At 45.1% G+C, this 72,089-nt stretch overlaps 1 protein-coding gene across 2 annotated transcripts; it reads right to left on the bottom strand.

Annotated features, from left to right (window-relative positions):
* Positions 1 to 4,239: 4,239 nt before the first annotated feature.
* LOC147725943 (vomeronasal type-2 receptor 26-like) lies at positions 4,240 to 42,749 on the bottom strand. 2 transcript variants are annotated; one of them, XM_086960068.1, is made up of 3 exons: positions 42,536 to 42,749; positions 33,697 to 33,790; positions 4,240 to 6,420 (listed from the first exon to the last, which is right to left on the bottom strand). In XM_086960068.1, the coding sequence occupies exon 3, from the start codon at positions 6,416 to 6,418 to the stop codon at positions 5,531 to 5,533; it is 888 nt and encodes a 295-aa protein (XP_086816194.1). In that variant the 5' UTR covers positions 6,419 to 6,420; positions 33,697 to 33,790; positions 42,536 to 42,749; the 3' UTR covers positions 4,240 to 5,530. The 2 variants fall into 2 exon arrangements, with proteins under 2 accessions (XP_086816194.1, XP_086816195.1); XM_086960069.1 differs by lacking the exon at positions 33,697 to 33,790.
* Between the last annotated feature and the right edge of the window lie 29,340 nt (positions 42,750 to 72,089).

Raw genomic sequence — 72,089 nt, forward strand, 5'->3', positions numbered from 1 at the left:
ACATGTTGGCAGAGGAATTAATGGTTAAGCTACTTTGTATGAGTCTTTAGAAGGGTACACTTGAACTAGGCCATATAAATGTAGTTGTCTGCTTGAAATGTGAAGTGCACTATGTCAAGTTTAAATGTCTGTGTGCTCTCGTGAATCAGGTATGTATGTACGTTTTCATGTATTCTTACAAGTGCTGTGCATCTAAAGATGCTAGCTTAAAAGCCTGATAACTTTTCATACAGGTGCACACATTTTCTCAGTTCTGTTCTATCATTCGGTCACAGAGGGAGACATGTTTACCTGTGTAGGTGTCACAGAACCCCTCAAACAGACTGTTTAATACCGACATGCTCTGTATTATTAGCAGAAATGAATACATACACCTTCTTTCACAGAATCTTAGAGAGCATACAGACTGAAACACAGGTATTCTACTATTTATAGGTTTCTTTTTATATATCATGTCACTAGGAAAGGGCACAGACACACACATTGAAGCCTTCATAAACATGGTGAGACTTAAAACAATGACATGGGAAGGGTTGCTGTTTTATATTTGACTAGGCTCAACATTCTGAGAAGTCAGTATATAGTGAATCTGTAAGAGAAAAGTGAGCTTTAACACATGTTGACAGAGGGATTAGAGATTAGGCTACTTTGTATAAGTCTTTGTAAATGTGCTGACGAAGTAGGCTGTATGGGAAGGGCCGTCTATCAAGTTTAAAGGTGTGTGTGCTCTTCTGAGTGATGTTTATCTACTTGTACTTGCATTGTAAAATGTTTGTGCAGCTAATAACCCTATGTAGCCTATTATACAGGTGTGCAAATCAGTCAGACTACACCATCCAGACTAGAAGCAGAGATCTATTACCTCTGTAGGTGTCACAGAAGTCCTACTATAGCATTAAGTAGCTAAAGTCTGACTGCCCTATATAATGAGAAAAAAGTAATGCATACTTGTTCTTGTATGCAAATTTAGAAAATGAAAGTGTACAATATTTATAAATGTTTTCCCCAGACTTTCAACCATTTGGAGCTTTGCTAATGTGCCTACTTAGGTATCATGCAGTTGTATTTGTAATGAAGAGAATTGCAGTATAATTGTAAGGAATTCCTTATTGATTATTATGAATATTAATATATTATTAATTTACAATTATTAATTGATGTAAGAAAATGTGAAACTATTCTTTGTTTTTTTAATATGTATTTCCTTTGGAACTGGAAAGAAAACATGAAAAAAGAAGAGAACACAAAACTGTGCTCCTTAAAGAAAAGAGAAATGAGCAAATTAGAAAAAGGTATTGGGTGTTAAATATGCCCGATGGGATACAGAGGGAGAATGTCTTAGTGCGGAGTCAGGTAGGGAGTCGGGCAGAGAACTGGAAGAGTGGTATGCTCGGGAGGTGGGATAGGATATTAGCACTTTCTTTTTGATGAGAGGAAAGATATCCAGTAGATTTAGGTTACGTTCTTATACTTGCATGAGGATGATCTCATTATGATAGATGGTAATTGTAGCTGCTGTTTTGTAGAACGGGGAGGGAATGATGGATAATGTAAGACCTTGTGCTGTTTTCCTAGTGGAGGCAATGAAGAATAGGGAGAGAAAGGTTTTCCGCCATTGAGCTCTTCTTTTGGTACAGAAGATGATTTCATTAGTTATATGACCCTTGTTGTTTGAGAACTATGGGTCAGAGATTGGAATTTCTGGGTGAGATTTTACTAGATTTTGTTTGAAGCCTTTGGCTTCTTTTTTGTAAGGTTAGAGGGTATTTAATGGAATAGGTGTTCACACCTCTAAGCTCCATGGTGGAGGTGTAGCTTTTTAAGAGAGCGTAAGAAGGTCAGCGAGTTTGCACTGTAGTATGCCTTGTTAAGTTGAAGAAGGGATAGAAGGGAATGGCTCTCACTTGTGAGTTTGTAGAATATGGAATCACGGATGCTTTCAGTGTAGAATGGACAGTAGTTCATATTGAGTGAGTCAGTCCAAGATGGCCGCCTCGTTTACTACACATGACTGACTAATCCTTGTAGTGAGTCCCTTCACTATTTCCATTAGTGGGTACTCTAGTGGTGTAGTCCTGTTTCTATTTCCCATGTGGTGGGTGGCCCTTTCTTTATCAATTGGGGTGATTTTAAGCTGGAGTCGTATATCTCATTCTAGCTAGAGTTCTGGTTAATCCATTAGTCTTAGTTAATTATAGCTGCCATTTTGTGTACATTGTATGGGTATCTAATTGTGGGAGAAAACAAAATGGGCTCCATAATGTGTGCAGCCGAGTTGAGGCAAACAAAACGAAGTACCAAGGACATAAAAGCTGAAGAATGAATGTGCTTAGCATGAGAGCAGCCCAAACAAAAGGCTATACTGACAATTAGCCACTATTTGATTGGGAGCCAGGTAGTGCAGATCAATGCTCGCTCTGTTTTACTCACTTTCCTTGATGAAAGCGCTGAATCTTCGCGTTGCCTCTATAACAAGTGTGCCTGACCATGTTCAAGATCATCAATTGCTCGTGGTTAACTCATATGTTCACAACTGAAATGCCCATGTAGAAGTATGATCCAGTCCCTGCACCCGCTCACCTGCTCACCAAACAGGGGGATATCAGCGGGAAGACAACGGCGGGACGGGAAGAATGGCAACATCCAATTGCAGCAGTTAGACCATGTAAAAGCATGTTCCATTCCCTGCACACGCTCAACAAACAAGCGGGAGGACAACGGCAGGACAAGAAGAATGCATGCATCTTATCGCAGCATTCAGACCGGTTCCAGTAGTTAGCGCTTCATGTAGGGTCAAGAGTTCCTGGTCCCATACGTCTCCTGGTAGATGGTGCAGCATATGGAGCAACAGTAGATCGTGTTGAGACCATATGCTGCAGACCGAGCACCCCTTGTAGGAGCACTGAACCATAGGTGACTAAGGTGTTTGCCATTTTGGAATACATTGTTGACCCCATCCACATTGTAGAAAGCCACAACATATTGGTCCGGATATTAAAAATACTGCTCAACTCATATTATCCACATGCACATTTTTGAAATCCATAATTAACTGCATTCATATTCATATTCACAGGCAGTTATTACTTACGGAGATTGAATCTTCTGCATTCAAAATTGCACCCTGAATGGGCCTACCAAATCTCACCTGCGTAAGACATACCTTCATGATGACATGCACATTAGAAAAAATTGATCGAACACAAAATACGAATTGCTAAATCACATGGCTTGCCAAGTAATGACACTCCATGAACCTCATCCACTAGCTGTTGTTGATGGATTGATCTGCTTAAAATCAAAATCTACATTTTTCTTTGTAGGAAAATGCATCGACAATTGCCATATATTATGGGGTTCATGTCCAAAATTTGCCTTCCGCTTTGCACATGTAGTGAAAATATATATACACTATATTTTTATTATAATGGTCTCTTTATTACCAATCAGGCACAGCAGTCTATTTTGTTTCACACCCATCTTAAGATTATACGTGTCTAAGTGCTCGTCTATAAATATAAATATATATTGGTGTGTCTAAGTGCCCTGTACACATTGTGGAATGGAAAAGGCACTTTTATCTTAGAGCGACCAAACAACCTGCTATGATTCTGTAACATAGTTTCCCCTATGCCTAAAACTTGACTTGCCTACAGCACTGTATCTAAAATTGCCCATTGTGCACAGGAATAGTGGGACCCACGTCTGTTCTTCCTTCCTCTTGTGAGTCCTCAGCTCTTCTTTACTGTTCATTCCCCATAGTATACGGATTCTCACGCAACTCTCATTTCTCCTCATTATGTCCGCTTTCTAAGAGGAATTAGCCTCTCTGGATTGTTGTTAGTGCTCCTTCCCACAAAAAAAACAATCATGTATGCAACACAGGCACCCTTGCACCATTGTGTCAAAATGGTGCGAGCTGGGGGGGAAAGAGGTGACTGCACTGTATTGTCTTAAATAATTGACTTGCTGAACAGCAATGCCTGACAAACTACCAAATCTGTGATACTCAAACATCCAGTTATTAAAAATGAAATGAAAACATTGTGAGTCTTTTTATACTGGGTTCACTTTAAAGGTCATTGCTACAACAACCTTTCTTTGAGGAATATACATAGAGATCTCAGAATCATTCTGCCCTGATGACACCTCAGACAATGTTTCTCAGAGCTATTTGCATCAGTGAATATATACTAAAAATCAAGCTTCTTGTTCTGTTTAATTATTTTTATTGGTTTTTCAGAAGTAAAAAAGAAAAGGTTTAAATAGGACAATCATGAGTGTGATCAGGGTGTTTTTACATGAGTTCCTTCGACATAGGGTAGATACACAGCATGCTAGGAGACCATTTGTGAGTTGTCGTCTTGGTGTGACGAGGTTTAAAGCTTTGCATTGGTTTTACAGAAGCAAAAAGGGTCATAGTGTGAATATAAATGTCTGGTTCCAGTCTGTTGTCTAGAAATAATGTTCTCAAGGATGAAATCAGCCAGAAGTGAGGAGTACCTTGTTATTTTTTTTACCATTGTTTTTTTATTAGACCCCAAAATAACTTTGAGCTAGACTCCTGCAAGTCACAACTGTGTCACTCTGCATTTGGACAATCTACTGGATGTACAACTATTCAGATTATGAGCCCTAAAAGCAGTTGTCCTCTCATAGTCTCATACTACCACTAACACCCCCGTAGGGCTTATCAGTTCAAATTGGAAGCAACATTAAAGAAAACAGAGACTAGCAGTCTTGAAATAGAAATACAGTTACGGAAAATTAAGAAAGTCAATGAAGAGAACCAGCAAAAAAAATAATATTGGAATACACAATCTAAAAAGCTGAAATATCTAATTAAACTCACAATATCACAGAAGCATCTTCTCATTGCTTAGCGTTTCCTTGGGATTTCCTCCTGGCATGCCAGACATGCATAGTAAGTGGAGTAATGTTAGGAACACCCTAATGTTCAGGCACAGATAAACAGGAATACTCCCAGAATTGACTGGAGGGTCTCCAAACCACCCCACATTCTCACCAAATGGTCATTCCATGATCAGACAGCAAGTTTCCTAGTTCATTCTTTTGTGATCAGTATTTGACATGCTGATAGTGGTGGAGGAGTCACCATATCACAACATCCACTGTAAATGCCAGACTACAAGCAATGTACACTGCAGGATAATAATATTGAATGTGTAGAGAAAGCAAAAGACTTAAAAGATATCGACAGTGGGAAGCACAAACATTCTGACAGTGAACTAAGAGAAAACTGAAGAAAGCACATTGAAGAATTTGAAATGTATTTTAGTACTGTCGGATTCTTGCAGCAATATATTTTTTTTAACTTATGGGAATTGCAATATTCATTCTACATATACATGTATACATTGTTGTACATAGTATTTTAAAGAGCTGGAAACTTGTATTTGCAAATATGAGATGTGCCTGATAAAAATTAAATATGCTGTTTTCTAAAATCAAAAATAAAGATCAGTTTTAAAAAGAAGATTCAAACAATGTTTCTGGCTATAAATTGCTCCTATGCAGTAGATGTTCTTGTGTTTAAATTGGGTCTGAGCAGAATGATGTAACACTTGGGAAAGAATATACAGCCAAGCAGTCCAGCACTGGAAGCCAAGATAGCAAAGATCTCCACAGCCACCATGTACCTGCCCTTAGAACTGAGGTAGGCTGGGAGGAAGGACACCCACACACTGCAGAACACCAGCATGCTGAATGTGATGAGCTTGGCTTCATTGAATCTATCAGGCAGGTCCCGGGATAGGAAGGCCAGGATAAAGCTCATAAAGGCCAACAGGCCCATGTAACCAATCAGACAGTAGAAGGCAGTGGTAGAGCCCGGGGCACACAACAGGATCATCTTACCAGTTTCGGAATGTGTGTCAGAGTCTGGATGAGGTGGTGAGGTGAGAAGCCATATGGCACAAATTACTACTTCACCCATTGTGCACAAGAGGACCATAGCTGCAGACACCCGGGGTCCTCCCCATCTGCTTAAGCTGCTTCCTGGCTTTGTGGCATTAAAGGCAATGACAACAATGATTGTTTTTGCTAATACACAAGATACAGCAATAGTAAATATAATCCCAAATGCGCCTTGTTGGATCAGACAGGTAGATGAGGTAGGACGTCCAATGAATAGGAGGGAGCAGAGAAAGGCCAACATTAGAGAGACAAGAAGGGTGTAGCTGAGATCTCGGTTATTAGCTTTGACTATTGGTGTGTCCTGGTATCTGAGAAAGATCCCCAACACTCCTGCTGTGACTATGGAGCAACAAATAGAAATGGAGACTAAACTCACACCAAGGCTATCTGTGAATGAAAGGTGGACCACATCCTTCTGCAAGCAGCTCTCCTTCCTCTTATTGGGCCACTGGTCCTCAGAGCATTTCAGGCAGTTTTCCATGTCTAAAAGCAAAAAAGTATGTCTCATTTGTAATAGAAATGGTATCATAACAGTGGTTTGTTATTGATGGGCAAAGTAATGTATAAAGGTAAAGAATTGCAATATCTACAGGGGCTCTTACAGAAAAATCTCTAAGCGACCGTATGATATTCAGTCATAATAGCTTTATTCAACAAATAGTCAAAAAAGCAAGAATACAATACAAAATGTATGACCAAGATGTTAAAACTTTAAAAACTTCCCATTAAGATAAAGGTCCACAAAATATTATACAAGCAACAATGGAACTTTTAAACTCCTCTCGATGTTATGTACATAAATACAAAGGAGACTTTTTACAATAAGATGCAAAATTCCGTGCACAACTCAACTCTTGCCTTACATTTACTACCTTTAGTATTAAAAATAAAAATAAAAGAGGAAACAAAGCTAATTTCATTTAAGCTACCAAAAGATAAAAATTTAGCATATATTCCACATTTATTACAATGCAGCAATCGCTTTTGATCTAATGATCCATGTCCATCCTAAACAGTTAGCTAAAGACATAGCAAGGTGTAACCATGTTTCAGTACGAATTCATCTAAGAGGTAGCTCATGTTTTCGGGTACCCAGAGTTCTACAAATTGGGGCCAACAATATCCGCCGCGGTACTTTATAAGCGGGACACACAAATAACAAGTGGTCCAAAGACTCAAAATTTAGATGGCAAATAGGGCCGGAAGTGGCATCCACTAAATCCAATCTCACAGTAAATGACTTTACAGGTAATGAACTCACTCTAAGTTGGAAATAAGGCTTTCTGTCGTGAGGCTTCATTATGGTGTCCCAATAAGGTTCCAGCTTTTGTACTGGTTTTACATCTAGGAATTGGCCTGTTAGTGTTGAAGGATCACTATTCCTAAAGATGCTATCAGCCACCCATCCCCAGTATCTTTGCTTCAGCTGTGCTTTAGAGGGAAGCAAAGTGTTTTCAGGATTCTCCTATAAGGCAGCCATGCCTATACTTACTAAGATAGATCTGACTTCCTGTAGCCATTTAATTTTCTTATAACATTAGATCTTTTAGGCCCTCAGAAAAAATTGTCTGTTCAAATGTTGACCAAATTCTCCTCCAAAACAACAAAGAGTGTAGTCTGGCACTATCAGCCAAAGTCTTCCTACCTAAATTATAGTAATGACCGTACTGGTGTGCTTTGTGGAAGGTTAGTGATTTTAAATAAAAAACAGTTTTCAACTATTGTTAGTTTTGAAATATTTTTAAATCCCCAGAGCTCTGCCCCATATAATACTGCACTAACCACTTTCACATTATAGATGTTCAAGACTGGGCACCAAAAAAACAGTTTGGTATTTTAACGATTAACAGCGTATCATCTGTGAACACGAGGATGGGGATTTTCACACCTACCAATATAGGAGCATCAGTTGGGGTTGCTTCCAAGAATTTTACAATACCATTGATGAATATAGAAAACAGCGTCGGTGCCATCACACAACCTTGTCTTACCCAGTTTTCCACTCAGAAGGGGGAGATAATCTGCCCCTGGGGGGTGCCCCACCTGATTTTGTGTGGTTTCCCTCATGGAGGCTACTATAAGAGTTAGCAGTACTTGGGGAATCTCCAGATCTTGCATTACTCTCCACAATCTGCTACGGGAGATGAGGTCAAAGGCTGATTTTTTTTTTTTTTTGGAAGACCTTCATTGCGAAGAATACAAGTACACGGCAACATGCCTACAACCCGTTGATAGGGCCGGCCTCAATCAATTTGGCAGCGACAAAGAGAAGCACATAGTCATACATCTATAACAGTACGTAATGGTATTATAAAGGCAGTCTCTCTCCGCTTCCCAGGTGTCACTTGTATTTTACAATAGCATTATACACAGGAATTATGGTCTCATTTTGTGCTTTATACAGTTAACAAGTCAATACCCCAACTTCCCACCACCCCACACCCCATGAGTCAGGTTCCGATAGCTGTACACAGTGCCTTGGGTGTTAGATCTAGCTTCAAACAACAGTCAGCCGTTTAGGACAACAGGGAAACCCATCTCAAATGCTCTTGATTATTGACAACTGCGCACTGAGCATGGCAGCATCACACATCCAACTTGCCCACACGGCCCTACATGTAAGCAGCCAACGATAGTCTGTGAACTGGAGAAATCACAACACGCATCCAGCACTTCTCTGTAGTGGACCATCCCTGCATCGAATTAACCCGAGCCTCCCACCCCCACCTGGGAGCCATCATGCACACTGCTAGTGCTTCCATCTGCATCCAAAGAGAGCATGTACGCCGTATACGAGCCCCAGATATCCCGTGGGCGCGAGCTTGCAGGGAGTCCCTTGTGGTAGCAAACCAGTTGATCCCTGCAGTACGCCATGTCCTGCAGCCACAATCGTACCTCCGGTGCTCGCCTCCCTCCCCAGGCCATAGCCACTCTATGTTTAGCAATCTGTAACGCCAATAGTATCAGTCGTCTCACACTTGCAGGCACTCCAGATGCCATGCCCAACAGGCATAAGCGGATATCCAGCGCAACCTCAACCGACGTCATTGTAGAGAGTGCATCAGTCACAGCGACCCAAAAAGCATACACACGCGCACAGCCCAAGGCCAAATGCACAAAGTACGCCCCATCCGCCTCACACCGAACACACTGAGATGTCTCTCGAAGACCATACCTCATCAGCTGTACTGGGGTGTAGTACCATTGATGCACAAATTTATAGTGTATAAGGTGAAAGTTGCCGTTGGCAACAAAACACCCAGTCATGGAACAACACTCAGCCCATTCATCATCTGTTAGCGGGTCAGGCAAGCACGCATCCCACCTAGCATTTGCCGTCATTGCACCCCCCCCCCCATCCTCCTGCGAGGCTTTATAGAGTCTGGAGAGCAGTTTAACTTTATCCGGCACGGTGTACAGCAACTGCAGTGGACCTAGCGATAATGGTTCCTTCGGATATGTAGGATATAAGGTGTGTATGGCAGCTCGGAGTCGGGCATATATAAATGTGGACATAACCACGTTCGGGGATCGATCCGTCATATCCCGCAGTGAGAGAAAAGAGGCACCTGGATAGAGGTCCCCTACTGTGTTGAGGCCTACCCCCTGAAGGAGCTGTAAAGCCTCAATCTCACTGGAGACCGAGATGTTCGTGTGATACAGCAGTGGCATATCTGGGGCATATAGCGGCAGCCGGTCTGCCCGCCTACCCAGTTCTTGCCAGGCGTTAGCGGTGGAGCGCACTGTGTCTACTTCCCCCTTCTCAAACACAGAGTGTGAATAAACGATCATTGCTTTCAGGGGAATAGGCAGAACCGCAGAGGCTTCAAGCGCCACATGTGGCGTGTACGGCGGGGCTGACAACCAATAAGCAGCAAACTGCGCCTGAGCGCATAGGTAGTATAGCTTCATATCCGGGATGGTGAAGCCCCCCAATGCATATGGTTTAGTCAGCATGTCCCATTTCACTCTTGGTTTCTTACCGGCCCACACTAGCGTTATCAGTAAAGACTGTAATCTAGCAAAAAAATGCGACTTAAGCGGGATAGGAATATTAACAAAAAAATATAAAAACTTCGGCAGTATTACCATTTTAATGAGAGATACTCGGTCAGCAAACGTGAGTGGGAGGCGAATCCAGCGCGCCACCTGATCCTCAAGCTTAGCAATAGCTACACCATAATTAGCACTAATGACTTCCAGACTGTCCCTGTGGATCAAGATTCCAAGGTAGCGTACCGGTTCCTCGGCCCATTCCAAGGAGAATTCCAGTGGGAAGGGAACCGCAGCGTCTGTGAGTGGTAATATAACAGACTTCTCCCAATTGATGGAGAGCCCTGAGTGATGGCCAAACCGAATAAACTTGCGCAGTACGGACTCAAGATACTTCACTGGCTCCCGCACATATAGGACCATATCATCAGCGTACATGGACACCGCCAGAGACCGAAGAGGAAACTTCAGAGCAGCGTCCGCATATCGCTGCCGCAGGACACATGCTAGGGGTTCCATCACAAGAGCGAATAGTAAAGGCGAGAAGGGACAGCCTTGCCTAGTCCCTCGATGCACAGGAAATGGAGCCGAGACATGGCCATTCACCCGAACCCGCGCCTCGGGATTCGTGTATAGTAAAGTCACCAGTGACGTAAAAAAAATGGCACTCCCATACGATGAAGTATCGCTATCATGTAGCGCCATGCGACCGAGTCGAAGGCCTTTGCAGCATCTAGCATGACAGCCACTGCAGCTAGGTCCGGTTTGAGAAGATGTAGCACCGCAAAGAGAGCTCTCAGATTGTGGGTGGTGGATCGGAGGGGAATAAAGCCAGACTGGTCCGGCAAAACCATGTCCGGGAGGAGCAGACGTAATCTGGTTGCCAACACTTTCGCTATAATTTTAACATCAGTGTTCATAAGGGATAATGGCTGATACGATTCGCATTTGTTTGGCGGCTTACCTGGCTTCGGAAGAGCAACTAACAGTGCCTCTCTCATTGTGGCCCGAAATTGTCCCTGTTCCACCGCCTCCTCCAGAACCATCGCCTGATGCGGGAGCAAGAGATCCACATATTCCTTATAAAATTCGGACGGCAACCCATCGGTGCCTGCTGCCTTGCCATTTGGTAAGGAGGCAATTGCATCCCTAAACTCCCCCTCCGTTATATGATGCATGAGGAACTCCTCCTGACCCCTTGAGATCCAGACCAGCGCGATATCTTCGAGATATCGTGCGATCTCATCCTCTCCCGCCGTCTCCCTATACTCATACATGCATTCATAGTATTTGGTAAAACATTTCAGAATGTCAGTTGCATTAGTGACAGTGGAGTGAAGTAGTGTGGCTCACTGGTTAGAGGCGGCAGACCCGAGAGCAGAGGACGGCCCGGGACCAGGGTTCGATTCCCGGCGTGGCAGGTTTCTGGACCAGGGTCGGCGGACTCGATAATTCTCTCGCCTCGGTGCCCACTCTGATCAGCATTCACACTCGGCAACTCTGGGCATTAGCTTGCCTCATCTTCACTAACGGCCCCACCAGACCGCCGGGGATGCCTGGTCTCACCCTGGAGATACCCATTAAGGGACCATCTCTCAGGGAAGCCAGGAAGGGTTTCGCAGCGGTCAAAGCGCCTTGGGACCCTCCGGGTAAGTAGTGCGCTATATAAATGCCTATACATTTACATTTACAGTGGCATCCCTGTCCTCTATCTCCTGCACCGCACAATGCCTAGCCCAAGGTTCCTTAATACGAGCCGCAAAACCCCGCCCTCGCCGTCCCCCCTCACCATAATAGCGTGCTCTTGTTTGTATGGACAGAAATTTTACCTCCTGGTCCGCCAGATCGTTGTACTCAGTTACTTTCACACGAATATCAGCCAGTGAATTCTCCTCCGGGTGTTCTTCTAGCTGCCTTTCCAACATCATCAATTCGCCCTCCAACCTGGTCATCGTGTCTCTCAACGACTTAAGCACACTCGATTGCAAGCCAATACATGCTCCCCTCACCGTCACCTTGAAGGCTTCCCACACCGTGCACATACTGTCCACAGACCCAACATTCTTGTCAAAAAACTCCTCAATAATCATCCTCAGCCGCTCACGCAACACCAAGTCAGTCAGAGAGCCCAGCGGTAGTCTCCAGGTAAAAGGGGCTGGCACATGTGACGGTATTCCTACCTCCATACACACTGGCCCATGATCAGAAAGTGTACGGGGAAGATGCCCAACATCCATTACCCATCCGCTGACATCTCGGGTCACCAACCAATAATCCAGCCTGGACCACGTGTCATGAGCTGATGTGTAACACGTGCCCTCCTTTCGCCCAGGATGTTTCAACTGCCATGCATCCACCATTCCAAGCCCTCCCATGCCATCCAACACCGCGTCAGCTGCTCTCTTTCACACAGAGGGCCTATCCTGTTTCCTGTCCAATACTCCATCCAGAGTGACATTCAAATCTCCCCCACAGATTATAGCCGATGGGGGCAATAGGTAGACCTTGTTCCATAGATTGACATAGAAATCGGGGTCGTCAGCATTGGGGCCATAGACATTTATGAGCGTTACCAGTGTCGTATTTTGACGATGGCTGGGTTAGCGCTTAGCTTTGCTACACGTTTCTTGCTTAAATTGGCTATACATAGAAACGCCATTTTATATGTAGTGGCGGCCATTTTAGATCATGAGCGACCTCGTGGCCAGCGTGCCCTTTAGTCCTTTGTCCGTTCCATTGACCACTCGAGTCTGCCCAGTAACAGGCTATTTTTAGTATTGGTCAGTTTCACACATGCGCAGTTCACACTAACCAGTCACTCCTTAGGAATGTGCCGCAAACTGACCAGTGGGTTTGAAACCCTCCAATGAGCTGGCAGTGTTCCAAAACATGCCCTTATATGTACATAATGTTCTGTAACTTTGTGCCGCTTGTCCGTTTTATTACCTGTAGAATTGTATAAAAGAGGGGGTCACACCGATGTTCGGGGTGATACCTCTTGCATTACCGAAGGGTGCTGTATGAGTGTACCACCACCCCATGGGGTCTTAATAAACTTGTTCTTTGACTTTTACAGTTTCCGTGCCAACAGTTCTTCTAATGTATGTGGGTTATCTTCGGAACATGTAGGCCTTGGGAACCCGATACTACAAATTGGCGACCACGAAGGGACTCATCGGTGACTCGGATGCCCGAAGGAGAGGTCGTGACGAAGGTTTGGACACTCGCCATGGACGCGCGCTGCCACTAAGTGACCCGAGTCTTGGCACCCACAGTGTTTTTTCCTTTCCTTCCGATCTGACCTTCCAGGTGGCGCCGGTCTCCGACTGAGTTTCGATCGTCTGTGTTGCTGGATAAAGTGCTGTTTGGCTGATTCGATTAAAAGACCTTGGCAGTTGGAATCTGGACTTTTGAGACTTTGGGTAAGATTTGTGATCGGTGAGGTAGTCTGCGGACGCTTACTGAAGTTCTATGATTTATGATCGGTAAGGTAGTCCTCGGACACTTGCCGAAATTCTGTGACCTATGACTTTGATTTGAGTTAGCTAACATTTGTGAACTTGTGAATTTGTGAATTTGTGAACTTTGAATCTATATGTGTAGTGCACTTCACATAGGCAGGCATGTAGAGATGTTTCTCTAACGTTGTTTTTTTCCTCTGAGCGGCACATTTGTGTGAAGTACTGTAAGTGACATTTTATACGGTGTCACGCTTTCGTGATACTTTTTGAACATGCCTGTTTTCAGCACGCTTTGAGGGATGTGCTGTCTTGGAAATGGTACCACAATTAGGTTAGCGGAATCACAGCCGGCTCCCCCAGAGGGAACACCAAATCGCGAAATGTACATTAAACATGGCCTTCCCCCTATAATGTACAGTAAACTTTGGCATAAGTATACAAAGTCGGATCCTGAATTGCAATGGCCACTACATGGGTCGTTCTATTTGCAAAAAGTACAGTTTGTGGAGCAATGTCTGTTTCAATGCAGGTCTAGACAAAACATGTTTGATTGTGTGCGAATGTGGGAGAAAGCGGTGCGTGAGCGAATGAAACGTGAAGTTGCCTTGGCGGACAAAGAGCAGCGCAAGGCTGCTCGGGATAAGGCTTTACAGCTTGAGGAAAAAGAGGCTCAGGAGAAAAGAGAGAGGGAGGAACGGGAACGTAAATTACAAACGACGGGTCAATTCCCTATTCGTCGACTGCTTTATCCTGTCCTTAATAATGAAATTGATGATTTTTCATTGCTAGATCGGTCACCGCCTCCGTATGTTTCGCCAACGGCTCCAGCTGAAGATTCGGGTGATGATGGGCAGGATAAGTCGGAAAAGAAGGGCATATCTGCTCTCAGGTTTACCACGGAGAGGTCCGCACATTTACGTAGTTGGGCTCGTAAAGTGAATAAGAATTGTGTTTCTCAGGCTGAGGTGGTTGCGGAGAGGAGTAGGTGGACGGATCATGAATTACTGTATTTTCTGTCTAATTTGGCGGATGAAGTTGTTGCCGCGTATCGTCAACTTTCAGACACGTTTGAACCTAAAGCTGTGTCAGTATGTCGTGAGAATTTGGATAAAGGTTTATTTGATCTTGCAGATGTTGATGGCCTTTTCAAGCAACTGATCCAGCTGCGAGATGAAACAACCGGATTGCGGGAGGAGCGGAAAAGGAAGCAAAAGGAGTCCGAGTCGGAGAATAGCGAGCAGATTAAGGAGTGTTCTCTCCGGGGTTCAGATAAGAATTCTGCATTGCATGTTATGCCTATGCGTGAAGCCGCACCCTTGTATGTTCCACCGAAAGGGGAGGGTACAGATGATGATAGAAGGTCAAAAGATGCGAAGGGGTATTTTGTATATAATTGGGTGTATACGCCTTGGAATAGAGCGGATGTTATGGCACTGAAAAATTCTTTACCTGATCTTCGTACGAATCCGGCAGCATTCTACGAGGGGGTGGAAGGGGCTATTTCATCTTGTGTGATGACTCTGGTTGATATAGATTTGTTCTTTGGGTTAATACTTCCGCCTGATATGTGGAGACAAATTCGTAAGAATAATGATGAAACAGTGCTAGGGGGTACATGGAAAGAGATTAATGAAGCTGACTTAGAAAGGAAACCAGCATGCAAGCCTTGTCAGTTGATTTTAGACCTTCCAGCGGCTATTTTGATTAAATTAAAAACGCTCGTTCCTTCTAAAAAGATTGATTGGACTATGTTAGCTTTGTGCAAACAAAAGCCTGATGAAACGGTTTCAGATTTCTTTACTCGCTTCGAGGAGGCATTCCATGATTATAGTGGTCAATCGTTAACAGACGATACAGGTCTAGAGTGGTCCAGAATTTTCTCTAACCCTTCTGCGTCTTCAGCGGAGACCCTCTCGACTGGGATATTCTGAAGGTATTCGCTTACCTCTTCAGCACTACTGGGGTGTTGGGCGTCATATAGTGTCTGATAAAATTTCCTAAACACTTTCCTAATTTCCTCAGAGTCTGAGTGTAGCCTTCCATTTTCATCCCTGATCTCCCTGACAGTCCCGTCTGCCGCTATCTGTCTAGTGCGCATGGCGAGGACATGTCCGACTTTTTCACTAAACTCGTAGCACCTCTCCCTTCTAATAGTGTAGTATTGGGCTGCCTTATTTGCCAGGTCATCCTCAGCTTCACTATTTGCTTTCATTAGATCTATAATTGATTGTTCAATTGGTTCACCCATTATGACACACTTATTAAGCTGTTCCTCTGCCTCTGAGACGGCCCTCTCTATATCACTATACCTGAGTCGTTCTACTTCCGTTTATAAGAGCTATAGCTGCATGTCTCTCCACGAGCACCCACCTTAAAGGCATCCCATATAACTCCCACCGGGGCGCTCCCTCTATTATTCTTAAAAAACTCACTGATCCATTTAGACATGTGTGATATATAGTCATTGTCCAAAAGGAGCCCTCTTTCAAATGTCCAAACCCTTCTTAATCTTATTCTCCCTTCTGACTTCATCGTTAATATTAGGGGGTTGTGATCGCAAAAAATTTGTGGGAGCCTATCGATTTCTACTCTAGTCATAAGATCGTTAGATATCAAGAAATAATCTAATCGGACACATATACGGTGTGGTGCAGAGTAATATGTAAAGCCTGTTTGATCCGATCTGATTGTCCCCCAGACATCTTGCAGAGTATTATTCTCTAAAAGATCAACCAGAGCTTTATGTACTCTTTTCTTCCTACCTTTATAACTTCTAGTCGAGCCTACCCCCAGCCCCTCTGCCCCATTAATGTTCAAGTCACCACCTATAATAACCTGAGGGGGCCAGGCTGCTAACTAAGAGTCTAAGAACTGTAAGAATTCCTGGGTTGAACCATACACCGCCACCAATGTTGTCCATACTCCCTCTATCAGAACCTCAACCATAGCCCACCTACCCCATTGATCTTCTAATTTTTTCCCGATTACCACGTTTTTACTCCTTGAAAGATTAGCTACCCCTCTGATTTTCATCCCCTGCTTAGACCTTGCTATTAAGTGAAACCCCAACTGATTGAGACAAAACTCTTGGGTACTCATTATATGTGTCTCTTGCAGAAATACGAAATCTACATTCATTTGCCGCAGTCGAGTTCCTATCTTTTGTCTCTTATGGACGTCATTTAAGCTACATACGTTCCACGTTACAAATCTAAGAGACATATCTAGTTTTTAAGGGACTACCGGCTAACTGCTCGCTTTTATTTACCAAACTTCCAGACTCGTTCTTCGCTACATCTATTACACAGATTCCCGTTCTTATATTCACAATCCCTTCAGTTGGGAGCCCATACTCATAATTCCATTTCAAATCGTGTTCTTCATAATCCCAACAGATTCCAATGCCCATGTGCCCTGCCCTTGTTCCCTCCCTCCCCCACCCCAGACAACCCTCCCACAGAAACCCACCCCCCCTACAGGCAAATAGGTCCGAAGGACCTATGTCTGGCCGACGATGCCTACAGGATGCCACGCCCTCCCTCCCCTGATTCTCTTAATCCATAAATGCCACTCATGGTGCTCCCCCCAAGATAATGTTAAACCCCAACCACCAATCTAGAGCTAATGATACCCGTCAAAACGCCAATACATGCCTACCCCTCTCCCTGACCCAGAGAGAGGAATATACAGTCTTAACTCAGGAGCCAAATATTTAAACATACAATAGAGTTCTACTGTTGCATGATATTATTAGTCTCTCTCTTTTTTTTTTTACTGGATCGGGGACCCAGGGGGCAAGATGGCCGCCGAGACGCTGTAGGGGAAAGTCACGCCTGGCTCTCCTCCTGATGGTGGTGTAATCAGTCTATACGGTGAATTTGAATTTAAAACATTTATAGAGCGCAACGTTCACCGTACGGTTTCTTGGCGCTAGTGGAGGGTCCAGCAACTGAGGGCGAAGTGAACCTGTCGTAGGGCAAGGAGGAGCCAGTTTACACGGAGAAGGCCTGTTTGAACAGGAACGTTTTTAGGTCTTTGCGGAAAGAGACATATTGAGTGGCAGAACGAAGGTGATCGGGGAGAGAGTTCCAGAATGTGGGAGCCAAGGTAGAGAAATTGGCTCCATCCCACTTTTTACGTTTGAAACGTGGGATTTGCAGGAGAGACTTGGAAGAGGAACGAAGCTCTCTGATCGGGTCGTATTCATTTATCAGCGAGGAAATGAAGGCGGGGCAGTGCCCTGGCAGGCCTGAAAAACCATACAGCCGGTTTTAAAGAGGGAGCGTTCCTTGACAGGAAGCCAGTGGAGCTCCTTGAGGAGGGGTGTGGAGTGGTGGAAACGTGGGAGACCATAGATCAACCGGGCCGCCTGGTTCTGGACCATCTGGAGCCTCCGCAGGCTGTATGCCGGGATGCCGTTGTATAGGGCACTGGCATAATCCAGCCGCGAGATCACCAGCGCGGCCATGATCAACTTAAGTGCCTGGGGGGAAAAGAAAAGGGAGACGGTGCGGATAGTTCGAAGGGTGAGGAAACAGGAGGAGACTACAGAGCTATTTTGTGAGTGGAGGGTGAGTTGGTTGTTCATTTTGACACCCAGTGTTTTGACTGTAGTTGTAGGAGTGGGGGAGGGACCAAAAGAGGAGGGCCAGAAGAGAGAGTTCCAGGGACTGGAAGAACCACCGGTGAGAACCAACTCGGTTTTATCCGGGTTCAACTTGAGATGGTTGTGGTTCATCCAGTCCCTGATGAAAATCATAATAGACTGGAAGTTTGAGACAGAAAGGTGAGAAGAGGACAGGTCAAAGATGAGCTGGAGGTCATCCGCATAGTTGTACACGGTGACCTCCAGCTGCTGAAGTGCGAAAATAAGAGGGAAGATGTAAAGGTTGAACAGTAAGGGGGAAAGAGAGGAACCCTGGGGAACACCATAGGTGACGTGAAGTGAGGTGGTCGTGAAGTCTCCCAGCCGAACCGCCTGGGTGCGGTCCCTCAGGAAGGAGGATAGCCAGACCAGGGCTGATCCCTCAATTCCAGCCGCCTTGACACGGGACAGTAAGATGGTGTGGTCCACCGTGTCAAAGGCGGCGGAGAGGTCGAGGAGCACCAGCGCCTGGTGTTTGTTGAGATCCATACCCTTCCTGAGGTTGTCTAGGACCGACACCACGACTGATTTGGTCGAGTGCCTGGGGCGGAAGCCGGCCTGGCGGGAAGCCAGACCCCCATTTGCCTCTACGTGGGTGCTGAGTACCGAGGTGACATGGCGCTCAAGCACCTTGCCCAAATAGGGCAGCAGGGAAATGGGGTGGTAGTTGGCTGAGATGGACGGGTCAGCGCAAGGCTTCTTTAGAATGGGCACTATGGTGGCTGATTTGAGCGCGGGGGTCACTACTCTCTGCGTAAGGGAACTATTGAGGAAAGTAATGGGGGGTTCGGGACAAGCGGAGTAAATTTGTTGCAGGATTCGTGCCGGCCACATGTCTGCCGGAGAACCGGATTTTACTTTGGGGAGTATCTCCAAGAATACTTCCTCAATGAGGGGGGGAATGGAGGTAAGTTGGCATTGAACAGTGGGAGGGGAAGGATCAACGAAGGCAGATGAGGGGAGGGGTATGTTGGCCTTAATGGTTGCGATCTTGTCCAGAAAGTAGGTGTTTAGTTGGTCACACAGGGCCTGGGATGGGGGGATTTGGGGTGAGGCTCTGTTGGAAAAAGCTAGGTCGTTCACTATACCGAAAATCTCCCTAGGTATATTTTCGGCTATCGTTATTTTAGTTGAGAAGTAGATGGTTTTGGCGGCTAGGATTGTTTTTTTATATTCGGTAAGTAGTGTGAGATAATGAATTTTTAGTGAGGGGCAGTAATTTTTTCTCCATTGCCTCTCTGCTTGCCGTACGGTCAGTTTTAGCTCTTTTAGATAGTCGTTGAACCACCTGTTGGAGTCCTTGGGTCGTCGAATAGAAATACGACGCATAGGAGCCACTGAGTCACAACCTCCAGCCAGCCAGGTATTAATAGCAATGGCTTGAGAGTCGGATGAAAGACCAGAGAGGGTCGGAATGGAGTTCCGAAGCAGGGAGGTCAAGGAGGGAAGATCAACTCTGTTCCAATTCCGCGCCCAGGTGTTTTTGGCGTGTGGGACCTTGTATACAGGGTTGAGATAAATGGAGAAAGAGATAAGGGCATGGTCGGACCAGGGGCAGGGAGATACAGACACCGGGGAAACAGGAAGGTTAAGGGACCAAACCTGGTCGAGTATGTGACCGTGAGAATGAGTGGGGACAGATATGTGCGGAACGAAGTTCAAAGAGAGAAGAGATTCGGTGAATTCTTTCGAAGCAGTACACTCAGAAGGGTCCAAGGGCCAGTAGTTAAAATCGCCTAGCACCAAGACCGAGGCGTAGTTGACCACCAGGGTGGCCAGTAGGTCTTGAAATGCAGGTAAGAACAGAGACGAAGGCTTGGGTGGGCGATACATCAGGAGGCATGTAATTGGGGGGGAGAAGGAGAGGGAGCGGACTACAAGGAATTCAGTGGGGGGGATGGAGGGGAGGGAAGGGATTGAAAATTCAATTCAGACCGAACAATTAATGCCACACCACCGCCTACCCTACCCGCCGGGCGATCGGCGCGCAAGGCAACGTAGGAAGGGGGAAGGGTAGCCAAAAGAGCGGGAAGGGAAGAATCACAGAACCAGGTTTCGGTCAAGAGCAGTAAGTCAGGCTTCTCGGAGTCGAGCAGGACAAACAGCTCATGATGGTGTTTGACCGCTGACCTGGTGTTGAGCAAAAAGTCGGATAATGAAGGAGTAGGGGGGGGGGTCAGGCGTGGAAGAGCAAAGCGGCGGCGAGGCCGTCAGAGGCGGCGGTGATGTTGAAGTAGAGGAAGGGGCAAGCCCTAATGAGGCAATGTGCCTACGGACGGATTCTGAGAGTGGCCAGTGGCCTTGGAGGGTGGTGATCTCCTCAGAAGAGTACGATGTAAAATTGGCATGGAGTCGTGCCCCTAGCCCCGTCCGGCCGCGGACGGGCGCAGATGGGCTTGCCTTAGGCGCGCCTTCGGCGCGCAAACGGCGCGCCCGCTGCGCACGTCCGCTGCGCGTTCTGAAGTTGCACATTGAAATAGGAGGCCTCAAGGGCGGGAAGGGGGCGTGGCCTACAGGTGGGCGTGGCCAGCGGCGATGGAAGCCGGTACAAGGGGGTCATGTGAGCGCTAGGTCCGCTACACGGCGCCCTCAAAGTGCAAAGTGCCTTAAAAGAGTAAATAAAGTTTTAAAATCACACAAATCACTTTTTCAATGCAGCTACTCACGGCTTTTCGCCTCAGGAGACTGGAACCAACTGAGCGCTAGCGTTTCAGTGCTTAAGAAGGGCGGGAAGGGGGCATGGCCTACAGGTGGGCGTGGCCAGCGGCAATGGAAGCCGGTACAAGGGGGTCACGTGAGCGCTAGGTCCGCTACACGGCGCCCTCAAAGTGCAAAGTGCTTTAAAAGAGTAAATAAAGTGCTCACCCCTTGGCTTACTTTTGCATTATATAAATCTTTTCAGCCCCGTCTACCATAGTCAGCGCTCTAATGGATTACAGACTAAACTGAGCCGAGCCGACATCAGGACAATACCGGAGAGTATTGGAGAAAATTACAGAAGAGTTGACAGCTGCTGGGCACTGGCTGTCGAACGTGATGTTTGGAGTGTCCACCTTTTGGCCTGGCCTGCACAAGTAGAGGAATCTACTCAGACAAAGGAAAAGACCCTATTCAAGATCATCTCCTCCTTTGTAGCACGGTCTCTCCGGTCTGGACGGGTTCATTGGAGGAATCTGTCAAGGGCAATGGCTCCTAAACTCCTACGGTCCCTTAAAAAAACTCGCGATCGAGATGGATGGGGTAATGGAGAGGAGGAAGTACCTACAGACGATCCTGGAGCCCCAGCCGCATCGTGTGTTCCCCGTTCCAACACTGGTATCCCTGTGCGGAGAGAAGCAGCGTGGTACACTCACAGAAGCGGCTGAACCAACTGGAGTAGCTGAGGGAGTGAACCCCGTGGTGGAGGTTGACAATCAAAATGAAGTTACAGAGCCCTCGGGATTACCAGGCTTTTCTGCAGTCACGGTAGGGGGCGGGGCCGAGCAATTAAAGGGGAAAGAAGCATTTAGCAATGAATTCAAAGTTAAAGAGACAGATGTACCCTCTGAACTAGCCAGTGCCTGTGCTAACATAGATGTGAGTGACCAGAATGGGGATTCCAATGAAAGAACAATGCCAGAACTGATTCAAGAGAACGTAGTTGATGAAGAAACACCCTCAGATTTAGTGAAACCAGGGGTCAAGAATCTTACAAATGAAAATATAAACGCAAATTATAAAACTGGCAAGAAAGTACCAACTGTCTCAGGATCTATTCTGGCCTCCCCCAGCGAGGATGTTTTTTTCACAGGCAATGATGAGGCAGATGATGAGGATGAGAGTGAGAATAGTGGCTTGGACCTGGAGTCAGACTCAGACTCAGAATTAGGAACATCAACAGGCTCTACAGTGGATACTGATTCAGAAATTAATGCGTCTGAATCAGTCAGTCAGTCAGTCAAATTAACTTTATTCGATTCGATTACAATCATACAAAGGACATAAAAACAGTATTATATACAAATAAAATAGAATTAAACAGTTTCTTTACAATCGAGTTCATTTGACATAGTATTACAGTAAAAACAGTTTTAAAATCACTAAAAACGGTTTATACACACTGATTTGACAGGTTCTTACATCTTCTTGATCTGACCGCTGCCACTAGAAAGTTTGCCATGGAGAATGTGATGCGTATATTTCCCAGAGATTGTAAATAAAGCATGGCTGGTCTCACCTGGGAGAAACCAGCTTCCCTTAAAACAGGTAGCAGATATTTTTTTTCTTTGTGCAGAGAAGAAATCACAAAACATAATAGCGTGCATCGTGTCTTGAACTGAAAAATTGTCACAAGTGCAAGGTGGTGTTAACTCTGGTTTTATCCAAGAGTTAAAATTGCCCAAATAGAAGTGAATAAGATTGAACCTGAATTTTGTTAACAGAAACCTATGATAAGGGTTTGTGACAAAACATAAATAGGGCTCAATTGCAAGTGAATGAAGTGACAAATAATGCAGTCTGAATCAGATAGTACCTCAATCTCTTCAGATAGCGATACAGAGCCTATTGAGTCAGCGCAGGAGACTGTCCAAAAGGTCCAAAAGGTCACAAAAACAAGACTAAAGACCACTGCCATAGAGATGAATAAAACAGCGTTGAATATCAGAGTAAAGTTAAAAATAATTCTAGGCATAAGAGCCTGGCTAGAACATCTCGGGGAGCTCCTGCTAAGTCAGTTGTAAAGAAATTTGATTGGGATAATACACTGGAGAGCCGTGCACCGTCTATGGGGGGGCCTGAGAACGCAGATACGGGTACTCACAATGCTATCTCTCAGGGGTCTGAGGGGGGTGCCTCTAACTTTGAAGTTCTATTCTCTACATTGAAGCAAATACAAGGTGAGGCTCGCTCTGAGAGTCAAAAGGCGAGCAGGCGAGCCAGACATTCAAATAAAAAAATACAATCTTGTTTGCATAAAGTTAATAAAATGTACGAAGAAATGGTCGGGAGAGTATCTGAGGTGAAAGCCAGAACGGGAAAACTGGAGGATGATTTTGTCAAAATGCAGGATGCTAGGAGAGACCAGGATAAGACGACGGCGGACATGCTCTGGAAACTGGAGGATTTTGAAAACAGACAAAGGCATAATAATGTCAGACTATTTGGGATACAGGAAGGAAAGGAGGGGGGCGATGTTCGGGGGTTTGTTGTTGAGTTACTAAAGGGCGCTTTCCCAGAAATGTCTTCATGGGATTGGGATCATGAGGTACAAAGAGCACACCGATTCCCGTTGACGCGGAAGGAGACACAGGGTAAGCCCCGCGCAATATTATTCTATGTTGGGAACTTCTTATTGCGTGAAGAGATAATCAGTAAGGCAAAACCCCAGGCAAAGCGTACCTATAAGGATGTTGTTTTCTTTGCCCGCCCTGATTTCTGCCACACCACCGTGGAAAGGCGGTGGCGGATGAGGCAGCTTATCACCCCCTTCCAGAATATAGGTTGTGAGGCTTATCTCATGTTTCCAGCACGATTGAAGATTGGTCTGAATGAAAGCTTCAAAGTTTTTTACTCTGAAATCATGGCACAAGAGTACCTCAGCTTTTTGCGCGAAACTAGAGGTCAACATAAGATACATCATAAGGAGTCTGTGGAGCATGACGTGCAAACAGTTGCTATCAGAGACATTTCCCGCAAGAAGTGATTTAAAAAAAAAAAAAAAGGGCTGGCAAGTTTTCAAATAGGTCTTGTCCTTTTAGAGTTAACTCAATGCAATCTAGCGGGTTAGTTCGGGAAGAGAGTCTACGAACTCTGGAGATATCTTCTCTAATTACCGAACGACATCCCCTGACATGGCGGATCCAATAGATTGCTTTATTGGTTAGGGAATCTGCATTTTCTATGCTATTCCTGCTGGTGAATTTGGGGGCCATTGACCATGTACATTGTTGGCGCCTGTGGCAAAATGTATACCTAGCGGTGTAATATTTTGTTGCCTGCTATTATTTAATTAATTCCCTAATCCTGGCATGGCAAGGTGCCTGACTCACATTTATTATAGATCTGATTTTTGATTAGGTGCTTGAGCGGGACACCCTAATGATATTGGCTCTATTTCAAGTCTATTTTCTTCCCCCGTATTATGACAGAGTGGAATGTTATCCTTACTCTGAGAGACCTTTGTTTAGTAGCCGGATAACGTTCCTGATAGTTTACCTGCTTAGGTTGTTCAAGCTGCTTTACCCTGAGTTTGGGAGTTTCTAAATGAACAGGGATCCATTGTGATAAAAGTTGAACCATAGATGTCAATTCTACTAACTTTGTTCATGCCACCTCCGCTTTTAGTTCAAAGATAAGAGAAGGTATTCCCAGAAGATCAATGGTGGAATATGAACTCAACCATGAATTAGATGAAGGGGGTGGCTACAGGATAGCGATGGGGAATTATTAATCTGATCATCCACCCTCTCTTCCTCTGGCAGATCTATGGGGGGCACAAACCTATTAGTACAGGCAACCAATGTTTCCCCAACCTTAGGGTTACCAGTGTTTGCTTCCCCTGAAGCTGCTTTTTCTGGCCCTGTGGCCACACATCCCACGATTTGGGACTCCAGGGTACTTCCCTTCATTCGTTTATGTAACATTGCATGGATTGTTACATGTTGTTCTGAACTAGATTTGTCCATTTGGGAGGAGCCTATGGCTTGTACAATTCTAATAACTTGGGTGGATGTGTCATTTACTAAGATATCCTCGCATTCGCCGAAGGGAAGGGGAGGTGGAGTGGCACTTATCATTAAGAGGCACATCCCGTGCACCATCTTGTCGACGGATGATTTGCCTGGCTGTGAAACCCTTGCCTTCTCTCTGGCCCTATCCCCCCATCAATCTTGTTTGGGGCTTTTGCTTTATAGACCACCCGTTCCTCTTGGCTCCTTCACGGAGGATTTGCTATTGATTATTTCCACACTGAGTCTTAGGGCAAAACATTGCCTAATACTCGGGGACTTTAACATCCACATGGATAAGGGTGAGGATCCTGAAGTGCAAAAATTCTTGGATATGATGTCGTCAGTGGGACTTCATAGGTACCTGCAGTCACCTACTCATGAGAAGGGGCATACTCTAGATCAAATCTTTTCAACCGTTCCGGTGGCCCTTTCCTCCCTTGCCCCAGTACTCTGGTCGGACCATTTCCTAGCGGACTTCACGTTAGTACATCAGCCAGGGGCCGCTCGCATTTCGCAGCGGCTAGCTGCGCGCAGCTCTAGAGCTTTCCACAAAGTCACCCCAGCCATGCTCACCCAGGCTTTAGAAACCCATCCTTGTGCTTTCACGGGTAGTTTGGAGGACGATGTGGTATGTTTTCAGAACTGGCTCACTGCACGTCTGGAAGCCTTGGCACCACCACGCCAGGTTAGATCTGAACTGGCAAGAGCAGCAGCCCCGTGGTTCTCTGCTGCCTTGGCGGCTAAGAGAAGGCATTGCAAGAGGCTGGAGAGAATTTGGAGGAGGCACTATGATACATCCGCTAAGCAGTCCTACAGACTAGCAGTGAAAGAATATCACATGGAGATAGTTTCAGAGAAAAAATCCTTTTTAGCTAAAAGGATCGATGAAGCAGATAGCTCCTGTAAAGAGATCTTTAAGATAGTTAAAGAATTCACATCTCCCTCCTGCTGTTCTCCTGCGTCTGCTTTCTCGGAACCTTGGATCACGGAGCTTGCAGCATTTTTTACTAATAAAATCCGCACTATTCAGTCAGCTTTACAAGGAACTCAAAACATCTCGAGTATGGGCTCAGCGATCGACGGCCCCTCCTACCCTTGGTTATGCCCGACGGCAACGCATATGGGCCCCACCCTGCACTGTTTTCCCCCTTTAGAGCCTCAGGCTTCGCTTGACCTTCTGTCCAGCCTGAAATCTGGATCTCCACTGGACCCTTGTCCCGCCAAGTGTCTTGCGACCCTGGCGCCTGCCATTAACCCGATCATCAATCCTCTCATTAATGCTTCTCTGAATTCGGGCAAAGTCCCCTCCTCCTGGAAACAGGCCCTAGTTCTTCCCCTCATTAAAAAACCGAATGCAGATGCCAAACTGCATTCGAACTACAGGCCAATCTCGCTGCTTCCTGCCATGGCCAAGGTTACTGAAAAATATGTGCACACCACCCTTACCAACTTTTTAGAGGGTAACTCCCTATTACATCAGTCACAGTCTGGTTTTAGGTCCAACCTGAGCACCGAAACCGCTCTTCTTGAGGTTACCGAGGCTGTGAAGGAAACCCTCGACAGGGGTGGAAAGGCCCTGCTTATCATGCTCGATTTGTCGGCGGCCTTCGACACCGTTTCCCACGACCTCCTCCTAACTAGACTCTGGGAGATTGGGATGCGGGGAACGGTGTTCGCATGGTTTCAGTCTTTCTTGGCTGACCGGAGACAAACGATCTGGGCTCCCCCTTTCTCCGCCTTGATGCCGCAGCTTGAAGTTGGGGTCCCGCAGGGCTCCATACTTAGTCCCTCCCTCTTTAATGTCTTCCTTACACCTCTGGCGGCACGGGTGGAGGAGCTAGGGGCCCAGATCATATCCTATGCGGATGATACACAACTCCTGTTCACTTGTGACAGGGGATGTGACTTCGATGGAGCAGCTATTCGGAAGTGTTTGGAGTTTGTGTTTGAATGGTTCGGGAAAAATGGCCTCAAATGCAACTCCGACAAATCCGAAATACTGTTCTTTGGCTGTTCTGCAGACCCAAGATGGAAGCAATGGTGGCCTTCGGCCAGGTTTCCCCCTGCCAGCAATTCGGCCACAGCTAAGAATTTGGGTATGATGGTTGATAACACTCTTTCCTTCAAGGCCCAGGTTGTTGGCTTGACTGGGAAGTGCTTTGCCATCTTAAGGATGTTGCGTAAGTTTTTGCCCTATCTATCGTTTGAGCATAAGAAGATCACAGTGCAAGCACTAATAGGCTCGCGACTAGACTACGCCAACATCCTTTACTTAGGTCTGCCTGAATATCTGTTGACTCGTCTGCAGATAGTTCAAAATTCTGCAGCCAGAGCAATCTTTGGTCTAACTAGAAGAGCCAGGGCCAGCAATCTCCTTGTCTCTCTGCATTGGCTGCCGATTCGTAAGCGCATCTTTTTTAAGACCTTAATTACAGCTTTTAGGGCGCTTCACAATTTCGGCGCAGAATATCTGCAGAGAAGGGTCCATTTCTATCTCCCATCTAGACCTCTGAGATCTGCGGCCCAGGCCAAGGCTATCGTCCCAACAGTGAAGCGTGCTCACTGTGGAGGCCGTTCCTTTAGTTACCTTGCACCCCGTCTCTGGAACACACTGCCTCTGAGTCTGAGGACGTGCACCGATCTCTCTGTTTTTAGGAAGGGACTTAAAACTTATCTTTTTGCCCTGTAATTGCTGTTCTGGTTAATCATGGTGCCGTTATGACGTTATGTTAGTTGCTGGTATTTTGGTGTGATGATCTTTAGCGCCGGGACGCTCTTTGGAGCAGCTGAGCGCTCTACAAAACAAATAGTAACATAACATAACATAACATATTCTGTCTATTGTACAATTATTGCCCAGTGTCTTCTGTTTTAGCATTTTCCTCACCCTTTTCCCCCTACGTTCTCTACTGCTTTCTCCCCCTCCAGGAGCTCCACTATTCCCATCCATTGTTTTCCTTTTCCCTATACTCCAACAGGACGTGGTAAACAGCATATAATGCTATATTATTACATGAGATTAGACTAACAATATAGCAACACTTTTCAGCAAACTCAGCGTAATCGTACAAATGGAGAGGTGCTCTGTCCAAAAATGTCCACCACACGAAAGGGGGGTGGGCCTGCCTCTTCCTGACGATGACGGGCGCAGAGCTTTGTAGCACGAGGTAGGCACCTCCCTCTCACCTGTGAGAGCGGTGACGTGTCGGGAAAAGACTGCGATGCACCCTGGGACTTCGAGTCCCACCAGGGTGAGTGAAGAGGATAGCAAGTGGCCGCAAGAAGTAGAAGGTATAGTAACCTGGGCTGAGGCTCCCGCCAGGGTGTTGTGAGCAGGAGAACTGGCCAACAAAGACCTGCAGTGAAAACACGATGTGTCCACGCCACCACAGGTTTGTTTAGGGGCGTGGGGGGCGATGACCTGGCTAAGCAGAAGCAACAAGGTTGCAGGAAGTCTTTGATTAGCCTAATACTTCAGAAAGCAAGGGCAGGCCAGCAAGCCCTTGGAGACACTCTCAGTTCAAGTGAGATGGCTCCAGTCCTCGTCCTTAGCAGAGCAGAGATCAGCAGGCAGCAGGGAAGCTTTGCATAGAAGCAACCAGTGGCAATTCTTGTAGCACCGCAGTCCTTACTCCTGGCAGAGTTCTTCACAGGTTCTGTAGTGTACTGTCTTGGTAGTGTCAGAGCCCCAGTACTTACCAAAAGGTGACTTCAACGCAAGCCATTGATTTGCACGGTTCACATTTATTCCCAGCCCTGTCTGCTAGACAATCTGTGTGGGGTAATTACCCCTTTGTGTGTGACACAGGACACTGCCTATTCAGCTGCAAGTGTCTGCTGCCTCTTCCCCTTCCTGCCCAGGAAGGCTTTCAGAATGCGAATGAGTTATCTGTCACACCCAGCTTTACTGTGTTTGTGGCAGTCTAGAGGGAATGCAGAAAGTGTGGCTGTTGTCCATCCCAATGTGAATTGGAGACAGGGTGTAAGACACAAGTAAGAGCAGAGAAAATGTGTACTCTCTAAGAATTACATTTCTAAAACAGTAATGTTAAATCCAGCTGCACCAGTAAAGAGGATTCATCATTACCATTCCAAAGATATGAAACGTGATTTAGCTATTTGAATCTAAACAGGAATTACGGCTTAAAAGTGTTTTAAGGAATTCACAATGCTAGCCTACGAGAAGAGTAGACCTCACAATAGCGAGAAACAAATGTGGCTGTTTGTTACTACAAAGACATGTATAACATAAAAGTGCATGTCCTATCTTTTAGTTACACAGCACCCTACTCATAGGGCTGCATAGGGCCTACCTTAGTTTTGACTTATGTGTAATAAAAGGGGAGTTTCATGATTGGCAAGTCAAAGTGGCAATAAACTTCAATCACATGCCTTTCAATGGCAATCCTGAGACAGGTTTAACAGGCTACTTGTGTGAGTGGCACAACCAGTGCAGCAGGCCCGCTAGTAGCATTTAGATTACAGGACCTGAGTTTCTGGCCTACCACTTTACAAGCGACTTATAACTAAACTAAATATGCTAATCAGGTCACCATGTTCAGGGGAGAAGCACTGGCGCTTTAGCATTGGTTAGCAGTGGAAAAGTGCTGAGGGTCCTAAGACCAACAAAATGATACAACAAAAAGTAGAAGTAAGCAGGTAAAACATTTAGGGGAAGAATACTCTAAGATTGACAGGCCCAATGCTCAAGTCCGATTGCCATGTTTCCAAACTTGGTGGCCCACTAGCTTTCCAGTTCAGTGCAAAGTTTCTTTAGTTTGATGATAATGCAAGGTTAATGAATTTACATATCTGGTTGTTCTTTTTAGGGCGCATCATTAAGCACAACAGACACATCAATTTAACTTCAGTCACTTTGGCTATGATTTCAATGATCGTTTCCCAATATTCATGTATTCAATCACATTTCTATCTCATATGATCCTCTGGAGGTTTCCATCAAGGGCATTGGTCATTTGTTGCTGGAAATATATGGGCAGTCCTAGCAGGAGCTAGATATGTTTGGTGCAGATAGTTAAACCATATCTATTCGAAATGTTGTTTCCTAATTACTCTCTTTGACATGCATGAATACTGTATTGATTCTCTCTGTATTAATTCTCTGTCTCGATTCATCTCCCACTTCAAGTTAAGAGCAGTCATTCTAGGATGGTAGGCCGGGATCAGTCCTCTACATAATGTGGTCACTGTAGGTCTGATCTGCCCTTGCATTAGGCCTTGCCAGAGTTTGCAGAGTTATGCTGAGCGGAACTCCTCAAATGATAAAAAAAACTCTGCTGCACTAAACGGAGTGCAGTATGCACTAGTTTGTGGTGATTTTTAGTGCTGGGTGTTTTTCAGTAAAAAAGAGAGCGCTGATTCTTTCTGCCGCTCAGGTAGAAATTCTACTTGAGCAGCAGCTTCTTCTATGTGAATGGCAGGTTTCTCAACATGATCCACACCCGCCCACATTGATAAATTTCACAGTGAAGTAGTTTAGAACTGGATTTTTCTCGCTTGCCAACTTAAGGTTGGAGAGCACGAGTGAGCAGAACTCTGCAAACTCCACGAACAGAGCAGAGTTGACCACCCAGGCCTACCTTTCATCTGGACAATAGTTAGCCACTTAGGGTAAATGCAATTCAACCATAAAAGAGAGAACATAGCGGGTTTCGGCCCCTTGGTTTACGGAAGCTCTTTTGGCCTCTCGTCGGCAGTGCAAGGTGGCGGAAAGGGCTTGGCGATCTCAATATGACTCTTTGGCCAAGCTCGCCTATAGGGCAGCGGTCAAAGCCTACCACCGGGATATTCTCCTTGGAAAGAAAGAATATTTGGCAAGGAGGATAGAGGCCGCTTCAAACTCTTGTAAAGAAATGTTTACGATCGTTAGGGAGTTTACTGCCCCTCGCTCCAATTCAACCCAGGTCACTCCCTACGAGCCGTGGGTCTCTGCCCTTGCTGATTTCTTCACCACCAAGATCAAACTGATCCAGGATTCCTTTCCCTTGAAGGTGGTTGAAGTACACCCTAGTTTTGAGGACGACCCCGCTTTGGTGGCTCCGGCGGGTCCTGTTCTAGCGCATTTTCCGCCTATCTCAGCCATGTCTTCATTGGCACTGATGGCCAATCTTAAATCTGGGTCGCCTCTTGACCCTTGTCTGGCCAAATTTTTGGCTAAAATGGCGGAAGTGGTGAACCCGCTGGCAAATCCGCTTTTGAATCTTTCCTTGAGTCAGGGAGTGGTACCACAGGTTTGGAAACAGGCGAATGTTATCCCCCTCCTCAAAAAACCTGGCCTTGATCCTGAGGTTTTGGCCAACTATAGGCCTATCTCTCTTCTCCTGGCGTTGGTCAAGATCTTGGAGAAGCATGTACAGACCGTGCTCTCCAATTTTCTGGAATCGCACAATCTCCTGCACCCCTCGCAATCTGGCTTCCGCCCCAATCTAAGCACTGAGACAGCGCTTTTGGAGGTGTCTGAAGCCATTAAAGAGGCACTGGACGAGGGTGGTAAGGCTATGCTTGTAATGCTAGACCTGTCGGTGGCGTTTGACACCGTCCCCCATGAGGGTCTCCTCGCCAGACTTTATGAGATCGGTCTGAGGGGGACGGTGCTCAGCTGGTTTAAATCTTTTTTGGCTGACCGTCGTCAAACGGTCTGGGTCCCACCTAGCTCTGCCGTGATGCCGCCTTTGGGAGTCGGAGTTCCGCAGGGCTCTGTGTTGAGCCCGACTCTTTTTAACATCTTTATGACCCCTCTGGTGGCACTGGCGGAGTCTTTTGGGACCCAGATCGTTTCCTACGCTGACTACACCCAGCTCCTCTTTACGTGCAGGAAAGGTGACGATTTTGATGGAGAGAGTATCCGTGAGTGCCTTGAGGCTGTTTTCAAATGGTTCCAGCTTTACTGCCTCAAGTGCAACTCAGATAAATCTGAGGTACTCTTCTTTGGTTGTCCATCTGATCCTGAGTGGCAGGAGTGGTGTCCGGTCAACATGTTCCCTCCAGCGGGTTCGTCCCAGCTGGCAAAGAATCTGGGGGTCAAGATTGACAACGGTCTGATGTTAAGATCTCAGATCCTTGGCCTTACCGGAACATGCTTTGGCCTCCTCAGGATGCTCCGTAAGTTCCTACCGCTGCTCTCTGAGGAGACGGCGGTGCAGGCCTTAATAAGCTCAAGATTGGATTACTCCAACGTCCTGTATCTTGGCCTGCTGGAATATCTCTTGCAGCGGCTGCAGGTGGTCCAGAATGGGCCATTTTTGGTCTACACAGGCGTGCCAGGGCCTCTGGCCTGCTGCAGTCGCTGCATTGGCTGCCTATCCGTAAGCGGATAATGTTTAAAGCTCTGCCTTTGGCCCATAATGCGCTTTATGCCTTGAGAGCTAAATATCTCCAGAAGAGGCTTGCCTTTTACCATCCGGCCAGATCTTTGAGTTCTGAAGCATTGTTCTTTGCTGCGGTCCCACGAGTTAAGAGGGTCCGGATTGGAGGTTGCTCTTTTAGGCTGCTGGCGCCACAGCTCTAGAATACACTGACCCTTGCATTACGCTCTACCTCTAATCTGTAAAACTTTAGGAAGGGCCTTAAAACATGGCTTTTTGCCCTCTAGGTGGCTCTTGTTCTTTTTATCTTTGGTCTGTTTTTTACTGTGTTGTGTTTTTATCTTTTACTGGTTCGTCAATAAAAGCGCCGGGACACTCTATGGAGTAGCCGAGCGCTATAAAAAAAAACAAATAACATAACATAACATAACATAACATAACATAACATAACTTTTCTACTCATTTGCAGGGGTACATTTCAAAAAGTTTACAGTCTCTAAAAAGCGGCAGGGCAAAAATACTGTGTTGGAGACCACAAAAGATGGTGATTTCCTACAGCAAGACTGAGTGGCTGTAGTGCAATGGAAAAACGTGACTTGTCCCAGTTTACTTTTAAACGTGACAATTTTCCAATTTGTATCTAAAAAAAGCTGCTGCATGTGTATCACGATCTTATTTTGAATCACTCCAGTGAAATCCCTAAGATTAATAACAGTAGTTCCTATCAATGCCTCGCACATTGTGGACAAAAGGCGGGCATTCTCTATTGTAGTGTCTTGAGACAATGCGCACTAGGGCTTTAGCAGTTCTGGGTGAACTCTACAGCTGATTTTTGTAACTTGCTACGAGGTTGTGGTTATTAACATTTATGAGGTAATGAGAGTTCAGCACATGATTGTATGCTGAGTAATAATGACGTCAGTATTAGCGCTCCATTTGTGGTGGATTGGTGTCACTACAACCCATGCTTTTACATCACATGCCTTTACAACGCGTTTTTTTACCACGCAGTCCATTACAACGCATAATGCTTTTAGGCGCTGGATAGTGAATTATTTAATTTACTATTCCAACTCCAGTCCCCGTGGATAGCAGGGAAGGTGTTGGATAGTAAATTAAATATATTCCCTATCCTAGAGCGCCCCCCAGCGCAATGCGTTGTAATGGTATGCGTTGTAATGGTTGCGATGTAATGGTAGTGCGTTGCAAAAAATGCGTTGAAGTGATGTTCCCCATTTGTGGTATATCCTTTTGCATGCTCCCGGGCTGGGGAGGATGCTACAACTTGCAAGGAAGGCATGATGCATGCTCCGAGGAAATGAGACTGCTCTACCTGAAAGTTTGCAACAATATGGCAAATGACATGTGCATTCCACGTGCGCACTAATCAATGCAAGGCAGCTTGAAGATGATGCTTGTAGGTCATAATCCCAGCTCTAGTCCCTACAAGGCCCTCAAAGAAGTTGAAGGCAATGCAGAGGAGTGGAATTGGAAAACCCACCAGAACCCACTGGTAAGGTCAAAAGAAGGGATACTGAGCTGCACCATAACACAGAGCCATTATCCATGGAAAGCAAATGCTACAGGCAGTACTAACCAGGTACAAGAAACAGAAATTCACTTACCAAAAAAGAACAGACAAAATACATTATGACCTCAAAATCAGGCAAGACAGCTCAAGTTGACCACGTGGTTGTGCTGCAAAGAAATTGCAGGTTCCTATGGAATAACAAAAAAAGCCATCAGAATTGTAACATTTTTCAATGTCTTTAGAAGGCAGTGGAAAGTACAATGCAGTTGCATTACTGAAACCACCACCACCATTTGACACAGCCAAGAAGAAGTATATAAGCACCAGGTAGACTGCATGGATCGAGATGCTTGAGGACTTCATATATACTTGGAAGAAGTGGATGATAAGCAGATCATTGAATGAGGAGGTGGTTTAGCGGTTATTTACCATTCCTCTCTTTGTTCGTCTTTTAGCCCTGGAGAGGTGGACGGCTGGGAAGCATTAGACTTCTCCTTCCACCTATCTCCCCACCATACTTTTCAAGGCTCACTAATTTACAGACCACCAGGCCCCAGAGGCCGGTTCATTGAGGAGGTGGGCAAACTCATTGAATCTGTTATCCTGTCTAGTTCCTATACCATTCTAGGTGATTTTAACTTTCATTTGGAAGCTTTTTCAGATCCTGACTCAGCTAAACTACTAGATGTAATGAAATGTAGTAACCTAGAGCAACTGGTGATGGAGGCGACTCATCAAGCAGGGCATACCCTTTATGGTATTTTTTCTAATAATTCACATTTATTAATTTACAAGATTACTGCACTTCCGTGGTCAGACCACAAAGCGGTGTTATTTAATCTCTCTGTTCCAGAGCATCTTTCGCAGAAGCCAGGTTTAAAAAAGAAGCTGGTGAAAAGAGCGGGGAATAAAAAGACCATAGGTGTGCCCCCCCCCTTACTTAGAAGATGCAACACCCTTCTTCTCTAGCTGGTTAGAAACAGCAGGGAATGTGCTAGCCCCTAAAAAAATGTTTTATCCCAGCAGACCGCTGCCATCCGCCCCATGGTATTCACAGGTACTCAGGGAACAAAAATTGATATGTAAACAACTGGAAAGAAAATGGAGAACAGATTATAAGAATACCGACAAGAAGAGGTATAAATGCACTATCTCTACTTATAAACAGCAGGTTAATCAGGCCAAACATCAATTTTTTTCCATGAGGATTAATAGAGCGAAAAATTCAGCGAGGGAACTGTTTTATACAGTTACTAGCCTGGCTAATCCGTGACGATCCCAGCTACGCCTAGTCAGGAGTTATGTGATAAACTGGCTAGATTCTTTTTTGATAAAGTGGACGCTATCTTTTCCACCTTTTCCAGAGTTACAGTTAAGAACATGGCAAATCAAACTGTCAATCGACAAAGAGAGTTGAAGGCGGTACTGGATATATTTGTTCCTCCTTCAGCCACAAAAATGTATTGTCTTCTCAGTCAGGTGAAATCTGGTTCCCCTTCGGACCCTTGTCCGATTGCTTCATTAAAGCTAGAGGATGAGCCTGTATCTCAAGCTCTTGCTCCCATCTTCAATTTAATGTACTTAGAGGGATATTTCCCGTTAGATTGGAAAAAAGCTTCTATTCTGCCCCTCTTGAAGAAAACTAATCTTGACTCAAAAGACCCAAACAATTATAGACCCATATCCAGACTCACGGTTCCTGTTAAAATTATTGAGAAAAATTTAAACATGCAGTTGAGCCACTTCCTGGAGTCCTCTCAAGCCTTGGACCACACACAATATGGCTTTCGAGGGGGCCATAGCACTGAAGCTGCCCTCTTGAAATCGACAGAAGAGATAAGGACTATTCTAGATCTTGGAGGCAAAGCGGCCCAGATCCTGTTAGATCTCCCTGCAGCATTTGATACGGTCCATCACGCTTTGTTGATGGACCCGCTGCAGGAGATCGGGGTACGGGGCTCAGCCTGGAGACTCTTAAGATCATTTCTGTCCAACCGGATCAGCAGGTGGCGTTGGGGGAATTTGTATCGAAACCTTTTTCATTACCATGTGGGGTCCCTCAGAGGTCCTCACTGAGTCTGACACTATTTAATATTTATTTGTCCTCCCCTGCACCCCTTATTCAGTCCTTTGGGTGTAGTCTGACCAGTTATGCAGACGATACCCAAATAGTGGTGTCTCTTCTTCCAGCTGAATTAAAAAGCACAGCAGTCCGTTTTAAAGATTGCATGAATGCAGTGGGGATATGGATGGGCCAAAACTGCCTTAAGTTAAACTCCAATAAAACGGAGGTGGTATATTTTGGGAATGATCCTAATTTCTGGGCGCCAGAATGGTGGCCAGATACCCTGGGTCCTCTTCCCGCACCCAAAAAGAAGGTGAAAAATCTTGGGGTGTGGATTGATCAGAAGCTTAATGTTAAAGACCAGGTTAATTCAGTGGCTTCTGCCACGTCCTACGCCCTTAGGTCCTGCAAGAAAATTCTGCCTCTGCTACCGATTGAATGTCGTAAAACAGTGATCACAGCTCTCACTATGTCAAGGCTGGATTACTGTAATAGTCTGTACTTTAATATTCAGGAAGGTTCATTGCAGAAGCTGCAGCTCTTGCAGAATGGAAGCTGCTAGACTGTTGCTGGGCATTCCTAAATACGCCCCATTAGCGGATGAGATTAGAAAACTACACTGGCTGCCACTCAGGAAGCGCACCATGTTCAAGGTGATGTGTCTGGTCCATAAGGCTCTTTATGGAGGAGGGTCGGCCTATTTAAAAGAACGCCTTTACTGGTACATGCCAAGCAGATTACTACGTTCATCGGATGCTAAGTTGGTTTACATGCCATTTGTTAGAAAGGCCACCTGGGGTGGAAAAGCTTTGTGGCAAATGCAGCCAAATCATGGAATAAGCTTCCCCATAGGCTTAGAGCTATACCAAAACTTTTTACCTTTCGAAAGGCTCTAAAAACTTGGCTGTTCACGGAATAGTCAACTAAGCATCACTATTCTGCTGGGACCCTCTGGAAAGATTTCACAGAGCGCCAGGACACCCACGGGTAACAGTGCGCTTTACAAATGCTATAAATAAATAAATACTTAAAGAACATTGCCAGTGATGGAGTAAAAGAAGTGCTGAAGACAATCTTGCAGACTGATGCAAAATCGTACCATCAGATCAAAGCATCTTTGGGAACCATGTTCAATTCGAGGTCGAACATCGACTATGAAAGATACATTTCCAACCAGCAAGACAACAAGCTGGAGCAATGATGGATGAGTTTGTTGAGAGACTTATCAAATACTGTAAATGTAGTGAGTTTAATGTTGAAGAAGCCATATGCGTCAGAGTCATCGATGGCTGTCTTTCAGACTCTTTTAATAGATGCATGTCCAGAGAGATGCTCAGTCTAGAGAAAGTACTAATGGCTGCAAGTACAGATGAAGGAGCAGATCAACAAGCAGCTGATATGGAAGGTGGAACAGCAGAAAATTAATCAGCATTGGTCATGGAAAGGAAGTACAAGGTAGATGCATGTAATTTAGAGTTTCCATTGGAGGAAAAGTTGTGTTTCCGATGTGGGTTTTCACTTCCTCATAAAGGTAAATGTCCAGCCAAAAGACAGACATGCAAAGGTCACAGAACAGAAAAACACTTCATAAAAGTTTGCAAGCCAAAGAAGAACTCAATTGTGTCACAGCTGGAAGAGAAAATGGATGCCAGAAGAATCCAGAAGCATTCTTGCCACACCCACAAGGCCAAAAGTAACATCAGTTATGACAAGTAGAAACTAGACAAAGTCGATGGTCATCAAGTTTATTGTACAAAGGCTCTTCAAAATCACTATAGTGACAATGAGCGAGATAAATGCGCAATGTTGTCAGCGACAAAAGAACAATATGTACATGTAGGTTTGGCTACTTGCAAAGAAGAACAAAAGATAAAGGCAAACCAACAAAGAAACAACAGAACTCATTTGGACATTGCTCCAAGATTACCATAAAAGTTAACGGTTGTCCTATAACATTTATCATTGACAGCAGTGCGTTTGTTGACATCATGCCAGTCGAAAAGTTTAACAGCCTGTCTCCTGTGCCTCGTCTCCACCCGACAAACACAAATGTATTCAATTAAGATGCTTTCAAACCATTGCAGAGTTAAGAGCCATTCACAGTGACCATGTGGGCAAACAACATCAATGTAAGTTCCAATTCACATTCATCAATTAATTTCATCCAGTGCATGCCTATTCTGTTTTGCTACTGCTACTGACATGGGACAGATATCTCTCAATTATACCATCCATACTCAATCTGAAATTATGAGTCAGTTCCCGTCAGTGTGTTCATATTGAAAAAGTTGATGTTAATATACGGAATGATTCATGCGTATAAAAACATAATTGAGTCACAATTGCCGAATTCCCTCAACATGACCTCTCCATCAACCCTGAGTCAGGCATTCCCTGGAACCTAGGCCTGAGGTAACTGATTGACAGATCACAAGTGTGGTGAAGCGTAGCAGGTGGAAAAACCCATATCAATCTCACAGATAGGCAGTGGCACCAACAATGGTCCAGGGCAATTGGCAGCAATAAAACACCTATGTTTGGAGGGGTGTGCACGTTCTCAAAACACCATAAAATTAGATGATACATGAAGTTAGGAACACTCAACCAATCAGAACTCAGCACACACAGTACATGTAATTAGTATACGCTCCCCATACCGGAGATCTGGACACATTACCCACTGACCCTTGTTGTGTCCACGCAAAGTTGAGACCAACTACCATTTGTTACCTGGTGGCCTGATTTATGACTCCAAGAATAGGCCTGCATTCCTTCCCCTAAAATAAGATTACTAAATTGGTTTATGATTCTCCAAGAAATGTATATAATGGTGTTCAGAACGGTATACAACGTTTACCACGCATTTTTTACCACGCACTACACTTACAATGCAGGCATTACCACGCATACCATTACAACGCATTGCGCTGGGGGGCGCTCTAGGATAGGGAATAAGTATAATTTTATATCCAACACCTTCCCTAGTGTCCACGGGGACTGGAGTTGGAATATAAAATTATACTTACCACTATCCAGCACCTCAAATCGCCATGCGTTGTAACGGTATGCGTTGTAAATACCGCGTTGTAATGGTATGCGTGGTAATAGTATGCGTGGTAACGTCATACATCCGTTCAGAACAAATGTACTTTGAAACAGGCCTCAGATCCGAACACTCTAGCTGTGTTACCGACCAAATCCCTTTAATAAACCAACGGTTCCTGTTTTCCAAATGTCTCTTGTCTTTTGTTTTTGCAAAGTAAACTTAAATTCAAGCAACAGTTGTTTCATTTTCTATGGGCTTAAGAAAATTAAAAAACAACGTTATATCAATGAGGAAATGTGCTCATTTGTCCAGCACATCACAAAGTCACTTTTCACTTTAAAAAAGCCATTCAGAAAGAACTAGAAATACTGCTAAAGCATGACATCACTGAGCACTCCACAGGTACTAAACCATTGATTTTGTACATAGAGGTGCTGCCAAAAATCGTCAGTGGAAGTGTGGCAGCAGGATAATAAAACAGTAGAGAGAGAAAGAAATCCTGATCAGCATATAGTGGACATGTTCATGCAGTTGAATGGAGCCAAAGTCTTCTCCTGTCTTGACCTTTTTTTTTCTTATTAATCCATGAAAATTACCACAAATGACAATGTTTTAAAAGCAATGGTTTAAAATACAATAAGATGTTTTAAAAAACAAAAAAATTGTGATACATAGAAAAGGGGAGCAGCAAAAAAGATATATAGCATTCATTAAAGAGCAAGTTCGGATATATAATGCCAAATTCTCGAGCAGATGCCTTATTCATTCATATAAGACACCACTGGCCCCCAGATCTAAGTTATTTTTCATAATGCCCTTAACTTCATATAGACTATATTCTATATTGAGAGAAATCGAGCCCTCCAAACCTGAAAAGTAGGCACATCTTTCCGGAGCCACATTGAAGCAATGCATAACCGAACCACAGCTGTCGCAAGAAAAATCAGGTATCTGTATTTGTATGCCAGTGAGTTTGATACCTCGCTCTCAGCTACCCCCAACAATACCTGAACAGGAGACAAACTAACTGGACCCCCCAGAATTTCCGCTAGAAATTTTTCTATGTGTCCAAACAAATTCATTAAGAACCTACATGTAAAAAAGATATGCACAATATCAGTATCTTCTGATCCGCATCGGAAACATTTCCCATCATTTGTCCCACCCATTTAAAAAGCTTGGCTTGGGTGTAATAGAGATTGAACACAGTCTTATAGTGTTGTGCTCGGAGATTCGCTGATATTAACAATCTCCCTGCCAATTCAATGGAGGTTTCTATCTTCACACCAGTACATCCCAGCCTATCATCCCATTTTGTGTTCTGAATCTCTAAATCATTACCCTTTGTATCTAACAATATGCTATATAATATCCCAATGAGTGCATTCTTCCTCAAACCTTCAATAACAGGATTTACTCCGGTTTTCAATTCATGTTTCACTAAATAGTCAAATTCTTGTAAATATTAAAAAAATTCAGAGAACCTGACTTAAAAAAAATACTTGAGCCGTACTAATTTCTAATGAGGATGGGAGTAAAAAGAATACCCTGGATCTGTGCCTCTCAGCATGGCCCAGGCACCCACCAATCCATGATCCGCCAGGAGCAATTGTAGAGCCTTAAATACCCTTGGTTTCCTCCCATTATAAAATGTGCTTTCATTTTGGAGCATGCCAGGTTCAATATGTATATTTAGATCACCACATATAATAATTGGACAGGCCATAATGCCAGCTCAACATTTAACCCTTCAATTATGAGGGTCTCATCAAAATTAGAGCTGTATATGGAACAAATCGTATCTCTGGCTTCCTATCTTGCATTCTGCTATAGCCCATCTCCCATGCTTGTCTGCCAATGCCCTTCCTGTCCCTTGTATATAATTCTTCACCAGGATTGTTACCCCCGTGTAGTAGTTGATTGTTCGGTGCAAACTAAAACTGTAAGGCCTAACACCGCCAATACTTTCCTTTTGGCCCATGGTATATGGGTTTCCTGTATACATGTCAGGTCTGTTTGTAGCGCCTGCAGCTCATTCACAACCCATTGCCTCTTACTATAATCATTCAGTCCACTTACATTTAGGGACCAGAGCCGAATGCCACCAATTATTCTGCTATCCCCATCTATTTTCCGAATGTCTTTGTGTTCATATACTATATGCCTAAAACCATTGACTTTCATGTTTCACATACGTAAACCTTCATGGATTATTTTTACTGCAACCTCCCACCCCCTCATCCTGCGCCACACTCCAGAGGCACCCCTTCCCTTTAAATCCACACACGGTTCCAGTCTGAGCTGTGCCCCCCCCCCCCCCCCCCCCCCCGCCAGCCCCAAACAAGAGGCATGGAGACACAAGGTCTCCGAGATGGAGCTTCACAGCCCAGGACACCGCTCCCCCCGGCACCTTCCCAAGTGCTAATCATATACCTAATAAATTATTCACCACCATATAACCTCAACACAGCAGCATCTAAAAAAAAAACATGTTATATCACATATTATCACATATTAGCTTTTCCCCCTGTCTTTACACACATTTTATAGGGATTGTAAATACTCTTTAGCAGCTGACTCCGTTGTAAAAAAACACACATGTTCATTGTATATAATTTTGAGTTTAGCTGGATTCAACAAATAGGCTTGTGCCCCCTTGTCCCGAAATGGAGTGATGAGTTGGCGTAATTGCCATCTTTTCTCGACAATGAGAGGACAATAATCGAGACACACAAAAAACTGGATCCCCTGCCTAGTTTTTTTCCTGTCCGGGCGTGCAAGATCATACACCGCTTCTCTCGCCTTTGGTCTGAGAGGGCTCTGGCACAGCCTATTGCATTGGACAAATGGAAATCTATGTGCCCTCTGAATCTTATGACTTCAATCCCATTGGGTTAGCCCGGGAAAGGCCTCAGAAAAAAGTTCTGCAATACATTTTCGTGGATCTTGCCCCTCGGACCCCTCGGGAATGTCCAATACACAGAGATTTTTCGGCCGTAGGCACAGGGTCTCTGTAGTTGTTTTCTGTGCAGCAAGTTCATCCTCCAAGTTCGAAATACGGGTCTCTGCCTCATTAAACCTTTTGGCAAACTCAGAGCAAGACTTAGCAATTCTGCGCACTGCATTCTGGAGCTTACAACAGGCCCCTTGCGTGCGTTGGCTCTCTGCTCGCGTCTCCTCTCTATGGGCCATAATGCTCTGGTACAAGACCTCCAGGGAGATATCTTCAGATTTCTCTTCTGTTTCAAAATTAAGCAGCCCCCCACTGGCTGTCTCCGTCCCAGCCATAAAAGAATAGTCCCACTGAAAGGAGTCTGCACCGGCCGAGTGACCCATATCACTCTACTTGCGCACAGTTTTTGGGCTATCAAATCCCTTATGTCTTTCTGCCTCAGAGTCATCCTCTGATGTATCAGAGGTGTCTGACATCCAAAAAAATGGGATATCACCAGAGTCATTCTGTTTCCTTTAAACCTGCTGACCTCCTTTCATTTCATTTGTGCCATATCTCACTTGCCAAGGCCAAGGCCAGATTTCATTTTACTTTCTTCCCTCTGTGCCTTCCTGGCAGGTCCTTGGGTGATGTCCCCAGGAGTTATCTTTTCTGATTTCTTTCCAGTGCCATTATCGCCATAATCCCCACTCTCATCATTTTTTACTGCACTTTGAACAGTGCTGCACGGGGCCCCATCCGTATTGACCCCAGAGTCTAACACAGGAGCCCTGTGCCTCTAGATCAGACTGAAGTTCAGGAGTAACTGACGGGTAGAGATTTTCTTTTACCCTACATAGCCATAAACAATGCTGGGACATCTTTCTTACCCCCTCATTCCGCGGAGCGCCTTCTTTGCCACCGCCAATGTCAATCTCTTGCCTTCCATAATTTCCGGCATGTTCGTGTTGTTGCACGCTCTTCCGCACCCAGTTGTTGGGGCATCACCGCTCCATTGGGCTCTGCGTTTGTCTCTGCGAGGGGCTGTCTCTTCACCGACAGCACCCGATCTGCAGCTCGGGCTGCGCACGCATACCCGGAAGCCCGCCTCGTCAGTGTCAGTAATCGAACCACGAACAAGCGAGGGGCGCAGCGAGCAATCCACAACATGCCCGCTCAACCGGCTATTCATTTTCGTTTTTGGGGCCAGCACAGAACCTCAGCAACCTCAGCAACCGAACACCGCTGCATCCAGGTCACAGTGAGAGGAACATGGGAGCAGGGGGGGGGGGACCCCCAGGAGCTCAGGCCCGCACGACCGTCCTCGTGGCTGCCATCTTGCCTCCTAATGGGCTCATGTCTTGACCTTAACAAAGGATACCATCAACTCGAGCTCATAGAGAACTGTAAGTACATTACTACTACTTTGACTAATATTGGATTGTTCATAATGTTGTCGGTTGCAGAAAAATGGCAGTATGTTATACGTCAAATAATTCAACCTGTTTGGAATGAATATAACTACAGTGATGACATGCTGGTATTCAGGACAACACAAAAGGAGTATAGCAAGGCTATTACACAGATGTACCAGCTACTTACAGATGCAGGTTTCACTCTGAATGCAGCCAAATATGAGTTTTTACAAAACCAAACTTCAATTCTTTGGGCACTTATTCTCTGATGAGAGACTGACTCCTAGCCCAGACAAAGTGCAAGCACTGTCATCTACTTGCCCCCCACAAGATGTCACCATGCTGCAATCCTTTTCAGGCATGGCCAGTTATTGCTCATGGTGCATTTGTGACTTTGCCACAGTGAGTGCTCCGTTGAGAGACTTCACAAACCATGATGTTCTCTTCCAGTGGTCATCTGAAATTGAACAAAGTTTCAAAGAATAAAACATGAGATTGAAAATGCAACTGAAATGGCTTATTTTGCCCTCAAGATAAAAACTGAGAACACAGTAGATGTGAGACCAGTGGAACTGTGGGAAAACCTTGTCTAACATAATGGTCATCTGAATGCTCAGAGACGGACTGTGTCCTCTGCCAGTCGAAGGCTGACTGACACAGAATGAGCATATTCTCAGCCAGAGAAAGAAACTCTAGCAGTAATGTTGACCTGCAAACATTTTCCTGTGTTTCTATTTAGAAAAAGTTTCACTATTATTATAGACCGCCAAGCGCTGCTCACTATTTTTGGAAAGCGACTATGCAATTGTACACGAGCCAGGTAAAGACCAGATCCCGGCTGACTACTTTTTACAAGTACCCCTACATTACCATAGTTCGACATCCAAATTGGGAAGTCCTGTAAGCAAGCAGTTCTATCTAATGAACAGATTGTTGTTGCTACCAATGCAGATTAATTCATGCTTATTATTAAGGACATCATTTTGACTCAGTCATGGAAGAAAAGTCTTGCCCCTTTGTTGACAATGTTGTGTTTCATAAATTCAAAAATCCAAAGGTTGACCTTTCTGCTACTGGGGAAAGTGTTGTATTGAGAGGTAATGCCTGAGAGTCCAATGCAGCAAGTTGTTGAGCTAGCCTATGAAGGACATTGTGGCATTGTAGCCACCAAGAGAGCTTTGTGAGACCGAGTGTGGTTCCCGAACCCCAATGAGCGAGTTGAGAGGTAACTAAAACAGTGTTATCTTTGCAACTGCCTTTCCCCCAAAGTAACGCAGCAGCCATTGACAATAGCTTATGCCTTGAAATTGGTTGTAGATGATTTCTTTGAGGCCATAGGAAATGCATGTCATCTTATGGCAGTCATTGATGAGTATTCAGCCTTTCCTGAATCAAGAACAGGTAATTGAGTCATTCTTAAATCTGACAATGGTCCACTGTTTAATAGCATTCAAAAAGTTTCTGGTCAGACTCAATGTCAAGCATGAAGAGAGTACACATTTGTAGCTCCAAGCCAATGGTGTTGTTAAACGATTTGGGAGTACCCTCTAAAGGGTTATTTAACAAGCATTGATGGAGGGAATCAAGGTCAATGAGGACCTGTGTAAAGCCTTCTCTGCCTATCTTTCAACTCCTCACTACACAACTGTTGAGAATCCTGTCATCTAGCTATTTGGGAGAGCCATTGGAACAAAACTAACACAGTGGACTTCAGACCAATCCCCAAATGGTGATGAGTTTTGTGTCCAGGTCACTGCTCAAAAGCGCAAAATGAAGATCTATGCTGATCAGTGTCAATAAGCTCAGAAAACATTCTTCGATGAATGTGACTAGGTCCCGGTCAAGCAGAAGCGAAAGCAGAAAGCAGATACTTCATTTGCTGTTGTTCCTCTGATGATTGTGATCTGCTAAGTACACATGGTGATGGCACATCATCCTGGAATGTCTGTCACACAGGACTCAAAGCACATTAGGCACCCTGCTTGATGTTTATCAGCTCCTTCAATCAGATCAAGAGTCTGAACCTGAACCATAATTGACCAATCAGATCAGTATCATTAGAGGCCCAATAAGAGAAATATCTTTATTTCTCCTTACTACTTTCTCTATCGATGTGAGCATGCATTCTGTAGCAGGCATAGAAAGGGGAAAATGCTCATCAGAATTGTTTTTGTGTAGGAAAATTCCCCTTTCTGCGCAAAAATAATCCTGCATGCATGACAAGTACCCTTGCACCATGGTGCAAAGGTACCTGAGTAGGCAATCAAAATGGAGCCAATGCAGGAATAAAGTCATGAATGCACAATTTTATTTTAAATACAGCTCATTACTGCCCTTTCCCAGTCATGCTGCGCAGCAAGGTGAGTCGCTGCACTGCATGACTTCCTCATAAATATGCCCCCAGTATCTATGCAGGATAGATTGCAAATATTTGAGACAGTTTGCATGTGCAATAAAGGCAGGAGGCCATCTGTTCTCTATGTAGGACAAAACAAGCTATCACATTATATTGTGAACCAAAGACTTCCACAAGCAATTACTCAATATTACTCGAACGCCACAACACCAGACTCCACTACGGCGCCAGCAGCCTCCACGCACTCAACGCCGGCCGAAACCACACCTGCTTCCAGGCCGCCCCGAAACGGACCCTTCTCCTGCCGCACCTGCAGCTTCACCTGCGACAGAACCACCAAATCTCCAATGACTGGACCCAAACACCTCCGCTGCATACTTCTCAACACCCGCTCCGCGCGCAAACACGCCGTCGAGCCCTGGGATCTGCTCAACACCTCCTCCCCATCCGTGGCCTTCCTGAATGAGACCTGGACCTGGGCCTGGACCTCAGCCCGACATCGCCATAGCCATCCCGGACGGCTACAAGATCACCCACAGGGAGAGATCCAATGGAACCGGAGGAGGAATAGCCATCGTCCACAAGCACACCCTTAAGGTCACCACCCACACAGACAACACCCTCAGTGATGCTGAACACCTGCACTTCTGGATCCACATCGACCCCAACACCACCCTCAGAGGAACACTCATCTACAGACCCCCGGACCCCAGGCTCAGTTCAGCAACTCCATCGCCAACCTCGCCAGCACCCACGCACTCGCCTCCACGGACTACCTCCTCCTCGGGGACATGACTTCCACCACAAGAACAACAACGACGCCAACTCCGCCACCCTGATCGACAACCTCGCCAACCTCGGCCTCAGACAACTCGTCACCGCACCCACCAACGCCGCTGGCCACACGCTGGACCCCATTTGCTCCACAGGCACCCACGTCGCCTTCAACCACACCACCGATCTCCACTGGACAGACCCCCGCTGCATCCATTTCACCTTCAAGAAACCAACCACGCACCACCAGACGCAACAGCTGCCTCGCCGCTGCTGGAGAAAAGTCACCAAAGACTGGTTGATCACCACCCTCGCCCAGAACCCACTGACCTACCCCACCAACCCAGACGCCGCAGCCCGCAACCTCAGACAGTGGATCGACGACTGCGCCAACACCCTCGCCCCACTCAAGAAATCCACCAACAACCACACCAGCAAGAGAGCCACCTGGTTCACCGACAAACTCCAGACCTCCAAGCGAGCATGCCGGAAACTGGGGAAAATATGGTTCCACGATCACACACCGCACAACCACGCAGCCCACAAGGACACCACCCGAAGACATCACCACCTCATCAGATTAGCCAAGAGATCCTCCTTCAAAGACTGCCTGGATAACAACGCACACGACAGCAAAGAGCTCTTTAGCATTGTAAAGGAACTCTCCAACCCCAGCGCCAACACCAACGACATCCCGCCCTCTCAAGAACTGTGCGACTCACTAGCCACCTTCTTCCACTGCAAGATCGCTGACATCCATGACAACGAGACATGCAAGGTCATGAACTCCATCCACTCGGGATCTCCGTCAGACCCGTGTCCACACCACGTATTCAACAAAGCAGATGCAGCCATCGCACTCCAACTACAGAAGGTCATCAACATCTCCTTCGAAACAGCGACATTCCCGGAAAACTGGAATAAACGCCCTCCTCAAGAAGCCCAAGGCGGACCCCAAGGACCTCAAGAACTTCCGGACTATCTCCCTGCTCCCATTCCCGGCAAAGGTCATCGAGAAAATCATCAACAGACAGTTGGCCCGCCACCTGGAAGAAAACAACATCTTGGACCCTTCCCAGTCTGGATTCAGATGGAACCACAGCACCGAGACAGCCCTCATTTCCGCCACAGACGACATCAGGCGCCAACTAGACGAAACATCAGCCATCATCCTTCTGGACCTGTCGGCCGCCTTCGACACGGTCTGCCTTTGCACTCTAAAGACACGCCTCTTAGAAGCCGGAATCCAAAAGAAGGCCGTTGACTGGACCACATTCTTCCTCTCCGGCAGAACCCAGAGCGTCTGCCTCCCACCCTTCTGATCCGAAGCCACCAAAATCATCTGTGGCGTCCCCCAGGGCTCATCGCTCAGCCCAACACTGTTCAACATCTACATGGCCCCCCTCGCACAAGTGGCCCGCCATCACGACCTCAACATCATCTCTTACGCCGACGACACCCAGCTCATCCTTCTCCCTCACCAAAGACCCACACACCGCCAAAAACAACCTCCATGAGGGAAAGAAGGCCGTCGCCGTCTGGATGAAGAGCAGCCATCTGAAGCTGAACTCTGACAAGATGGAGGTAGTCCTCCTCTGACCCACCCCCTCAGCCTGGGACGACTCCTGGTGGCCAACCACACTGGGAGCAACACCCACACCTACCGACCATGCACGCAACCTCGACTCCTCCCTCTTCATGTCTAAACAGGTCAACGTCGTCTCCTCCTCCTGTTACAACACCCACTGCATGCTCCACAGGATCTACAAGTGGATACCGACCGAAACAAGAAGAACGGTGACACAGGCCCTCGTAAGCAGCAGACTGGACTACGGCAACGTACTCTATGCAGGAATACCAGCCAAACACCTACATAGACTACAACGCATCCAAAACGCCTCCGCCTGACTGATCATCAATGTCCCCCGCCACAGCGACATCACCCCCACCTGAGAGACCTACACTGGCTCCCCGTCGACAAGAGGATCACCTTCAAGCTTCTCACCCACGCACACAAAGCACTCCACAATGCCTGACCAGCCTACCTGAACAGCAAACTCAGCTTCTACACCCCCACCCGCCAGCTCCTCTCCGCCAGCCTCGACCTCGCCGCTGTCCCCCACATCCAATAAACGACCGCCAGCGGCAGATCCTTCTCCTACCTCGTGGCCAAGACTTGGAACACCCTCCCGACTCACATATGGCAGACCCAAGACCTACTCACCTCCAGAAGACTCCTCAAGACCTGGCTCTTTGAGCAGTAGCAGCACCCCCCTCCCCCCAGCGCCTTGAGACCCTCACAGGTATGTAACGCGCTCTACAAGTACTATGATTGATTGATTCTCTAGCACAGAGAGCTCACACTAGCACTCCACCAGCTGGACAGATAACATGAGGATGTATTTGGGAGAAGCAACTTATGAAACATTCTCTACTGTATCTAATGCACTTGTTCTTGTTAATTCCTCACAAACACTATCAGTTAAAAAGTCTACACTCACCAGAGGAGCTTGAAAACTCTCCCTCTGCACATGGCACACAGTCAAAGCAGCAGATGGGCTGTCCTTCTATGTGAACCTTCCGGTACCCAGGAAGGCAGCTCTCACTACAGACAGAGGAGGGCATCTGTGAAGAAAAGGGATGATAAGAAAAGATCAGTAAATTGTGACAAGAGAACTGTAAACAGCTAACTCTTTTCAGAAGAGACAAATATGTTCATGATACCTGCAGACCTTGGTTATTGAAACCTGAGAACAATGAGGGGAGCCCACAGTTCAGGTGGACAGGCTCCTATGATTGTTTACACTCAAGCACACAGAGGCCTGGCTGTGGTGGGGGCCAGACATACATTTTAATATATGACTCTGCCGAGGGCCATATCTATAAAGGAAGCCATTCTAACTAAGCATGGGCAGATTTCGCGGATCCACGATTTGCGAATTTGCGGGTTTGCGGATTCGCGGATCCGCAAAATCCGTGAACTTGCGGATTCGCGGATTTTGTGGACTTTTTTTAAATGGGGGTATGCAAAGGCCTCTATCCAGCATCACAGCTGATTTTCGACGGTAGATTTGGGAAGAAGGCACACCTGCCCAGCCTCGAAGACGCTCACGATTGTTTTTGGGCTGATGAATGAGTCACTGAATTTGAGCTTTAACTAGTTCCAGCGACCATGTGTGTGTTACTATGCAATCATCTCGAAGGGCGCAGGGGTCCCTTGAGTGAGCTGTCCATCCCATCCATCATCCTGTAACTATTTTAGGATGGCGCCGGCAAGCTGCCAGTGCGATCCTAAAATAGTTACTAAATTAGCTTCATCAGGAAGCACTAATAGATAAAATAAAGCAGGTGCTTCCTGTTGAAGCTAACTGAAGCTAACTTAGTAACTATTTTAGGATGGCGCTGGCAGCTTGCCGGCGCCATCCTAAAATAGTTACAACTTCAAGCTTGAAGGCTTGAACTTTTGCCCCCCAAATCCGCCGCTCGCGGATTCGCGGATTTTCGGTAAATTCGCGGGTGTTCGCATATTGCGGATTTACAGAAAATCCGTGAAATCCGCAAGCGGAACGGATTTTCCGCTCACGCTTAATTCTAACATCAGTTCATCTGTGGCAATTGCTCTATTTCACTTAAAATCAGGTATCCAATAACAAGACTGCACAAGCTGTTTATTCATGCTCATACAGAGGTAGTGCAAAACTCTCCTTTCGGAGCTCTTAAGCCTCTTTTGGGGTGATTTACCCATGTGACCCAAGACAGTAGATGGGGTACAGTGCAATTCAGACAAACATTTCTCAAATGCAATATAAGGTTGGAATAATGGTTATATACATGCATTAACTAGTCATCACTTTTGGCCAGAAATGAAAAGGGATTTAAAAAGTTTGTTTTTATCACACATATACTGTGGCTTTTGTAATATTGTTTTTTAGTGTGAGCTAGTGTACAGAAATGTGAATATTTAAACAGTGTACAAAATATTCCTGGTTTATAAATGTGTCTGCCAGAGAGCTTGAAAGAGGGTCAGCATCACAGTTTTAGCCAGAAGGCCTAGTAAACCCCAAAATGACTCCTCATCCACTCCTTGGGGCAAACATTTTGTGAAGAACTTTTGCATAATAAAGGTAAAAAAGAATATGCCTGTGGAAGAAATGTTTATATTTATCTTAGCTACTAGAGATCGCTGTGGGAGCATTCTACTCCATCTTACATACCCTGATTCTGCTCTAGACAGAGACCAGCCATATCCAAATCATTAGGAGCCATCCCACCCAACACGTTAGGTCTCCTCGAGACAGGGACAAAAGGGACCCAGATCAGGTGGGCCTACTTAGGCCCCTTTAGTTAGGCTTAGCTGCAGGCATCTACCTGGGTAAGCATGGGGTCCATTTCTGGCCTGAACATTTCATACAACACAGAGGCACAGTCTGGTGTCTGTCCTGAGAATAGGTGAAACATGATGCACTGGAATACATACACCCCAATGGGCTACTGATGGCTGAGATTAATTGAAGGGTATGAATGAATGGCATTATTTATACAGCGCCACGTTCACTCCGAGGAGCATCTTGGCGCTATCAGAAACTGGAGGTAGGCTGTGCAAAAGGAGCTAGTTAGAGCCGTCAGGTGGAAGGTCACATAAGTGATAGCAAGAATGTGCTGAATATGAATGTCTTTCATTACCTTAGTTGTTGCAGCAGCTGCAACCGGGGACGCTCATAATAAAAGACATCACAATATTCAGTCTATAAACAAATTAATGCTACAACAATTAGAGATTGAGGGGTCTGATAAAGGGCCATTTGTCAAACAAGTAGTGGATGCACCAGGGGTAGAATTACTGTTGATTTAGAGTTGTGTCAATCGGCTGTAATGCTGGTGTGATATGTTTGCTGTGTGCACCACTTTGTTGCTGATAAATTGTAGTATAACCTCTTAAGAAAGGCAGTTCAATATCTGATACAGTAACAAGAAGAATTTACAGCCACACTCAGGGAGCGTGTTCAAAGGAATCATCATATAACATATGCATCGTATAAAATCTATAACTTTAGGCTAACATTTTGTAACATGGCAACCCTTACATACATGTTACAGCTTGTGCAGGTGCACAAGAAATACATTTCTCAAACTGACCTGATTAAGGTTGTCCCACTTAGAGTCCCAGAGGACTGAGCTTTTGTTGATGACAAGTTGATGACCAATGGGAGACAATGGGTCAAAAGTGCCAACTTGGATTTCTCTGGTGGTTCCATTGGGATAGACAACCCAGTTCAATATGTCATACTGAGGCAGCACATCACCTGTGTCATCAAATTCAAAATCAACTCCAGAAGGTGTCTTAAAACGAGTCTTCCAAAGAAATCTGTGCAGCTATTAAAATACAGATTAGAAACAATACACATGATGCTAACTGTATTACCATAGCTCATTAACCTTTACTAAGTATACTCATTGTTGCTATGTAGGTAACACATGTACAAAATTAAACACTGACCATGAATTATCAATTCTTTTCACTATTCAGGAAGTTTCCATGTAAACTCTTCTTTGATTTTTTGCTCCTGTGAGCCTTATTCCATAAGAGCCATAAACCCTTCAAGCAAATATGGGTGATTGGGGTCCATAGTTCGTCAGAATCCCTATTGTTCTAGGTCCAGGATTTATTGACCCAATAATGGCAGAATTATGTTTCATCTGTGTTCACATAGAATCTGAATGACCTGAGGAATAGGTCTTAGATTTGCATGATGTATGTAGAGGGGCTTCCATTTATTTGGAATTCAGAGCCCCATTTCGCCATTGTGAAAATCTCTTTCTGAACTTTAGTGAAACTCATCAAGGTTTATGACCTTCATCAGGTACTTTAGGTTGATAGATTACCTCTGCTATCTCCTTTAGTTATTAGGGTATTGAAGGCCTGCTAAAACACGTTTGATTGGAGGCTTGGATAGTCATTTCTTTAAGCAGAGGTTCAGATTACCTCTACTGGTGTCATTTGCTAATTCACAGCTTGTTCTTGTTGTTTTGTGCCTGGGAATAAATACTGTCTGGCTGTGCGTCCCAAGGAATCTTTACCAGCTTGTGCTTTATCTGCTGCTGTCTCGTGATCTGTGATGCATCCAGTAACTGTTATTAAATATGTGCTGGGTGCCACATTCTTTTTTAGTGTTCATTCTTTGTTTTGTAAGGCACAGTTCTGACACTGCTAAGGTTGTGAGTATTTCTTCATGCGTAAATGATGGGGACAAAGAACAAAGATGAAAAGGTAATTTCTAGACTACTTACAAGTAATCCCAATACTTCTTCATCCAAGGCCTTTCTTCTCATTCCCCTCCTCTTCGACTGCATCATTGATTTAAAGCTTTGCTGTTTATGACCAGGAAGAGGTATGTGCAAGGTCTACCTTGTGAGGTCTGTTGCTTTACAAAACATTATTGCTGATAGCCAAGAGAATGACTGCCAAGGAAGTGGGGCCACCTCACCACCTCATGTTCAATGCCTGGGACAGGTAAGAAACCATCAGCATAATTAACAACAAAAATGAATTTCAGCTATAATTGCACCAGAAGCAATCTCACCTGGCCATATCTGTGGTCTTATAAAGAATGTGTGAAGTTTTCAGACATATTTAAGTTTAGTTTGGTAGGAATGTAGGATGTAAACTCCAGTTCTCTCCACAGCTGAGATCAAAGAGAAGACCAGGAGACAGTACGTCCAGAATTCTAAATAATCCGGACTTTACTCAATCAGTATAAAAATGGGATTACAAGCTGCAGGAAGCAGGCCCCAGGACACAATAACACCTCAATCCTTGTGATATAAACGTAAAGCACCACATAGCAGAGGGTGTGGGTACCAGCAGATGAGAGCACCCTCTGTGCTTTCAGGAAGGATTGCAGGTAAGAGCCCCACAGAGTAGGGTTTAATATGGTCCCTGCTGAAGAATAGTTTAGCAGTCCACAAAGCTTGTGTGGTTAACTCGCAAGCCAAAACAAACAAACTTAGGACAACAAAAACAAAGATATGAATGGAATGCTTGGATTAATCTCAGCCACTGCGAATTACTTGAGACTGGGATTCGTTGCAGACAGACAAGGGAACCCAAGGATACGAAGGGGCTGAAGATAGTCTTAGAGCCATAAGGAACACGGGTCCCTGTGTGTACATGTAACACAGTGAAATCCTTGGTGTACATTAATAATGCACAGGGAGAATTCAAACAATCTGTAATTTATTTTTATGCAAATTAAAATGAATTCTTTTTAGTGGCAGGTACCCCTATGGGGCGCACCGCAACAGGTATCGCACAAACAAACAAGCAAAAGACATCATGAATTATACAGAATCAAAAGTCACATTTCTTATTAATAGAAAACATGACTGTACCCACAGGAGCAATGTTGCATATTCATGCAGTCAGACCGATTTGGGGGTAACTTTTTGATCCCCTTAACATATGGGATCACCAGGGTCATCGGCTGTAATTACATTCGGTTGCAAAATGTTTTTACTGAGTTACGAAGTAATGCAAATATTGCACTGTCCTTATGATGATCCAGATGTTAAGGGGATCAAAAAGTTGTTCATCAAATCAGCTAAGTAATTACCAGTGGCTGAGATTAAGTCAAGCATGCCGTCAATCGATTTTGTGCGTACTCTAGTTCTTGCATTGGTGGTACATAAGCTTGGAAATACAGGCATCATATACTAATGCAGCCTCCTTCAAATGCAAGGGCATCCTTCTAACATCTTGACTGCAGACAGTTTTAGCTGTACTCTGAGAGCTTATGCCATGGCTTGGAAAACATCCAAAACTAGATAACACACACAATATAAGCAAAGACATACACATATTCTTGCACACAGATACAGAAAGGGGCTTTCAGACATTCCCTTTCAGCCTTTGGATAAAATAGTTCAACTGGCATTACGCATTGGATGATAGGGTTGTCAGTCAGCAGTGGTACCAGGCATTTTTCAGATGATCGTACACACTTTGTCAATAATGCTTTATTTTCTTGTTTTCTTATTGAGAGGGTCTCCATATAGACTCTGCAGCATTTGCCCACCATGCCTCTTGTTGGAACTGGCCCTTTTTGCAGGGTTATCCCCAAACCTTTAGGCTTCTTCCTCCCCTATTTTTCCTGACCCGTGGCTGTTGGCAATAAGACTCTGCACACTTTACCACTGCTGATCAGTGCTAAAGTGCATATGCTCTCTGTGTAAATTGTTATTGTGATTGGATATACATGATTGGCACATTTGTATCACCAAGCAGTCCCTAGTAAAGTGCACTGGGTGTGTCAGGTAAGCATGGGCGAACTTTGCGAATTCGCGTTCCGCGAATTCGCGGATTTCCCCGCGAATTCACGGATTTCCCTGTGAAATCGAAAAAAAATCAGTGAATTCGCTAGTTTTCCCGCGAAATCGCAGATTTGTTTGTGATTTGCCCTGGAGTACTTTCTACTGGCTAATCCACTAAGTGCTCCCTCATTGGGTAAATGTATGGTGCTTTTACTACACTGCAGCTGCGTAAAGGGTCAGAAGATGTGTCTCCAGTGACCATGTGTGCACAGGCACACATGGTCACTGGAGACACATCTTCTGGCCCTTTACGCAGCTACAGTGTAGTAAAAGCACTATGGAGCAAATTTACAAGCCGCTTGCGCCTCTTTTGCGCCGCAGTTGCGTCACTTTTGCGATGCAGCGGCAGCACAAAAATGCGCCATGGTGCTGGGTATAAACAACGTGACGCATCTGAAATGTGCGTCACGTTGTAAAGCCCTGCGCCCTTTTGTACCGCTTTTGGCCGCCATAAGTGTGGCAGGGTATGCTCAGACGTGAGTCCCTTGCTCACTTTGCCACTGGATTCAAGCACGCCGGGCTGAAGCCAGCTGGAATGCCAGAAACCGGTCCTCGGAAGCTTGTTTCCGGTCCAGGGAAGACATGGCTTGGCAGTTCGGGCTGCACTGTTCCCATGAGGCACAGGGTCAGACTGATTTGCATATAGCCATGTCTGAACTGGGGTGGCAGAGTGGGCTAAAGAATGGTGATGGATTAAACCCAGATCTTTTGACTGGGTGTGAGTGTTTGATTGATTCAGATGCTCCGTCAATCACCACCCCCTTTTGTACCGCTTTTGGCCACCATAAGTGTGGCAGGGTATGCTCAGACGTGAGTCCCTTGCTCACTTTGCCACTGGATTCAAGCAAGCCGTGCTGAAGACGGCTGGAATGCCAGAAACCGGTCCTTGGAAGCTTGTTTCCGGTCCAGGGAAGACATTGCTTGGCAGTTCGGGCTGCACTGTTCCCATGAGGCACAGGGTCAGACTGATTTGCATATAGCCATGTCTGAACTGGGGTGACAGAGTGGGCTAAAGAACGGTGATGGATTAAATCCAGATCTTTTGACTGGGTGTGAGTGTTTGATTGATTCAGATGCTCCGTCCATCACCACCCCCTTTTGTACCGCTTTTGGCCGCCATAAGTGTGGCAGGGTATGCTCAGATGTGAGTCCCTTGCTCACTTTGCCACTGGATTCAAGCAAGCCGTGATGAAGACGGCTGGAAAGCCAGAAACCGGTCCTTGGAAGCTTGTTTCCGGTCCAGGGAAGACATGGCTTGGCAGTTCGGGCTGCACTGTTCCCATGAGGCACAGGGTCAGACTGATTTGCATATAGCCATGTCTGAACTGGGGTGGCAGAGTGGGCTAAAGAACGGCGATGGATTGAATCCAGATCTTTTGACTGGGTGTGAGTGTTTGATTGATTCAGATGCTCCGTCCATCACCACCCCCTTTTGTACCGCTTTTGGCCGCCATAAGTGTGGCAGGGTATGCTCAGATGTGAGTCCCTTGCTCACTTTGCCACTGGATTCAAGCAAGCCAAGCTGAAGACGGCTGGAATGCCAGAAACCAGTCCTCGGAAGCTTGTTTCCGGTCCAGGGAAGACATGGCTTGGCAGTTCGGGCTGCACTGTTCCCATGAGGCACAGGGTCAGACTGATTTGCATATAGCCATGTCTGAACTGGGGTGGCAGAGTGGGCTAAACAACGGTGTTGGATTAAACCCAGATCTTTTGACTGGGTGTGAGTGTTTGATTGATTCAGATGCTCCGTCCATCACCACCCCCTTTTGTACCGCTTTTGGCCGCAATAAGTGTGGCAGGGTATGCTCAGATGTGAGTCCCTTGCTCTCTTTGCCACTGGATTCAAGCAAGCCGGGCTGAAGACGGCTGGAATGCCAGAAACCGGTCCTCGGAAGCTTGTTTCCGGTCCAGGGAAGACATGGCTTGGCAGTTCGGGCTACACTGTTCCCATGAGGCACATGGTCAGACTGATTTGCATATAGCCATGTCTGAACTGGGGTGGCGAGGCAGCTCCAGCAATGCGCTGCTTTTATGGCACAAATGCGTGACGCATCGGTACCGTTTTTGCCACATGGTGCGCCGCATTATAAATGCGGCGCACCATGGGTGGCGGAGCTGTGGCGCACAATAACTGGCGCCTCCCTGGGATGCGCCGGTTATTGTAAATCTGCCCCTATACATTTAGCCAACGAGGGAGCACTTACTGAGTAGACAGTAGAAAGAACTCCAGTTGAGTAGAGGTATTGCACAAAAAGGTGGCATCTTCGTGGACAAACACGCAGGGCGGGATTCATTTTGCACCCTGTTAGACTAGTTTTTTGTGCCCTTCTGCCCTCTGTTAGACTCGTTTTTCCCTTGTTTTTCTGCCCTCTACCCTCTGTTAGACTGATTTTTCCCTTGTTTTTCTGTCCTTCTGCCCCCCCTTAGACTCTTTTTTTGTGCCCTTCTGCCCTCTGTTAGACTCATTTTTCCCTTGTTTTTCTGCCCTTCTGCCCTTTGTTAGACTCGTTATTCCCTTGTTTTTCTGCCCTTCTGCCCCCTGTTAGACTCATTTTTTGTGCCCTTATGCCCTCTGTTAGACTCATTTTTCTGCCCTTCTGCCCTCTGTTAGACTCGTTTTTTGTGCCCTTCTGCCCTCTTTTATTCCCTTGTTTTTGTGCCCTTCTGCCCTCTGTTAGACTCGTTTTTTGTGCCCTTCTGCCCTCTGTTAGACTCGTTTTTGTGCCTTTCTGCCCCCTGTTAGACTCGTTTTTTTGTGCCCTTCTGCCCTCTGTTAGACTCGTTTTTCCCTTTTTTTCTGCCCTTCTGTCCTTTGTTAGACTGCTTTTTGTGCCTTTCTGCCCTCTACATCACCACATCATCACTCAGCGCTACCCCAGCATCACTCAGTACCACCACATTATCACTCAGCACCACCACATTATCACTCAATTCAATTCAAGGGTCTTTATTCGAATTTTTCAATTCATAAAAGTACATATCATAATTCATATCCCATAAAATACTGTTATCCATAAAATTCAATTTAAAAAAAGTACAAGTTAAATTACAATTTAAAAATTTTCCATCATTTTGCGCGCTCCAACAGCAGTTTTTAAAAAGGTACCAATACGACAAATTATTTCTTCATTATCTAAATTTAACAGTGCCTGATAGGATTGTTCCAAAGTAATGGGTCTATGTTTTTAAAAAAACGGAATTAATAACCATTTAGTGTATTTCACATAAAATTTACAACAAAAAAGAAAGTACAGATCGTTTTGTATACTTTGTCCATCACAAGGGCAGCTAATTTTAACTGTGCTTTGCTGATATCCCAAAGGAAAATTTAACAGATACCTCACAGTGCCAGCCCTTAGACGAAATAATAGACTTCTTTCCCAGCTAGTCAGTGGTAATGTTAAGTACAATGCCAAAGTACATTTAGGCGACACAGTTTTCAAATACTTAGCGACTTTATTTTTCCCTGATTCAATCTTCAGCCTTTTCTGTAAATAAAGTGCTCTTAGTGCTTCTTTTAATTCAGAATTCTTAACATTACTAGCTTCAGTTGGGTTCACAAAAATATTCCTCATACCTACTTCCTCCAAGCTAGTATACACGTATTGAAGCCACAGGATATTCCTCCCTCTTTCGCAATTTAAACAGTCAGTTATTATCTCTTGTGTAAGTTTTGCTGACTGGTTCGTCTAAACCGAGTGCCAAAATAAAGCTGGGCGGGTATTAACAAAATCTGATACAAATGGGAGATTTAATTTACTATGTGTGATAAAATTAGATGAATAAATGGGGACACTTAACAATTTCCTACAGAACCTATTCTCTATTTGCTGGATAGTGGTACTTTTCCCAATGCCCCATACTTCTGCCCCGTAGGTCGCTACCGAGACACACTGTAGTTTAAACATGTTTACAATCGCTTTATTAGCATCGTATCTCTTTGGTCTTGGTATACTTAAAATTGAGTTAGTGGCCTTTGAGAATTTGCCCGTGGCCTGGGCCAAATGCCCAGTCCATGAGCCATTCGCAGCAAAGGTCACTCCCAAATATGGAAAGTTATGAGTTCCAGTAAGTTTTCCTTCTCCAACCTGTATGGAGTTCATCTGCCACTTGCCTGGCCCACAAGACATTATAAAAGTGTTTTTTAAATTTACCCTCAAGTCCAATTTATCCATATAATCTGTAAAATTTAAAACCAGGGTACGGAGTGAGTTAGGTGCTCGTCCCAATAACACTGCATCGTCTGCCATTTATTAGCGGGACGTCAGGGGTTGATTTTCCAAGGCACTTACTCAGGCCATTAATAAAGATTATGAAGAGCAAGGGTGCTAAAACGCACCCCTGCCTAACTCCTCTACCTATATTAATTATTCCTGATAATTCTCCACCCATACCTATTCTCACTCTGGATTTTGAATCTGTATGTAAAAAAGCTAAAAAGTGGACCAGGGCAGTATCCAGACCATACTCCAATAAAATAGACCAAAGTTTGGACCTATTAACAAAATCAAAAGCTGAGGATAGGTCCATAAATGCTAAATAAATGGGAACCGACCGTGCAATATTATATTTATCAATGATTAGTTTCAAGTTGAGGCATTGTTCAACTGTACCAACCCTATTTATAAATCCTAATTGGCATGGGGACAGGATCCCACTATCTTCTAACCATGTAGTGAACCTATATATAGATAACACGCCCCAACATTTTTAGAGAATTATCTAACAATGAAATGGGCCTATAATTTATGGGGTCTGACCTGTCTCCTTTCTTATGAATGGGAACTATTATACTGGTACTCCAAGTTTCCGGCATTTTGGCTTTAGGAAGACTATTAAAAACATTCACCAGTATAGGAGCCCATAGACCCGGTTGCCATTTAATGAGGTCTATGGGTAGCCCGTCTGGGCCAGGGGCTTTATTTCCCAAATTAAAATTTAGGTTATTAGATACCTCAAAATCATTTATCTCCTTACTATTCCCACTATTCAGTGAAGAGGCATAGATTTTAGAGAAGTGGCATTCCCAAGTTTCGCTGGAGATGGTACAGCTAATCGGGGTAAGTTGTTGGCCCATATTTCGGAGTTCTTTAACTGCGGGCCAGAATAATTTACTTAACTTTCCTTCCGCAGTTTCAGCCAGGGACTCCCAGCGTTCGCGCAGAAGTGTAGCTCTTCATTTCTCTACAGCTAGTTTGTAAGTTTTTCTTGCTGCACTCACATTCGCCCTAATTCTGGGAATCTCTGTAAGGACCTTACGTAAGTTCCTATTCACCACAGAGCAGTTATTATCAAACCACCTAGGTTCTTTTAGGCCCAGGCCTGCTAGTACAGAGAACAAGGTTCTAACTGTAGAGCATATTCTACTAAAGCAGGAAATGATAACCTGGCCATCGGCAGTAGAGTCTAAGCAATGATCTATTGAAGTCTCTTCTTCCGTAAGCAACGACATTGTGATTCCAGCTTTGTCTATCCCTTTCCATTTTAGCCTTAATTTATCTGTGGTTACAATTATATCTCTTGCTCCTTGTGTCACACAGAAGACAGGTCGGGGGTCTAACCTCATGGTTACTGTTACTGGGTTATGATCCCCGAAGTCTGTAGCTAAAACATCTGTTGCTATTATGCAATCTGCCATACCAGGGGAGACAAAGATAAAATCAACAATAGAGGTACTAGCTCGACCTCTGTGCGTAGGCACTTGCTGTGGCAAGATCTTCTGACCAGAGTCCATAATATTTGTCAGAATATGCTCATCTAACAAACTTTGCAATTCTTGTCCCCTTTGGTTTGCCGGATCCCCCTTCCCTTGTTTTTCTTACCAATTATTATTTGATAACTGGGCATTGAAATCACCACCTAAATCAATTTCAAGTCCTTCACTTTTGCCCCGGCTATCCTCTAAGTTGGAGATAAATTTAGTAAGCGCTAGGAAATTCCTGGTTGGGGTCGAAATAAAATAATTATTATAAAAGTTTATCAAAACGAAAGGAACCTGCCATGTCTATTCCATAGCTTGGATGTTGGCATTTCCTGTGTTGATAGTCCTATGTTTCCCCCCAGCCAGAATGCTAAACCCAAAAAACAGCTCTCCAACAGCACGGCCAGAATTTGATTTACGAGCCGCTATATTATAACAGTGAAACCCGATAACATTCAAATCGTAGGGTGCCCAAGTTTCTTGAAACATTATTATGTCATAACCTGAGATTAATTCGACCCAATCTTTATCCGTAAATCTAGGTTCCAATCCTGCTACATTCCAACTAAGTATTTTTTAATCACAGGTATTATTCAACTTGACTTCTACTGGTAATGTTAACATTGGTTTACACAATTGCATATGTGGGGCTGAAACTATGCCTTTATTCTTTATTAAAACATCATCCTCTTTCAATTGATCCGGGTGTTTCTCCATTTCACCAAAATTATGTAATTGGGGATAATCTGAGGACTGATGTAATTTTCCCCATTTCACCAATCCTTTACTATGTCTAAAGGGGAAAGTCAGTCCAATCCCTACATGCCTGCTAAGGCTGCATAGAGGTTATAGACAGGTAGAAAGCCATTGTCGTGATATCAAGCTGGGACCCTGGAATTGTTAATCGGTGCAATTACAGGTCTGGGATAAAAATAAGTCAGTTCACGGGGTGTAATGCCGTTGGTACTATTCTCTAGGGGCCAATTTAAGATATATCTAACTGCCCTACGATCTCTAAAATTAATTACATAAATGTCACCCGTTAGATCTTTTTTTCTATGTCCCAACCAAGGGAGACACCTTACATTTAGGATTTCACCATTTAAATTTGCGGGAAGTGGGCGGTTTTGTCTAAGCCAAAACCTAGCTTTATTTTTTAACTGATGGTAATCTTCTCTTTTACCCTCCTCTAATGTGGGGACTCCCGTGAGAACCACTATGAGCGGAACTGCTTCAGGTTGCAGTTCTACTCTATGCCTTTTGGGTCTTCACTACCCTTTCGGCATTTTGGGGGTCTTTCCGATTTTGTACTTTTGCCGAGAGATTAGGTTTCCCTCCAGTCTGACTCTCTTTATCCCTGCTGTTAATATTTTGGCCTGATGTTTTAGAAGGCACTGGGTTCGAAGGTTTTGATTTAATTTGACTATTGGGTTTTGCTTCCTTTAGGGCAGGAGGATTTAAGGGTAGTAATGTGGGCTTTGGTATATCCTTGGTTACACTGCTCTTTCCCCCAATTATTTGTTCTAATGTCCCCAACTGTAGTTCCATTTTTTTAGTCTCTCTATTAATGGTAGCATAAAAGCTCTTAATAAGTGTTCAATACTACTCAGTAAGTCATTACATGATGCTTTTTCCACTGGGCAATATTGGGGGGTGATTATGGCAGGTATCACTATTGTATTTGGGAGCGGATTATTCGGAGTGCCAGGCTCAGGTCGAGTGTTCTTGCTTTTTTGCTGACCATTTTTCCTTCTTCTCCTCTTTTTGGAGGGGGGCCTTGTTGTCGGGAACGCTTGGGAGTTGTAGGATTTTCCCTTTGAACAATCTTCACTGTTTGTGAGATCTCCACTTTTGGTGGAGGTCTATCTTCAGGGACTTGTGCCTCTGGTGTTAAAAGAGACACGGAGACATTAGGGTTCATCTCACTATTTGCATTATTTATATTGAATGGCGAAGTTCCCTCTCGCAAAAGCAAAGGAATACTATCATTACTCGGACTATCAGGGCCCTCGCTTTCAATACAAGTCGTGGTAAGTGGCGAAGTTGCTAGCTGTGTCAATCCCAAAGACGAGCGTTTATTTTTGATAAGCTCAATAGAGCGACGTCGCTCAGCTCGTCGCTCAGCTAGGGTGATTTCCTTTTCAATTCCAGAGGAGACCTTTATAATATAATCATCTAGCGTACCTCTATTTACCCCTGTTGATTTCCCCTTAGAGACATGCAAAGTCATAATTTGTGCAATATTATAGTGCTGGCGTTACACAAACAAAAGTAAGGACCCAAGTCGCAGACAGCTATATAGCAAGTAATTAGTTTGTTATTTGCTTACTAATGTGCATCATAAATAGTCCTGGTCATCGAGTGGGAATCAAGGGGGGTGGCCCAGTCCAGTCTCCTCAGGCCTCGGAGGGCCACAGAGGGCCCGCCCTTTGCCTGGGCTTACCCCGGCTCTCCCGCGCACTCCTGCGCGTTCCCGCGACGCAGGATTGGATATTGGTTATATATCGCGCCTGGAGCTGTGGGCGTGGCGGTGGTCCTGGCCAGGTGTGCTTGGCCAGAGGGAGTCTTGGAACTTGCAGTCCCCCACAGGTAGGCAAACAAAATGTTCCACATAAAGTAAGCGCCACTTGCAATCAGGGCGCTATGCAGTTACTGTTTCACCCAGTTAATCCTCGCAGGGAAACAAACAGGAACGCCGTTAAATGAAAGATTCTCCACGATTTTCTCTTGCCTCACAGACACGCCACAGTCAACTCTGCGCAGCGGCACCCGCGATAGCTGTTGCGGCAAGCCGTTTTCAATGCGCCTGGAGCTGTGGGCGTGGCGGTGGTCCTGGCCAGGTGTGCTTGGCCAGAGGGAGTCTTGGGACTTGCAGTCCCCCACAGGTAGGCAAACAAAATGTTCCACAGAAAGAAAGCGCCACTTGCAATCAGGGCGCTATGCGGCTACTGTTTCACCCAGTTAATCCTCGCAGGGAAACAAACAGGAACGCCGTTAAATGAAAGATTCTCCACGATTTTCTCTTGCCTCACAGACACGCCACAGTCAACTCTGCGCAGCGGCACCAGCGACAGCTGTTGCGGCAAGCCGTTTTCAATGCGCCTGGAGCTGTGGGCGTGGCGGTGGTCCTGGCCAGGTGTGCTTGGCCAGAGGGAGTCTTGGGACTTGCAGTCCCCCACAGGTAGGCAAACAAAATGTTCCACAGAAAGAAAGCGCCACTTGCAATCAGGGCGCTATGCGGCTACTGTTTCACCCAGTTAATCCTCGCAGGGAAACAAACAGGAACGCCGGTAAATGAAAGATTCTCCACGATTTTCTCTTGACTCACAGACACGCCACAGTCAACTCTGTGCAGCAGCATTATCACTCAGCACCACCACAGCACCACTCGGCACCATCACAGCATCACTCAGCACCACCACAGCATCACTCAGCTCCACCACTGCACCACTCAGCACCACCACAGCACCACTCAGTGCCACTACAGCATCACTCAGCACCGCCACAGCATCACTCAGCACCACCACATTATCACTCAGCACCACCACAGCACCACTCAGCACCACCACAGCACCACTCAGCACTACCACAGCATCTCTCAGAACCACCACAGCACCACTCAGCACCACAACAGCATCACTCAGCACCACCACAGTACCACTCAGCACCACCAAAGCAACACTCAGCGCCATAACAGCATCACTCAGCGCCACCACAGCATCACTCAGCGCCACCATATTATCACTCAGCACCACCACAGCACCACTAAGCACCACCACAGCATCACTCAGCACCACCACAGCATCACTCAGCACCACCACAGCACCAATCAGTACCACCACAGCACCACTCAGCGCCACCACAGCATCACTCAGCGCCACCATATTATCACTCAGCACCACCCAGCACCACTCAGCACCACCACAGCATCACTCAGCACCACCACATTATCACTCACCATCCCCCCAGCATCACTCAGCACCATCCCAGTATCACTCAGCACTGCCACAGCACCACTCAGCATCACCACAGCACCGCTCAGCACCACCCCAGCATCAATATGCGCAACCATTCAACAACAACTGGTTCAAATATGTTCTCTCAATGTTTCAAGCTTTATTACAAATGTCACAAAAAATGTTAATATTTCACTTCTGTTCTTGGATTTTCATCGCAATAAAATACACTGAACATAATCTTCACAAAAGTTATTTTCAAAAGTTTAAGCTATTGCCATTATAAATTAAAATCACTTTTATTTAAATATTAATTATTTAAAAAAATGAAAAGTCATTGTAATTTGTAATATCATTACATCTAAGTCACGTAAATACAAAACATGTTACATTACAAATGCTATAGGTGTCACATTTGCTATTAATTTAGCTATTTTGAAAACCAACACATAAATATAAAAATTGTCATTTACAAGACCAATAGCTCAAACTTTCCTAATGCGAGACCTATTGCATTGCAAATGCTTTTTTTTATATCTGTCAGTGCTTCCTGTTGAGGTTTATTTTTCGTGACAGGCTCCTCATTGCCTACTTGTAACTAATCTCTGACCCTGCTTTAAGGGTCAGAGCAGGGTCAGAGAATAGTTGCAAGTAGGCAACAAGGCACCAGGAAGCACCTACAGGCTTACAGCAGCAGGTGCCCAAGTTGAAGTTAATTTCTTTGTAACCCTTTTGTAAAAGGTTACAAAAAATTTGCTTCAACTTTTGCACCTGCTGCTGTAACCCTGCAAGTGCTTGGCTGAAAATTCGTCCCCTGCTTAGTGCCAGGGCTGGTGATGACAAATGCTACTAGTGGGCCTGCAGCACTGATGGTGCCACCCACATGAGTAGCCCCAAAATGGTGTCTCAGGCCTGCCACCGCAGTGCCTGTATGCAGTCTGTGAACTGCCATGTCCTCCTGGTCAGTGTCCCCACTGGGCAGGCCTACCCCTTCCCTTTCTGTGCACATTGGTCACCCCTATGGAAGGCCCAAGGTACCCCCTTGGGCAGGGTGCAGTGTATGTAAAAGGTAGAGCATGTACTGGTGCAGGTGACATTCTCTGGTAGTGAATTACAGCCATTTTTGTTTTTCTCTATTGTAAGGCTATCTTGCTCCATAGGCTATCATGGGGGATGCTGGCTACAGTGGCTACCAGCATATCTTCACATAGGAACAAGATAGGACATAAAAGTCTGGTATCCCTGAACTCAGAATTCAATAACACATCTTTTAGGAAAGTTTTTTTTAAAATACTTTGTTTGAGAACAGCACTTTTAGAAAGTTGCAGTTCTCTTGTCTGACCTTTCTGTGTGCCTTGGCCTGTTTGTGTATTGACTTTCTGGTTTGAGAGTTACAGGGGCTGGGGATACCCCAGGAGGCGGGCTGAGTCAGCCCTAGGCTGAATTACTGAATTTGCAACTTGAGTGATGGGAGGAGATAGCACCTGGGCCTGAAAAGGGCTGTGCCTGCCTTCCATAATGCTGGCTCCACCTCCTGCTGGGCGGCTGACGACCCTGTCCCTCACTCTGAAACGAAAGGAGAAGCCAGGAAAACAAAGTTCTCAAGGAACACCCAGAACTGGTTCAGACTGGGCTCAGGGCCCACTTGCACAAAGAGAACAAAGACTTTTATGGGTATAAGTACAGGACCCCTGACAACAGAAAATTAGATCATCCTGGAATCAAGAAGGAACCTCTGCCAAGGAGAAAGCTGAAACTGAAGAAGGAAGATTGTCCAACTGTTGCTATGCTGGATTGCCCTGCTGTTGCTTTGCTGCCAAGGAGAGGAGAAGGACTTTGCTTTGTGCTGTGTCCCCTTGCTTGAAGGAATCTCCAGGGGCCTGAGAAGAGCTGGCTTCCTGTTTTGAAGTCCCAGGAACAAAGAACTTCACCCCCAGCTTCCCCTGAGCTTTACTGAGAGAGTTCTGCCCTTCCTGGAGTGTGTGGCCCATGTGTGGTGCCTCTGGAAGTTGTACCTGTGTTGGGAAGCTGGAAACCAAGCTTTAAAGATTTTGCTACAGAAAAGTTATTGAATCGCTCTCTGTGGAGCGCATCCCAAACAGTGCGAGGAAATTCCTGCCGCTACGAAGGCCGAGCCGTTGCATCCTTCGTTTGCGGGACGCACCAGACTGGTGCGGGAACACTACCATCGCTGCGAGTGTCGTCGCAGAGCCTGTCGTCACTGGGTGAGATCAACGAACCGCTTGCTTGTAGACCGCATCACGTCACTGCGAACATCGTCGCAGAGCCATCGCATCGAGGAGCTGCGAGAGAGAGATCGCCGCTGGATCGCGCATCGTCGCCTCAGAGATAGTGGCAGCCCCTACGAGATCGGCGCATCGTGCATTTGCATGAACAAACTTCCTACGGAACCTATGCACAGGAGCAACGCATCGCAGGTTTTCCACCGCACCAGCTTCTGCTTTAGGAACTTTGTCGCATCTAAAGGTACTGTTGGCTAAACGTGACGCAACTGTGAACTTTTCACGGAACTGTGCATCATTTTTATCGCAACCTTAAGAACTCTTTCGCAACCATATTCTTGAACTGTGTATGTTGGATTTTTGTTGTTTTGGTCTTGTGTAGTTTAGATTAAATACCTATATTTTTGTTCTGTTGTGGTGTTTTCACTGTGTTACTGTGAGTGTTGGTACAAATACTTTACACATTGCCTTCTGATTAGCCTTGACTGCTCATGCCAAGCTACCTAGAGGGTGAGCAGGGGTTATCTCAGAGGGTTTCCTCCTTACCCTGACTAGAAGCAAGGGTCCCTATTTTGACAGTGGTACCTACCTCTGCCAACTAGAGACCCCCAGTTCTAACACCTCTCTTTTGTGCATTAACATATTTTAATACATTTGAAAAGTTTAACCTTTATCTCTACTGCAATGCATTGCTTGCAAGTCCCATCCCTAAATATGCCCTGGCGGGGTCATGAACTCACTCATGCCTGGCCAAGCTTGCAGGTTCTGTGATCTGGACAGTGCTGCAACGAATCCCTTATATGAAGCTTGGAAAATGGTTGTTCCTTTTCCTAGAGAAAGACATTTCATCCACTCCTTCATCATCTAGTGTTCAGCCACCTCACAGGAGCCCTGTCTCCTGGGGTTCTCCACAGTAGAATATCTCAGGGGCAAGCTCCACAAAACCTTGGCATGGGTATGCTTGAGCAGAAGCAAATGGTTGATCCTGGATCTTTGTGAAAAAACTCTAAGAAGCTCCAATATCTGACACAATGAAGTCACAAGCAGGTTCCCAGGATGCAAAACTAGACAAATGGAAACCAGTCACCAATTGCAGCTATTCATCAGTTGTTGCTACTATTTAATGAAAGAACACTACAATAACAAAATAGCCCGCTGTTCATCGTATCGTTCCACGGCTAATGCCGGGAATCATTGCTATTCCCTATCACAGACTTTCTATCATACGTGTCAATATAAAGCAGAGGGTTTCCAAAAAAAAGATTATTTGCCTAAAAGGAAACAGTTGTATGAGGAGTGTGTTTCTCATTCCCTCTTCCCTGCACTAATTCCTGATGCCCTCTATATTTGTCTAGGACCTGACTCCTTGGCCGTGGAACATCAGCTTACCTCCGAAGGAGGCTCTGACTTCCTGGAAGGTTCCTCTGCATCAATTTTGGTTCTCAGGAAGCCATTCAAAGGAGGCAGTAGTTGACATGCAATGGTTGCATATGGCATGTTAAAAAATCAGACATGCCCTGGAATATCAAATCTGCTGCAAACTAAGATGTGATTATTTAGGAAAGCCCAAATCAATGTTATTAGTGTAATCCAGGTATCTTTGGAGAGAAACCAATGTAAAGAAATGATCAACTATTTTGAAATGATAGACGTATATCTTCAATAGCATCAAACCCAGTGGGTTCAATGTGAGATTTAAAGCCACAACAACAGGTGCACGGGGAAACATCTGAGCATTTTAGGGTAGGTTGAAAATGCCCAGTATAGTGCACATTTTCTCACCACTTTTATATCAGTGTTGACTGCATTTCAAATTAGGCTATTTCTGAACACCCAACTCCAAATAGCTGTAAAGCAATGTTACCTTGCTCAATTTTCTCAACAATGCATTTGCTTGGAGTAAATGCTGTGGACATTTCTAAATTATGAAGGCCTATTACAACTGCACATGCATGGTAGCATTTGTCTTTCAGGTAATAGCATGTCGACGGGCCAATTTTTACTCTTGGGTACTGAGGTGAGAGAAGACTATCTTGATCAGGTGGCTTATTTATTATTTTCAATAAAAATAATTACTAACCAACCACCATTACTCTTTTCATAAAGGAAAGAGTACATGTTACCAGTTGATGGTGAGAGCATTCAGGGTGTGTTTTGTGTGGGGTTTTGGTGTCAGTAGCTCATAATTGCAGTGTGTAATTGAAGTATAGTCTATTTGGTCTTGATGATGGTTGAACTATGCAGGGGAAATGGTATTTTCTATTAAACATGTGGTTGATTTGTTATGCATATTGGTTCACATGTATAGCTTAACTTGAGTTACTAGGGCTCAAAGGAATTTGTGGGCCCCCACACAGGGTGTCTCTCTTTGGGCCACACATGAAACTTAAGTCACCTGGAAATAGATGTTAGTCTAAATACCTCACTGCAATGTGGGCCAAATGCTCTCTTGTCATGACACTGTAAGGTAGGGTATAGTTGTGCATTCTAAAATACTTTGTTGCAATCAAGATTTTCTACATAAATTTCTTTTTCTTTTTTTCCACCTTTGACTGTCTCCCTGTTCTTATGTTCCTCCTGTGTTCCTGTTTTCTTTTTGCTGTTGTCCTCCATCTCTATTCATGCTGGACCTCATCCGCAAAAGTGATTTTACACTTTCTGTAAATTTTAACCCTGGATGGTAAAATCCGCTCAGCTCGCGGAGTTTGCAGATTTCTTGGCAACTCTGCGTAGAAGGCGGAGTTACCAAAACTTTGCGCTCCGCAGCGGAGCAGAGTTTTTTTCGCACTTTCAAAATGCATTTTCGCGCGAGTGGTAGCGACTTACCGGGATCCCTGCGTTCGGCAACGATATTTCCTATCTGTTCGCATGTGTCACCAGATTTGGTAGCCGGCTGCACGATCCCGCGAGAGTGTGCAATCGCGAACACATCATTTGGACGTGCCATCGGACATCCAGCGGAAGCTCTGTGAAAATTGCCATGTCGAACACGCAGAATTTGCAATGTGGAGAAGAATATCTCTTGAGTAGCATAAAACCTTCTTGAAACTGATGATTTGGATTGAAAAAACTCCTCAGATTGTCATTTGGCTGTACTTTTTGTGCTAAGAGTCCTTTTTTTTAAGAGAACGGCAGTGCCCCAGAGTCTCACACTTCCTGTTCCTGTCCAGCAGGCTCCTCCCAGTGCTTTGTCCATGTCCTGTTCACTTTTCATTTGCATCATATATCATTGGATTTGAGGACTTTTGTATTTGAGATTTTATAAGTGAGTTGGAGAATTGGTGTTGTTTGTTTAATTGGGGCATTGCAGCCACATTTTGTTCTACTTTTTATTGTTTTTTAAAATGTATTGTTGAGTGTTGTCTGTAGATTCAGTAGGGGCCTAGTTGTTTTTCTTTGTATGTAATGTTTCTACTAGTTTTGTTTTATAAAGCAAACATGTTGCAAAGTTCACTACATTTTCTCCAACTTTTGCAATCAATTTGCAATATTTATTTAATTCACTAGCCCAGTAGTCTGGCCCAATAGGCCTTTAAGCGAATAGGCCCAGAACTACTCATAGGTGCATGAAACAACTGTTTCTGTGGTGTCTGCTGAAGTTAAACATAATTTGGGGCATGGATGGCATTGGATTGAATCGCAAAATGTTTTGGGGGTATTTCACTTTTTTGGTGTGTGTTAAATAAATGCCTTTGTTGGATGTGTGCATGTGGTGTGGTTGTTGTGTAACTTGCAAACCTTTTTTAGCCCTGTGGATTTACATTTTTGCATTAATGCTGTGTTGTAGTTTGAAAGCTTTTGTCTGGGCATATAGGTCTGCTTGAGTTCACTGTTTTCCAGGCCTCCTGCTTGTTGTGACTGTGAGTGACCATGTGGCTGGTGGCCATTTTGTGGAGGTAATTTAGTAGTCTGCTGCTTTTGCTCCTCTTGGCTTATGCTTCTTGTTGTTGTGGCCTGGCCATGTGGCTGGTGCCTGGTGGTCATTTTGTGAAGCCAGGCAGTGTGCTTTTTGCCACATTTGCCTGCCTTGTCTGTGTTCCCTATCTTGTTGTTGTGGTGGCCTGGCCATCTGGCTGACGGCCATTTTGTGAAGCCAGGCAGCGTGCTTTTGCCATAGGCCTGCATTGTCTGTCTTCCCTTTATTTTTGTTGTGGTGGCCTGGCCATGTGGCTGGTGGCCATTTTGTGAAGCCAGGCAGTGTGTTTTTGCCATAGCCCTGCATTGTCTGTCTTTCCTTTCATGTTGTTGTGGGTGGCATGGCAATGTGACTGACAGCCATTTTGTGAAGCCAGCCAGTGTGCTTTTGCCATAGGCCTGCAAGCTTGTGGCCTAGTCTGCCAATAGGCCTTTTATCCAGTAGGCCCAGAGCTACTCATGGGTGCATGAAACAACTGTTTCTGTGTTGTATGTTGAATTTAAACATCATTTATGGCATGGATGGCATTGAAATGAATTGGAGGTATTTCACTTTTTTTGATGTGTGTTAAATAAATGCCTTTGTTTTATGTATGTGTGGTATGGATGTACTTGTGTTGTGTAACTTGCAAACTTTTTTAGCCCTGTGGATTTTCGTTTTTGCATTTTTGCCTTAAAGCTGTGTTGTTGAGCATGTATCTTTTGTCTGTGCACAACATCACAACGTGTGACCACAGGCATCTATGCAACTTGTGCAACTGTGACATCTGAAGAAGATGGCCCCAAAGAAAGCTACCAGGTCCTCCAGTACCAAGACAGTTGCCAGTGAGAAAAAGGAACAAAAGAAGAAAGTGGTACTTACCAACACTGTTGGTGTGCCGCCCAACAAAAAATTAAGCCTGCCGCAACGGTGCCCGGGAGCAAGCTGGGAGCAGCACCTCCGCATCAGTGGGCCCACCCCACCAACGTAGGCCAAAGCCCATGAGTGTCGCAGAGGTAGCCAATCTAATCTCGAAAACGCCAACTAGCAGAGATGTTGAAATTGACTTATCGTTATCGCAAAGAAGAACCCGATCAATACAGGAGGAAACTCAGCAGATAAGTGGGCAACAACAGCCGCAACAACAGCTGCAACAACAGCCGCAACAACGGCCGCAACCACCGCCCACAATAGTAGTTGTTCCTTCCGAGGTAGGGGCAGTTCAGGAAATCAAGCTTCCTGCAGAGGAAGAAGAAGAGCAAGCCACTCTTTCAAAAGTTCCTTTTTTTTTTTTGCAATTAGTACATTTTTTATTGACAAACTGATGAGGAAAACATACATATATACACAAAATGAAACAATCTTGGTTTTAAAAAAAAGTAAAAATTAAATCATTCTCAAAACAAAGCTTATTGCAGTGATTTTAATTTGGAACACATTGTAGCGTGATTCAATTTCTACCCAAAAACAGAGCGTCTTAAAAAAAAAAGTTCAGATAGTCTAATTGCCCCAGATTTCCCCAAATTCCCTTAATGAGCGTGCTCCTCTGAGTTTTGCCAGGGCTAGATCCATAGAATGAATCTCATTTACTAATGTCCACAATTCCCAGATATTAGGCGGGTAGGACAAATCCAGGCTCTAGCCAGTATTAATTTAGCACAAGATATAAGAATCATCACCAGCGCAGGCCGAGGTAGAAGGACAGGATGAATGTCAAGTAATACTGTTAAAGCGGTA

This window comes from Lissotriton vulgaris, chromosome 3_1, assembly GCF_964263255.1.
Source record: "Lissotriton vulgaris chromosome 3_1, aLisVul1.2, whole genome shotgun sequence".
NCBI classification, from domain to species: Eukaryota; Metazoa; Chordata; class Amphibia; order Caudata; family Salamandridae; genus Lissotriton; species Lissotriton vulgaris.

Bases quoted from the DNA above. Each gene is read 5' to 3' on its own strand.
- LOC147725943 (XM_086960069.1), bottom strand. From the start codon at position 6,418: ATGGAAAACTGCCTGAAATGCTCTGAGGACCAGTGGCCCAATAAGAGG.